At 32.1% G+C, this 72,089-nt stretch overlaps 2 protein-coding genes across 2 annotated transcripts; both read right to left on the bottom strand.

The window, feature by feature from the left end:
- Positions 1-21,895: 21,895 nt before the first annotated feature.
- LOC132732416 (tyrosine-protein kinase STK-like) lies at positions 21,896-62,043 on the bottom strand. Its single transcript, XM_060718835.1, has 16 exons — positions 61,686-62,043; positions 59,422-59,517; positions 58,703-58,767; positions 57,366-57,477; positions 55,984-56,098; positions 54,441-54,545; positions 54,110-54,201; positions 51,969-52,124; positions 51,495-51,641; positions 51,072-51,328; positions 50,294-50,450; positions 49,505-49,636; positions 48,582-48,791; positions 48,025-48,147; positions 47,626-47,712; positions 21,896-22,570 (listed from the first exon to the last, which is right to left on the bottom strand). The coding sequence occupies exons 1-16, from the start codon at positions 62,029-62,031 to the stop codon at positions 22,404-22,406; spliced, it is 2,367 nt and encodes a 788-aa protein (XP_060574818.1). The 5' UTR covers positions 62,032-62,043; the 3' UTR covers positions 21,896-22,403.
- LOC132732427 (uncharacterized) lies at positions 27,194-34,933 on the bottom strand. Its single transcript, XM_060718846.1, has 8 exons — positions 34,603-34,933; positions 34,080-34,442; positions 32,833-32,928; positions 32,100-32,164; positions 30,999-31,137; positions 29,853-29,964; positions 29,319-29,423; positions 27,194-29,069 (listed from the first exon to the last, which is right to left on the bottom strand). The coding sequence occupies exons 2-8, from the start codon at positions 34,423-34,425 to the stop codon at positions 28,970-28,972; spliced, it is 963 nt and encodes a 320-aa protein (XP_060574829.1). The 5' UTR covers positions 34,426-34,442; positions 34,603-34,933; the 3' UTR covers positions 27,194-28,969.
- Positions 62,044-72,089: the final 10,046 nt, after the last annotated feature.

Below are 72,089 nucleotides of genomic sequence, written 5' to 3'. Positions count from 1 at the left end.
TTGAAGTTATTGTTGATGGTTCTTGTTTTAAATGTGATTTGGCTAGACTACGTGATGTGCCCGCGGTTTTGTTGATACACTCGCGATTTATAAAAAAATCTGTATGTAAGTTATCCCTGTACCCCATTTAGTTGGTTATGTGTTGAGTTGAAGTTATTGTTGATGGTTGTTATAAAATGTGATTTGGCCAGACTACGTTATGCGCCCGCGGTTTTGTTGATATACTCGCGATTTATAAAAAATCTTTATGTAAGTTATCCCTGTACCCCCTGTAGTAAGTGATGTGTTGAGTTGAAGTTATTGTTGATGGTTCTTGTTATAAAATGTGATTTGGCCAGACTACGTGATGTGCCCGCGGTTTTGTTGATACACTCGCGATTTATAAAAAAATCTGTATGTAAGTTATCCCTGTACCCCATTTAGTTGGTTATGTGTTGAGTTGAAGTTATTGTTGATGGTTGTTATAAAATGTGATTTGGCCAGACTACGTTATGCGCCCGCGGTTTTGTTGATATACTCGCGATTTATAAAAAAAATCTTTATGTAAGTTATCCCTGCACCCCCTGTAGTTAGTTATGTGTTGAGTTGGTTATTGTTAGTGGTTGTTGTTATAAAATGTGATTTGGCCAGACTACGTGATACGCCCGCGGTTTTGTTGATATACTCGCGATTTATAAAAAAAAATCTTTTTGTACCCCCTGTAGTAAGTGATGTGTTGAGTTGAAGTTATTGTTGATGGTTGTTGTTATAAAATGTGATTATCGCCAGGCTACGTGATGCGCCCGCGGTTTTTTGATATACTCATACTCGAATATTGTATTTGATATGTATTTGTATCTTCTTCACCAATAAAATAATCATATGTTTTTTTATTTTGTTGTATGCTTCTTATCACCTTAAGATCTCTTGCTTCATGTTTATCCTACTCTTTTTATGCTATGACTTGTGTATTAAGAAATTGTGTACTATGATTATGTTTGATATGTTTAATTATGTAAATAATAAATTAGATTTTGAAATGCCTGTATTTGTTTGCTCTAATACCTATATTTTTGTTTTACAGATCTACTTGCCAGGTTCTTTATATGTTTTTTTTTGTCCCTATTCTAATGTTTTGTGTTTTTTGTGTTTTTGGAAACCCCTGGAAAGAAAATGTTGGTGTTCTAGTTCTACACTGTGGCGGAGACAGACGTGAGGATGTGGAAAGCTGCATGTGTATCATTGGTTGGAAACTGGCATGATGGAGCAATTAGGTATTTTACAATATTATACTTTAACCGTTTATTTGTGCCTGCATAGTATCATCCATTTAAGAGATAAAAAATTTCAGCTAGTTCAACAAACAGTTGATAGGAATTGTCTATTGGAGATAGTCTTTTAGCTAGCTAGACTGGAAGGTAAGTGGTTCTACTAGGCATGAACTTGCCCTACCCTGAAACTCAATTGACGGCCTTTATCTGCCATATAATAAAGCATGGGCCTTCATATAATATAAAACCAATGAAACATTGATAATTACCTGCTTACTTGAAAAGTAATTTGTAAAGACATGATAAATAATTTATTAATATTATAAGATTAGAATTTTATTTTGTAAACCCTGGTGATTTTTCAGACCATGGATGAGTGATGAAGCGGAAGTGGATAAGGCTATCAGTTCTTCGAGAGTCCCAGTGCCTATATACTCGCAAGAAGGATATGGTATGGAATAGCTTAGTACATCTATGTGCTGGCAGATTTGTACAACAATAAGTTGTTCCAGTGTGAAGAAAGATGCGTGTCATAAGGTAAACCTTGTTCTTTGATGCTATATTAAATCATAATAAAGATAATGAATCATAATAAAATCAAAATACAAGTTTGGTTGAAATCCTGTGCAATTTGAGCCAAATGAATATAGAGGTGAGTATCCTGTCGGACATTTTGAAGACTAAGGTTCCATTCCCTGTCTATGTTTACTTACAAAATACAATTTTGTTATATTACTTATGAATAAAGTATACATTTGATAGGCATGGTCAGTTGTAGTTGTCTAACAGGCTAACTTTTGCTAGGTTTGTATGTCTGTAGCTTTTTGTGTTGCCTTCACAGAGTAGTGGTGACATATAGGGATCACTTCTCCGTGGTCTGTCCGTGCAAACCACATGGGTGACTAGGAAAACAATAGGTATTGGTACATTTTCTTTTATTCTTTTTATTCTGTTTTACTTGTGTGTCTTCTTTTAAGCCTTGTGTGACTAAAATGGATAAAAAGATCAAAGGAAAGTCACATAAGTACTTCCGTCTGTCTGTCCGGACTACTTAAAAAAAGTGGTGCAATTTCATCTAAACTTTACAAGAAAGATCAGTTACAAGTCTAGTTGTACATCTCGTCAACATTTTTGGGTTCAATCATATTTGTCAGAGAAATGGCCCTTCAATGATTTTAATTTTTAGCTCGATTATACGAAGTATACACAAAATGTTGGCAAGGTATTTTCCATTTTCAGAAAATGGGGTTAATATAAAAAGATTTCTGGAAAAATCTGTATAGTACGCCGCCGACCTCTATATAACTTTCACATGGAATTTAATATTTTTTCAGAAAATGGATTGTTGTGTAACAGAGGTGAAGTGTTTGTTGATCGAGACTATCAATTCTTCGAGAGTCCCAGTGCCTATATACTCACGAGAAGGATATGGTATGGAATAGCTTGGTACATTTCCGTGCTGGTAGATTTGTACATTTGGAAGTTGTTTCAGTGTGGAGAGAGATGGACACGGTCAGTATGCAATTTGATAGGAATGATCTATTTTACCTAGTCTATAACTAGATAGACTAGAATATCTGTGGTTCTACCCTTTTACCTGCCCTTGTCTGTCCATTGTGGGGCATATTTTTCTGCCAATAAAGGTGGAGAGTCGTCAAATGACTTAAGAAACAACAAAACAAATATGATTTGTTAAGTTAAAAAGGCTTTGTTCAACATATGGTATATGTTGAGAAATGAGATTGGAATGTTGTTTTGTTAACACCAGTTAACTTTCAGTTAATCTTAAGACCAAGGAGGCAAATTTGCAAGAATGGCATGAAACATGGTGATGATGGATGGATGTGTGGATGGTCAAAGCCACTCAGTGACAGAGTATTGGAGTACTTGACGTGCATTGTGAAAGTTGATCGAGACTATCAATTCTTCGAGAGTCCCAGTGCTTATATACTCGCAAGAAGGATATGGTATGGAATAGCTTGGTACACCTCTTTGCTGGTAGATTTGTACATTTGGAAGTTGTTTCAGTGTGGAGAGAGATGGACACGGTGCATTGTACGGTAAACCTTGCTCTTTGATTTCATTGGTAAATCTGTATAAATATAATGAATTTATGATAATAATTCAGAAATTAGTATGCCCTTGTCTGTCCATTTTAGGGCATATTTTCTCTGCCAATAAAGGTGGAGAGTCGCCATATGACTTGAGAACCAACAAAACAAATATAGCTTGGTACATCTCTGTGCTGGTAGATTTGTACATTTGGAAGTTATTTCAGTGTGGAGAGAGATTGACACAGTCAGTATGCAATTTGATAGGAATGATCTACTTTAGCTAGTAGACTAGAATATCTGTGGTTCTACCTTTTTACCTTTTTACCTGCCCTTGTCTGCCCGTTTTGAGGCATATTTTTCTGCCAATAAAGGTGGAGGGTCGTCAAATGACTTAAGAACCAATAAACCAAATGTGATTTGTTTAGTTAAAAAGACTTTATTCAACATATGGTATATGTTGAGAAATCTGATTGGAATGTTGTTTTGTTAACACCAGTGAACTTTCAGTTAATCTTAAGACCAAGGAGGCAAATTTGCAAGAATGGCATGAAACATGGTGATGATGGATGGATGTGTGGATGGTCAAAACCACTCAGAGACAGAGTATTGGAGTACTTGACATGCATTGTGAAAGTTGATCGAGACTATCAATTCTTCGAGAGTCCCAGTGCCTAAATACTCGCAAGAAGGATATGGTATGGAATAGCTTGGTACAACTCTTTGCTGGTAGATTTGTACATTTGGAAGTTGTTTCAGTGTGGAGAGAGATGGACACGGTGTATTGTATGGTAAACCTTGCTCTTTGATTTCATTGGTAAATCCCTATAAATATAATGAATTTATGATAATAATTCAGAAATTAGTATGCCCTTGTCTGTCCATTTTGGGGCATATTTTCTCTGCCAATAAGGGTGGAGAGTCGCCATATGACTTGAGAACCAACAAAGCAAATGTTGCTTGGTAGATCATTTGTACATCAGTGTCGAGAGAGATGGACACAGTCAGTATGTAATTTGATAGGAATGATCTATTTTACCTAGTCTATAACTAGATAGACTAGAATATCTGTGGTTCTACCCTTTTACCTGCCCTTGTCTGTCCATCGTGGGGCATATTGTTCTGCCAATAAAGGTGGAGAGACGTCAAATGACTTAAGAAACAACAAAACAAATATGATTTGTAAAGTTTAAAAGGCTTTGTTCAACATTTGGTATATGTTGAGAAATAAGATTGGAATGTTGTTTTGTTAACACCAGTGAACTTTCAGTTAATCTTAAGACAAAGGAGGCAAATTTGCAAGAATGGCATGAAACATGGTGATGATTGATTGACGTGTGGATGGTCAAAGCCACTCAGTGACAGAGTATTGGAGTACTTGACGTGCATTGTGAAAGTTGATCGAGACTATCAGTTCTTCGAGAGTCCCAGTGCTTATATACTCGCAAGAAGGATATGGTATGGAATAGCTTGGTACACCTCTTTGCTGGTAGATTTGTACATTTGGAAGTTGTTTCAGTGTGGATAGAGATGGACACGGTGCATTGTGCGGTAAATCTGCTCTTTGATTTCATTGGTCAATCTGTATAAATATAATGAATTTATGATAATAATTCAGAAATTAGTATGCCCTTGTCTGTCCATTTTGGGGCATATTTTCTTTGCCAATAAAGGTGGAGAGTCGCCATATGACTTGAGAACCAACAAAACAAATATAGCTTGGTACATCTCTGTGCTGGTAGATTTGTACATTTGGAAGTTATTTCAGTGTGGAGAGAGATTGACACAGTCAGTATGCAATTTGATAGGAATGATCTACTTTAGCTAGTAGACTAGAATATCTGTGGTTCTACCCTTTTACCTTTTTACCTGCCCTTGTCTGTCCGTTTTGAGGCATATTTTTCTGCCAATAAAGGTGGAGAGTCGTCAAATGACTTAAGAACCAATAAACCAAATGTGATTTGTTTAGTTAAAAAGACTTTGTTCAACATATGGTATATGTTGAGAAATGAGATTGGAATGTTGTTTTGTTAACACCAGTGAACTTTCAGTTAATCTTAAGACCAAGGAGGCAAATTTGCAAGAATGGCATGAAACATGGTGATGATGGATGGATGTGTGGATGGTCAAAGCCACTCAGTGACAGAGTATTGGAGTACTTGACATGCATTGTGAAAGTTGATCGAGACTATCAATTCTTCGAGAGTCCCAGTGCCTAAATACTCGCAAGAAGGATATGGTATGGAATAGCTTGGTACACCTCTTTGCTGGTAGATTTGTACATTTGGAAGTTGTTTCAGTGTGGAGAGAGATGGACACGGTGTATTGTACGGTAAACCTTGCTCTTTGATTTCATTGGTAAATCCCTATAAATATAATGAATTTATGATAATAATTCAGAAATTAGTATGCCCTTGTCTGTCCATTTTGGGGCATATTTTCTCTGCCAATAAAGGTGGAGAGTCGCCATATGACTTGAGAACCAACAAAGCAAATGTAGCTTGGTAGATCATTTGTACATCAGTGTGGAGAGAGATGGACACAGTCAGTATGCAATTTGATAGGAATGATCTATTTTAGCTAGTCTATTACTAGATAGACTAGAATATCTGTGGTTCTACCCTTTTACCTGCCCTTGTCTGTCCATTTTGGGGCATATTTTTCTGCCAATAAAGGTGGAGAGTCGTCAAATGACTTAAGAACCAACAAAGCAAATGTGATTTGTTTAGTTAAAAAGACTTTGTTCAACATATGGTATATGTTGAGAAATGAGATTGGAATGTTGTTTTGTTAACCCCAGGTAAATCTCTCTATATAAATATAATGAATTTATGATAATAAATCAGAAATAATGACCTTGTCTGACAATCGGCTCTCGACTTTCACTTTTTCATTCTGGACTGTTTTTTCACACATATTCATCAATATACAACACAAACATATCCCCTGGACAGCCCTGACAATCAGCCTGACTTCCACTTTTTCATTCTGGACTGTTTATTCACTCATATTCATCAAAACACAACACAAACATATCCCCTGGACAGCCCTGACAATCAGCCTGACTTCCACTTTTTCATTCTGGACTGTTTATTCACACATATTCATCAATATACAACACAAACGTATCCCCTGGACAGCCCTGACAATCAGCCTGACTTCCACTTTTTCATTCTGGACTGTTTTTTCACTCATATTCATCAAAACACAACACAAACATATCCCCTGGACAGCCCTGACAATCAGCCTGACTTCCACTTTTTCATTCTGGACTGTTTATTCACTCATATTCATCAAAACACAACACAAACATATCCCCTGGACAGCCCTGACAATCAGCCTGACTTCCACTTTTTCATTCTGGACTGTTTATTCACTCATATTCATCAAAACACAACACAAACATATCCCCTGGACAGCCCTGACAATCAGCTTGACTTCCACTTTTTCATTCTGGACTTTTTTTTCACTCATATTCATCAAAACACAACAAAAACGTATCCCCTGGACAGCCCTGACAATCAGCCTGACTTACACTTTTTCATTCTGGACTGTATATTCACTCACATTCATTAATATACAACACAAACATATTCCCTGGACAGCCCTGTCAATCATCCTGACTTCCACTTCTTCATTCTGGACTGTTTATTCACTCTCATTCATTAATATACAACACAAACTTATCTCCTGGACAGCCCTGACAATCAGCCTGACTTCCACTTTTTCATTCTGGACTGTTTACTCACTCACATTCATTAATATACAACACAAACATATCCCCTGGACAGCCTTGACAATCAGCCTGACATTCACTTTTTCATTCTGGACTGTTTATTCACTCTCATTCATTAATATACAACATAAACTTATCTCCTGGACAGCCCTGACAATCAGCCTGACTTCCACTTTTTCATTCTGGACTGTATATTCACTCACATTCATTAATATACAACACAAACATATCCCCTGGACAGCCCTGACAAATCATCTTGACTTCCACTTTTTCATTCTGGACTGTTTTTTTTTCACTCATATTCATCAAAACACAACACAAACGTATCCCCTGGACAGCCCTGACAATCAGCCTGACTTACACTTTTTCATTCTGGACTGTTTGTTCACTCACATTCATTAATATACAACACAAACATATCCTCTTGACAGCCCTGACAATCAGCCTGACTTCCACTTTTTCATTCTGGACTGTTTGTTTTCACTCACATTCATTAATATACAACACAAAAATATCTCCTGGACAGCCCTGACAATCAGCCTGACTTCCACTTTTTCATTCTGGACTGTTTATTCACTCATATTCATCAAAACACAACACAAACTTATCTCCTGGACAGCCCTGACAATCAGCCTGACTTCCACTTTTTATTCTGGACTGTTTATTCACTCTCATTCATTAATATACAACACAAACATATCTCCTGGACAGCCCTGACAATCAGCCTGACCTCCACTTTTTCATTCTGGACTGTTTATTCACTCTCATTCATTAATACGCAACACAAACATATCCCCTGGACAGCCCTGACAATCAGCCTGACTTTCACTTTTTCATTCTGGACTGTTTTTTCACTCACATTCGTTAATATACAACACAAACATATCCCCTGGACAGCCTGACAATCAGCCTGACATTCACTTTTTCATTCTGGACTGTTTATTCACTCTCATTTATTAATATACAACATAAACTTATCTCCTGGACAGCCCTGAAATCAGCCTGACTTCCACTTTTTCATTCTGGACTGTATATTCACACACATTCATTAATATACAACACAAACATATCCCCTGGACAGCCCTGACAATCAAGCTTGACTTCCACTTTTTCATTCTGGACTGTTTTTTTTTCCCACTCATATTCATCAAAACACAACACAAACGTATCCCCTGGACAGCCCTGACAATCAGCCTGACTTCCACTTTTTCATTCTGGACTGTTTATTCACTCTGCATTCATTTACTGATACTTGAGTGGGTCGAATCCAACTTTTAAAATCTTATCAGAAGTTTCTCGGAACGTTGTCTAAATACACAAACGTGGTAACTCATTTCCATAGATAATTTATGATCCAGACACGAGTTGCTGATCAACTCATCCGGCGCACCAGTTCTGGAGCCTTTGGTCCGAGCTTTGTTAATAGACATATGGAATGTGTGTGATAATATACAAGTCCACACGTGATAATAACAAGCTGGTCTTCATGAATGTTCAGGGCATGAAAGATTTGGGAAGTGAGGAGGGGGAGCTGCTTTATGTCACTGCAGGTCTTATTCGATTAATGTAATATTATAACAGTTGTATATTAATCATGGCCATGAAAATGAGTAGTGACAAATAAAACAAGCGATCTGAGCAGTCCAGAAATTAGAAAAGTGATATGTATCATGCCCCTGGACAGCCGCTGACATCATCCTTTGATCTTGGCTCACGTTTTTCATTCTGGGAGCTGGCCAGGACTGTTTTTTCACGAATTACATGTCAGTGATGTATATTAAGACGGAAATGTTGCAGTGATAATATAAAAACAGCCAGTCCAAGCAGAAACATATCAACTGAAACAGTGAAAGTCGCGCTGTATTGTCGAGAGCGGAGCTGTCCCCCTGAACCACAAGGTCAGGGGCTTAGATAACTTGTTTTTGTCTTAGCGTAACTTTTTATAAATGAATGAAGAGTGACAATGAGAGAAGTCAGTCTTACAGGTAATCACGAAGATAAGCAGGACGATTTCATGTATTAGATATAGGCAACATCAATAACGAATATGAGTCAGTCGCGTGGACAGCCCTTTTGACATATTCCCAGAAGGAGATATGTTCTCTGAACTTTCGTGTTGCTCATAATTACATGAATGTAGTTTATATGTGAAAAAACAGTCCATGAATATTGAAAAAGTGGTAAGTCATGGTCTGGTTTGTTCAGGGCTGTCTCCTCGCCAGCTGAAAACAGAAATACACAAACACGAAATCAAAGTTGGAAAGTCACCGGTCGATTGTCAGTGGACGAGGCCGCTCGAGCACAGATGCATCTATTGTTACTTCATCTAGTATGGACTTATTTTACATTAGGAGTGGCTAAGGGATGACATGATTATACAGTCATATCACAGTCACGAGGATTTATTGTATCAGCCCTCTGGAGGGACACATCAAAGGCCCATCAATATCAGATCCAACCTAGGGATTTGCATGTTGCAAGACACTACTAGTCATGACAAACCTCTACATCTAAATCTTAATGGGTCAAAGTGTTCCTGAATTATTGATCTGAACACCTTTATGATGATATTTACCTTGACTGGAACTTAATCAATGATAAATCTACTAGTCATTACCAACCTGACCACCTCATTTGATGACCATAAGCCATGGCTTTCCCTAGTTGACCAATCAACTTCTTTAACTACTTGGCATGATTAACTTTAAAGGCCCAATCTTTGACCAAAACTTTCTCCGGTTATTGGTCAGACATGGATATTGGATATTGAAGCTCTGATTATTGAATGGTGGGGGATGTGTAGCAAAACCAAAACGCACGACTATATAAACTATAGACTGTACAGTGACAGACTTACCATTCTTCAGAGCTTCAATCAAAGGTTAATAATTTGAAAAACTAGCTAAACACCATTTTCCGGTACTTTCTGTACATAGCTCTCGGGAATTCACCTAAATGTTGTGTAATAATGTGACAATCTGTATGTTTTAGGCCTTTTTGGGATTAAAGTGAAATAAAACAATTATTTCATTGTTAGAAAATAATTAGAATATCATTGTATTAATAATTCCATGAAATAAAATGAGATTTTCTGCTTAAACTTAATGAAATAATATATCTCAAACGGTGAGTTTATAGCTAAACAAAATCACTGTTTGGAGTTTGGATGTGATAATATCACAAGGTCATAGCCCGAGTGATATAATGAGCACATCTAAATGACAAACAATTATTTTATCAAGCTATAAAATCACTGATTTGGATATCTTATTTCAATTCTAACACAACATCAACAAATAAATGAGCCGCGTCACGACAAAACCAACATAATGGGTTTGCGACCAGCATGGATCCAGACCAGCCTGCGCATCCGCGCAGTCTGATCAGGATCCATGCTGTTCGCTATCAGTTTCTCTACTTGTTATAGGGTTTGTAAGCGAACAGTATGGATCCTGATCAGACTGCGCGGATGCGCAGGCTGGTCTGGATCCATGCTGGTCGCAAACCCACTATGTTGGTTTTGTCATGACGCAGCTCAAATGTGTAAAATATGCGATAGATAGTAACCACCTGAAACTGTTAAATAATGATAAAAAATAGATATATCACATAATAATGGTGTTTATTATATACTGATAAATGAAATATGAAATAAAATTTGTATTTTCATTTTCCGTATTTTTCACTGTAAAAGATATATTTTTCTCTGCATTTAAACATATTTTTACTTGTGTCTTGCCGGATTACTTTCTTCTAAATTCAGCCAATGAACAAAATTTAAGAAGTAATCTTTCAAATTTTAATATAAAAAATGTATATAATAAACAGAAAATTCAAGTCTTTTTCTATAATACAGGATTTATTTTCATCTTGTGGTAGGAAAATTATCATATTTCACTCGTGGCGGTAGCCACTCATGAAATATTTGTTTTCATACCACTCAATGAAAATAAATTGTGTATTTATAAAAAAAAATTGAATATCCTCTATATACTTCATAAGGTGTATATACCTCATTAGGTGTAATCCCCCAGAGCTAAATCTGTAACTACCGGAAAATAGTATGTGTCAAAAAGGTCAATCGCTACACTTCTCCCAATGCTGCCTAGTTGTAAAACAGCACACTTCCAGATTCATATTGTTTTAAATGAAAACAATTATATGTTCCATCAATAAGTTAAATATTAAGATTTGAAGTTCAGAAAACTACAAAAATTTACTATTAAGCCATAAGTAAGAGTTATATTTATTTCCTTTTATGTATTAAAATATTTGTTACATTGCGTAATATTATTCCTTTAATAAGTGGTTAGAATTAATATAACAATATTTTTAAATTTTGTAATAAGCTAATTTTGAATTGAATCAAAGAAGTATGCATGTCTGTTTTTTTTTTTACTTTTCCTAAATTTTGATTGATTTTTGAAGGAAGTAAAATATCTGGATGTGTGCAGTTTTAACTTCTAGCATGTCCCAAGCCATGGTAAAAGCAGAGGGGGAGAAATGAATCTTGTATTTGTATTATCAATGTTATTTTAAATATCACTAAACATTTTTACATTTTTGATTGCATTGTTCACCATTTTCTTGATGTCTGAAGTGATAGAGAATAATTAATAGGTTGGTGCCTTGGATCTGGCGAGGCGGAGGAATTTATTGGGTGAGCCTTTGGTCAGATAGTTCTCCATCCATAGGACCAATCATTCTATTTATCCTGTTATCGATCTTTTCTGTTATCGACTAGTTCTTATCATTCTGATATATTTTACAAGCAAAAATGACAAACCAGTCTTTCTTAGCGATTTAAGTCATTTTTACTTATTTAACATCATGCGTTCTTTTTCAAGACGTCATCATATGACGTGACAGTATAGTTTCGTAAATTTTTCGAATTTATTACATTTTAACACAATGTATGCAGTCATTTACTTGCTTCTCCTATAGAGGCAAAATTTACGTACATGACAGAATTTATTCCTGTTGATAATTCAATTTAGTGTTATTGTTTTATTCATCAGAATATCTCATGCCTTAGATTGGTAAAATAAGAACCATAAGGAATAGAAAATTGACAATATTTTACAAAATCTTTTAGAAATGTGTAATCAGATGATAAAGAAACATTTTAAGTGTGTGTGTTTTTTGTTGTTGTTTTTTCTTATGTACTAAATAGTTGAAATGATTCTGAAAAATCCTTTAATAAGTTTTAAAAAAGAATTTTCAGGATAAAATTATGAATTTTGGCCAGTTTTTTTTCTTTTTTTTTTTCATTTAGAATAGACCTATATTTGGCTATTTGAAAACTATATATAGATGCAAAAAAGTAGGAAGAATGTTAATCTTTTAATAACAAGCCATGGTTAGTAAGTTTTATGCTCTTGTAGTTTAATTGTCAAAATGCCTCTTTATTGTATCACATACATAAGAGGAGTTCTGAGTTCAAATCTCAGCAAGAGTTCTTATTTGCTGATTCATGGTTTGTAAAATTAAAATAGGGCTATGAATTTTTATGTCTATATTAAAGTTATTGTTTTTATAAGTCATTGTTTTTATTTGACATTTATTAAAATCAAGGTTTTTTAAACCTGATTAGAACTCTGACAGTATGATTTTTAAAAAAAAACTAGCTTTATCATTTTAAAATTGTGCAAGTAAATTTTTTGCTGTATATCAAATCCTAATTTTCTTTTGTTCCTCTGAGACCAAATAATATACAGTTGTTGATTCAGATGGTGTTCAATAGTGCCTTAGCATTACCGGCACCCAGAATGCCTTTTTCATACAGCATGTTAATTTCCTGGTCAAGATATTGGACAGTGGACTTCATTGGCTTATCTCCTTTTCCAAGCCTTTTAGGAGATTTTTGTTTGGCATGTACGAGGGATGTCCGGAAAGTTCATACACATCTTCATTTTTTATTGTAAAACAATACATACGCTGTACAAATTTTGTCAGCATAAATATACATACCTAGCGAACACATTTATCAAAAATTACTGAACTGTGACTTACGTTTGTATTTTAAAAGTATTTACATACAACATAGATACATAATTATGGAGCCGTTTGACACATTTGCTACAGTGTTACTGGAAGTTCATAAGTGGCAGATTGAGTTTCATGTGTCTGTATGATTTCAGGGCATTGATCAACATCCTCATTCATTTCAGTAAACAGCATTTCAATATCAAAACTCTAGGTTCTTCATAAAATCAACATCGGACACCACCAGAAACAGCCGTTATAAATGTGATTCCTCCCTCACTTAAATCATTCCAAAGGATGTCAACTCTAACCCAAACTTAAATCTTCACACCATTTTATTGGTCAAACAGTATTTGACATTTTTTCAGGCAACAATGTTTGTAAAACTTCATATACACAAAACGCTTGTTAACCATATAAAGACATATTAAGTCAAGTAAATAGGTTGAAGAACAGGTTTTAATATAAAGCAAACGCTTTCAGTTTGATGGTAAATTAAATATTTCTTTTTTTGTAAATAAACATTTATTATTATCGTTGCTCGCAAATAAAAAACTGTATAAAGTGGGGCTAGTTAGAAGGTAGTCGGGCAAACAGGTGCCCCTTCTGATCAAGTGCCATATGAATCGGGACAAATACACAGCATTTGTTATCGGGACGCGAAAATTTGATACAAGTGACAGGATAAATCATACATTGTAGTTAGTACCAGCTTCAAATCACTGGACCCTCACCACTGTTTGTTGGCATACCGCTAAGAAATGTAGAACATTTCACGTAAGCCATCATTTACAAATAATATAAAAAAAATTCATAGCAAAGTCGGCCGGCTTAGCTCATTAAGGAGAACATTATTTTAGTAGCCCTTGAAAGTTGACTAATAAGAAACTGGGGCAAATACAAAAATGAAGTATTCTGATTGGCTTAGAAACAATGCACAACATTCTTTTTTCAAATGTGTAAAAAAATAAAAATTCTATTTTGTTTTGTTTTCAAAACATTGAACATTTCTGTACTTCTGCATTCTGAGTTGAGCATAGATTTTGTTTGCTAATATGATGATACTGTTGTTGTAAAGAGGTGATTGCCTTTTACAAGAGGTTGAGATTGGTAATCCCTGTCATTATTATAACATTAATTACATATATCAGAAGATTAAGTTTTAAAATGTAATAGAACATGTGGTTATTAACTGCCTGTTATTAAAATTTGATTATTACTTTTGTGATCATTAATTTGGGTTATAAAAGACATTTTAGTATTGATGGCTTATATAAATAGCCAATTAATTATCTTTGTCCTGTTATCTGATCCAGTAATGAAATAACTTTATTAATGTAATTATTTTGGTGATAGATTTTCATACAAGATTTTTTACAACAATGATGTCTGCCTAACAAGATGATGACATTTGTGGTAGAATAATTGAGCCGCGTCACGACAAAACCAACATAGTGGGTTTGCGACCAGCATGGGTCCAGACCAGCTTGCGCATGCCGCGCAGTCTGATCAGGTATCCATGCTGTTTCACTATCAGTTTCTCCACTTGTAATAGAGTTGTAAGGCGAACGGGCAATGGATCCTGATCAGACTGTAGCGGAAACCCATTAGTGGTTTTGTCCGTGACGCGGCTCATATATTGAAATAAAAGACTTCTCCTCTTTGTCATACTTTGATATGACTTTACGCTTCAGAATGGTTTTTATAGTTATTTTAAAGATATTTTAACATAGAGGAGTACAGGACTGTGTCACAGACTTAAAAATGCACTTGACCTTCAACACTAGCATGTTAGCTTCAAATCTATATCAGAACAATTTGGAGTCTTTTCAAGTTAGGAAGTTGTCAGGAAGGTTGGTGGTTCTACTTGCGTACCCTCAAATTAATGAAATAATATGCCTAAAAGTATGTTCTTCCCACCAGTAAAGCTAGAAAGTATAAGCTTTATAGCCACATGCATGAATACAAATTATGGCAATATAGTGTACACAAGACATGTATATTCTGGTAGATCTAGGACCGATGCCATAAAAGATTAACCTTCTAACTATCAATGACTAATATAGACCCAAAAAGTCTGAATTGGCTTCATGTGATAATTCAAATATAGAATCTAAATATTCTGTTTGATTAGTCTGGTGAAAAACTTTTTTCAACCCGTGTAGAGGCAGGCCAATCTGCGCAGCAATATAATTTTTTGTGCAGTTTGACCAGGTTTGAACATTGCTACTGGTTAACAAACTATATTAATGATGTGTAGAGCACAGGTTTGACCTTTCTAAGGTCAAGTCAAGTTACACTTAAGTCATTTTGTATCAATATCAAGATTTTGTGTGCTGAACCAATAGAAAAGAAATTTATTATGAGACGCCGCGTGCACGCGTCGTCTAGTAGATATGTCATTCGTTCAGTCAGCAATTGGGAAAAATTTTAGTCTTGTTTATAATCTGAACTACGGCCATATTATCGCAATTGAATCTGATTGTTTTGTTAACTTAATCCGAGCCCCAAATATATAACGCGACACAAAATGAGGAATAACTCTAACGCTGTTATATCGGATATAATTCCGCGTTTGTGCCATAGCTGGGGCCATTTGCATGGCACGCACTGTCAGAGTATAAATTACCTCCCGCACTGTTCAGAGCTTGACATTAGTTACCCAGAATCTGTCATGAAAAACAGATATTTCGTTAAAATTATTTAGAAAATACAACCACATCTTAAACTAAAAGCGAATAGCCTTCTTAAATCTTATACGATGACATATTTTTGTAAGACCGCAAATTTCGAATTTATTAAACGGCGGATAAATGACCTAAAATAGATTTCATGCACTTTATCTGGATGATAAAGAAGATATATAGATGTGTAAATGATGAATTGCGTTTGTCCCATTTCTCTACAGACATGATTTTCTCTTCACATTCTCTTTGAACAGTCTCAATTTGACCATTGGCATTTATTTTGAAAAATACTTCCACTGCAGAACTTGTGATACCGGTAACTCTACGGTGCCTTTTAACAACAAAGAGAGATTGACATACTCGTCCTTGCAAATTTGTTGCTTACGTGAAGACGGTTACATAGGCAGCTAAATCGTCACTTGCCAGGCGAACAAATAAGATAAATTTGCGGAGCGCAGTGAATTTTGGAGTGTTTGATTCGATTCCGGATTTCGAGAAGATTTAATTTTGAACCTAAGTTGCCACACCTCGATTCATACTCGTATTTCTATTTAAAAAACATTTTATTTCTCTTTATCAGGCGTGAATAATTTTTTTTCAAAATCCATTTTAAAATGGGCCTACCAGCATTAATCCCTTGCAAAGGAATCAGCTGGTCCATTGAACCCTGGGTCCTTGCTCAAGCCACGTGCTTCACGTGTTCCGTTTCTGCCGCCACATTTCGCCCCCCACTGCATTTCTTTTGCGCCCCTATTTGTAACGTGGTTCTATCATTTGGGGTAGGGCCGCTTCCTGATTCACTGATTAAATAAGATACTTTTACCCACAAGAGAAAATAAATCCTGTATTTATTTTACTAAAAAAATTGATTTTTTGTTTATTACTAGGTATATAATTTTCTCAAACCCACGGATTTATATTTATTTACAATATAAATCTGGTCCTCAAACATTTTCTTTTTTTTTTGGACATTAAACAGTTTAAGACTTTCACCTTTTTAAAATTTTTTTGTTTTTTTGTTATTTGGTTGAATTTAGAAGAAATTTGTCCGGCAAGACGGGAAATATGTTTCATTGCAGTGAAAAGATTTTTTAACAGTGAAATTACGGAAAATTAGAAAATCAATATTTCTCAATATTTCATTTATAAGTACATGTATATAACAAATGCATGTATTGAATAGATAGAGGATATTCAAGTTTTATCTTTATTTTCATCTAGTGGTATAAAAATAAATATTTCATGAGTGGCGGTAGCCATCTGAATATACATAAATCCTGTATTTACAGAAAAACATGAATTTTCTGTTTGTAATATACATTTTTCTCTTGTTTGACATGACAGTTAAATTGGGCAGAATTTTAGAAAAGTAGTCCGGCAAGATACCAGTGAAAATACGGAAAATATCTTTTCACTGGAGTGAAATTGCATTTTTACAGTAAAAATACGGAAAACAAAAACACTCATTTCATTTCATCAATATTTCATTTATAAGTATATTATAAATATAGTTGCACAAACAGAGTTCGTGATTTTTAAACAAGTGAAACACAAACACAAATAATATAGAAATGGCTTCTTCTCAGCGAATAAAAAACATTAATTGTTGTTCCATTATAGAGATAACTAGTCTGAACATCATTTATAACTAGTATTTAAAAATTTGGGAAAAAAGGTTTAAAAATTCACAATTAATAGCAGAAAAAATTTTTATTTAAAAAAAACCTGAAAAATTTTCCCTTTCATGGGGGGGGTATATTTAAATTTTGCCCTTTAATTTAAATGGAAGGAAAAATCAAAACCTTAAGAAAAACCATATATTTTCTCGGATATCAAATCACAAAATTTTCCAATTTTTCAATTGCTTTTCCCTAAATTTTTAAAGTGGTAACAACGGGACGAAATATTAATATCACTTTTGCCAGTTTTTTTTAAGGCCACCCAAAGCTAACTAATAAAATACTAAAATGGTCAAAACCGTGTGAAACCCGTTTTTACTTTGAATGGGTTTTGTTCAAAACCGGGCTGTAAAAAAACCGGGCAGGGGAATTTGATTTTTTTTTTTTTTAAAACAAAAAATATGCTCCAGTGCATCGTGCTATATGCACCATGAATGTCATGCAACAAAATAGCATCGTTTGCTTGGATTGAACTTTTCTCTCCCGAGCAATGGAGCCAACTTTACATGTCTGAGATGTCTTTCCATTATACCTCAACTTTGTCTTAGAATGACAAAAAAGAAATTGCTTTACTGTAATCAAGCTGTCTATGAAGTGGTGGTAAAGCTAGTCTTACTGCTACTGGGGCATACACACGATATTGACTTTTGAGAATGTTTTCACCTTGTGCCTTTCACCAATTGTGCCTTTGTAAGTGTCGTAGAATACATAAATTGGCACAATCTTATTTTTCTCGGCCCTTTCCCAATCTCACATGCAGTGGTCTACCCTTGCTGGACGTAGCGTTACCGGTGCGCGGAGCTTAGCCCTTTCCGTCATACATAGGATTATTACAAGTATTAGTATTTCCAAAAATGCTTGACATCGCCGTTCAGCCATGAATTTAGAAATAATATTTGTCAAATACCATTATTGTGTGTGGTCAACACATAAAGCCAACAAAAATACTTGATTTACTTAACCAATCCGTTCTGTATTCTGAGCGGCCAGAATGTAGGAGATATTGCCCATAAGAAAAATATCACAATAACTAAACGCGAAGTACAATTAGCTACTTAATCAGTGTATCAATCGGCAAAAATAATAAGCTTCTTGCGTAATTTACAACAGTTACTTGCTACACATTAAAAATGATGTCTTGAAAACATTCTAAAAATGGAATATATGTTCTATACTCCGTCGACAGCTTTGCGATTTTTTTTCTGAAATGAACTATAACTGACCTGCTATATTATAGGGTATGATGTAATAAAAAGACACTCATAGTATTAAAGCATTTATTAAGATTTTTTAGTGCCCGTTTTGGAAAGAAAACAAAATTTTCTCTTATTTAGACTACAGTCTCTTATCAGAAATGACATGAATGAAAATATAATGCAATTTGCTGTGTTTATCCTGCAAGAGACTAAAGACTGGTTCTGAGTTCGTACATTTATAATTGTATTTTTCAGTTGAACTAAGTAAGGCGAGTCCATTTAAGCATCCCTCATTGAAGTTTTTGGACGTCCATTTTGTTATCATGTGATATTGAATTATTCGCTTTGATTGGCTAAAAGGCAGGCGGTGTCCAGGTAGCACTGTTCAAATCTTGTTTATTGTATATACCGCCGTCCAGGAACGGCGATAATGAATAATCGCCGAAGTTTAACAATTGAAATTGTTTCATCAACTAAACTGAATTTCCTACAGATTTTATTTAGGATTGCTTATTGTGAATTTAAAGTTGTTAGTATATCTTGAAGATAACGGTTTCTTCGATTTTCTCAAAGGATGTGTGGAATGCATTCACGAAGGCGCGAGTACTGCGTGGCTTCACAACTTATCGTGGACACAATGAAGTGACATATTCAACAGAAAAGACTGAAGTTTTTCCTGACAATGATCTGAGATATGTCTCAATAAATTACTTTCTTTTTAAGTGTAAAAATCAGAAACCGAAGAATTTAAGTGATATGTTATATTTTAATGTCTTTGCTTTAAAAACATATCCACTTTTCAGTCTTAAGTATATATACACACAAATAAAATATTATTTAGACGTCGGTTGGGTGACACAACCACAAGTATGAAAATTGGTAACAGACGAGAAAAAGATGCTGGTAAAATAGTTTTACATGTGAATGCACAGATGACGTTATACAAACTAAAACAATTGCTTCCATTATTTGTCACCGAGATTTAAATGACATTTTTAGATAAAATAATTAATGCGCTGCATGTTCTGCATTTTATTTGGAACTATCCATTTCCATTTCTAGGTTAATGGATTCCGATTTCTAAACAGCTAACAGCTTTAATTACGCTGTGGCCGTAAAGGGTTATATGATTTAGCATACAAGTGCTGCATCATTTTGTCACAACTTGAACATATTGTTTATTTTTATTTTTTTTGTTTGATGACATATGGAAGTTTGAAATTTAAAACATATTTAAAGGGAAAACCTTAAGATTCAATTGAATCTCAGGTGATTGGATGAAAAGTTATTTTGTATAAGTATTAATCTATTTTAGAAACTAATAGTAAATTGTTTGCTGAATAAATGAAGTACGTGTACTTTGTAAGTCTACGTGTAGACAACGCGCCATTTGGTGTTCTTCACTAGAGACATGACGATAAGACGACAGTGCGACAAGGCGCCGTTTGGCGCGTTTCTCTAGCGAAAAAACGAAAAGGCGAAACATATCGTTTTTGTCGCTATCGAAAAGCAATGCGCAAATTTCCCAAATCAGCCCCCCATAATGAAAAGTCCGTTGGGATTTTTCGCATTGCTTGAAATAATAAATGATACTTTACATCTATCGATACGCGAAAAAGTGGACGTTTTAAATTAATTACAAACAAAAGTACACGTTAATTAAAACTCAAATTGGGCCCTTTTAAAAATTTTTAAAGTTTTTGGGCATATTTTTTTCGTATTAAAAAAGGGGGGGGGGGTGTATATTAATTTTTTCCTAAAGTAACTTTTATTGTTACGTTATGGGATTTTTTTTTATTAAAACACTTCAAAGAGCAATTAAAAAGGTCGTGTTTATTTCATTTTCTTAAAATAAAACATTTTTTTTTTTAAAATTTGTAAAATTTTTATGTTCCCATAATAATCCCCCTAAAATTTTGTTTCAGTTATTTTATTAAAATTGTTTTGGGTTTAAACTTTTTGAAAAATGTTATAAATTTTGTGTTTTTTGGAAATTTAATCTTTTTTTTTTTTTTAATTTCTTTATAATTTTTGTGAGATAGACTTAAAATTTCATTTTTTCTTTTTGGGAAAAAATTTTGTGTTTTTGGAACTTTTAAAATTTTATCTGATAAAAAAATAAAATGATTGGATTAATATATAAAATTTTTTATTTTATATGTGTTATGTATGGATGAATTTTAATTAAAATTTTTAATTATTAAATTTATTTTATTTAACAAAGTAAAGCTTCTTTTTTTTTAACAAAATGGGCATTTAAATAAAGGAAAAACTTTAAATTTTTAATTAAATAATTTTTTCCCCTTTTTTATTTTAATTACAAAAACATTGCGGGGCTTTTCACAAAAGGATATAGATTTGGTTGTCATGCCTCGTGATACAACTACCTTTAATCGCCATTTATTTGTTTGTTTTCACTTTTTGAGCTATCACTAAATCATACTAATATTCAGAATTGCCGTTTCCGTAACCGTCACAATATAATTTCTTCGATGGAGAAATTAAACTTGCAAAATTGGCAAATTGCTTTATCATCAAAGTAAATAACCAAGCAAATATCTTGTCAGTGAATAAATGCAATAAAGTTTCAGGGATTTTATGTAATATATAAGTACTTATAAAGTACCGAAATTAGATACTAAGTATAATGAAATAAAATTTGTAATGAAGAGAATGCGTCAAATTTTGAAAATAAATTCTTTACTTGAACAATATCGTTACTTGTTTCCCCTATTTTTTCACAGTACGACTAAGATTAAGTGACAGTACATAGACAATACTTTTAAAGGGCTATCACCGTGTCGTTAAGAATTTATATAAATGTGTTTTTAAAAGCACATATCATCAGTACAAACGTCCTCTTGAAAAGATGTACAACAATGATAGTCTTCCTGAAATTCCTCAACATCTTCATCACTTATACTATCACACGTATCCTCTTTGAACGCATTCGGTACAAAGTCGTAGACATATGAAAACCAAACTTGTGATATATATTATGTAGTCAATACAAAAAATGGTAAAACAATGTTCACGGCGATATTTTCTATCGACAAAAGTTTTATCTTATAATACTAAACACTTGAATTATAATAAATGTATGTAAGTTTATAATCTTGGAATATTGTCGGATATAATAAAAGTTACCTGGATTTTATATCAGTGTTTGTTTTTCCTGCCACCTTGTCAGAATACGTGCCTATATCATTTGTAATAAACATATGACATACAACTAGCAAAATGAAATATCTTCTCTTTTATTTTTCATAGAATAACACAAAACAAGCTTAGTTATATGCATAAACATATGTGATCACATCAGTCCAGAAATATGCATGCAACCTCATTTAAAAGCTTTGTAAAAGTTGTACATCAAAGAAAACATTTCATCTATAGTTATTTTATGACTTTTGTTGAAAAAGAATAACCACAATTGACTTCTGTCTAAACTATTCTATTTCCACTAAACAACAAGCAGCAACAGCAACAGCAACCACAACAACAAGAACAACAACAATTATTTTTCTTGGTTTAACAGAAAGTAACATTTCTCACAATTTATTTCAGAAATAGTTTTATGTTTGAAGCTTTATTCCTCGTTAAGTTTTCGCAAATTACCTTGCTAAGCTATTGTCAATAACGTTTTATTAAACTGTATTAACTAGAATAAGATATATTAAATACTTCCAGGTATTTCTTGAGTTTAAGCAGATTTTACATTATAAATACGACATCTGCGAGCAATTAAAGCATTCAATTTGTTATTTATGTGTATATGTCTTGGGGCTGGAGTTCAATTGCAATTGCCACATTTCATAACTACAATTTTGTTACTTCAGAGTATGCGTTTTCACAGACTTCCACATAATTAGCAGGAAACATCCCACGTGCTCCATTTGCTGTTGTCCCTATCCACCAACCATCATCTATTGGTTCTATATTTGTTATGATATCGCCAGGATCAAAAGATATTTCGTCATCGTCTCCTGTATATATTTCAATTCTTGATATGAAATACTCAATATAGATTTTACACGAACACAAAGTTTTAAAATATTTTACATTATCAAATTTAAATACAAAGTTGGTTTAATTGTTAACTGCATATTGTATTTCTCTTTTACTATAAATTGCTATTAACTTTAAACTGTGTTACTTTTATAATACTTAACATCAATCTAGTTTTTGTCCTGACTTAAATATATGACCAATTTCTAACCAGTAACCTAGCAACGTTCAGAGTTGTGGATAAAAATATTCGATAAACAAAACATCTCTTCATAAAATTGTCAAATGTCTTTCAGAAAAGATTAGTCAAAAAATTAGTATAACAAACTCGTTGAAATTCATACCTGCTGTGTAATCGTACAAGGCAGTAACATCAAATCCTGGAGTTATATCAACACTTTTATTGCTTGTACTTTGAACCTCATGTACATCTGAAGTAAAATGAACAACGTGAGAGATTCACTTGCAAATTTTAAGAGGAAGGAAAAATGTAGAAATTATACATTTATATCATAAACAAATAGTTATCAAAACTCAAGAAGAACAAACTGTTTTTGGAGCCTTAGATATGATAAGAAAAGTATGAAGTGGAAATAATGTGGATCGAATTATTTTTACTCTTTCGTATCAATAGATTTCTTATGCCAGAGCACACTTCTCTTTAGTAAGCTACATTATCTTATATTGATTTTGTTTGCATCCTCGCAAAATACTTTTCACAAAAAAATCTTTGAGTAAGGAAAGCAAGCTTTCTATTGCGGACAAGTCGATTAGCTTTCCAGGACCGGTTCGGTGGATCAGCCGCAATGATATGACTTCAATTATGTGTTAAAATTCCCCCAAAAAACGAAAAAAAAAAACCCAACAAAACATAGAAAACACTTATATATACCCAAAAAAAAACAAACCTCGAAAATGTGTGACAATTAAACACAATATTCAAAAAGAAATTAGGCAATCGCTTTATATTATTTTCGAAGCGTATTGTAACATCTTACCTGTCTTTTTAACGAGTTTTACACTATCATGAATGTGTTCCTCTGAATCTGCCGATTTTTCCGTCAACTCCTCTTGATCTTTCTTTATTGTTCCACTCATATACATGTACTTCAACCCGACGTCTAGATTAAATATGTGTGCCAAACCAAATGATTAGAATAGACTGGCATAGATAGTGTTCTGTTAATTTAGATTTTTAGATTTAACGTTTTATAAAAACGTTAAGAGCAGAAGTGACAGAAAATATCATTTCATTTGCAATGACAATATTTATAGATGAAAGCCAGAAATATAACCAAAAAACTGAGTTTCTTTCGCTATAGATTACATTTTCCAAGAGCAATGTTTTATCAAGGATATACTCAAATATTGCAACCAAATGAGACAAAGAGAAAACAATTGCAAAACATCACTTAACAGCAAATGCGTGTACGAGGTAAAATAGGAAGGAAAGACAACATTTTACATTTAATATTCAACTCATTTATAAATGCGGTTTAAAACCTTAAATTCACATATTGAAATACTACATTGTTAAATTGGAAAAAAACTAACAAAAGCGTTACCTTTTAGAAGAGACTCAGATTCAACAGCGTCTTTAAAGTCATACAGAAGGTCTCCAAGAAATTCAAATGTAAGTCTACGTTCTGGAATCTGATGCCAACATTGAAGTATAGTGTTATACAATTCGACAGGGCATTGCATTGATCTTCTTTTTGGTATTGGCAGTCTAAGTCCATTGGATAAACTACGTTCAACCTGTTCCTTTTCAAAACCTGCAGGATTGTTACAAATGACGTTGATTTTATGATTTTATGTAACTACTATTATATTGTGACATTACTTAATTAAACAAAGCTATGTTTTGTTTTGAGGGAAATCTACTATGGAATAAAAATAGATTTGGAAAACAGGCAAGCTGAATAGTTTTTTCTTTACATTACGCAATTTTAAAAATATGAGTTGTCCCTGTAGTAATTGCATTCATGATTTCGACATCCCTCTTGTGCATTTATGAGTTTTCAGATATACACTCATTAGTTTATTGGCCAGTATATATGCATTTATAAAAATTAAGCAAGGGAAGTGGTGCTCTTTTGAATATATTATGTACAAAGTGTAAATATAAAGATACATTTTTGTACTTTTATTTTCCTTATAGAATGTAATTTTTAGGTTTTTCATTAATGTTTTCGTACTAAATTAATAATCTGAAATATAAAGTATTCAATTTCAACATAAATATTTGGGGTCATTTTTGAAAGTCATTGTCTTTGACCGATCGAGTCATGCACACGTTGATATGCAATTGCCAAGTACAGATTTTTGCTTTACTGTGAAATTGGAAAATTCCAGCATTGTGCGTTTTGTCTGACTGTTCTTTTGACTTTGTATTTATTAAAAGCTCTGACATTACCTGAATACGGAATTTCCCCAAAAGTGATCATTTCATACATCAAAACACCAAAAGACCATACGTCGGATTTTGTACTTAACGCAGTTTCGTTTGCTGTAACTTCTGGTGCCGTCCATTGCCATTCCATTTCATCTGAAAAATATATATTTAAACTGAAATATAGAAAATCAGCTTTATCACAAGTCACGCTTATCACAAAGCTAAAAATAACTTCAAGATAAACACCATTTACTTTTAATAAAAGCCCTGCTAAATGAATAAAATAAATCATAATTATTTTGCAATATTTTGCCACCTTGAAAAATTATAACAGTTAACTGCATAAAAAATTATAAATGATATAAGTTATTATGATTGTCTCTCTATTTACGTCAAATTAAAACTCAAATTTTGGAACTAGAAAATTAGTGATGTGATAATTATGTAGCCTTACCGAAACGCTTCTAACAGATGCAGTTGTACAAATCAAATAATTATTGTTGCCATTCAAGGATGTTTCCTTCAGTTTTCATCATGTATAGACAGAAAAACTACTGTTTCATTTCATTTCATAGGATTAATTAAATATTCAAGCTAAGCATTATCTTGGAATATCAAATTGTAACATTTCTATTGAAAAAATAAGAGGTCAAATTACAAACTTTTGATACTGGAAAAATTCATTATAGTTTAATGAGTAAACTTGGGCGTGAGAAATTAAACAAATTATGTAATATGTCTCATAATGCGTTTTGCAAAGCTCCAATGACAGTATTTAATAAACATCCCTCATAAATATTACGTCAGCCATGTGAATTTAAATTCCTACCTTGTCCATGTGTGTCGTTTTCACTGGTTTTCATAAGTTTTATCAGTTCTGGGTGCAATATCTTTAGTTTATCATGTTCACAAATTAAAACGTTTTCTGCTTTCAAATTGCCATGGACAATGCCTTTTTCTTCTAGAAATGCCATGCCATAAGCAATCTATTAAATATGTGAAAAGAACATTCCATGAACAGTTTATTTAAAAGATAATCAGTACGACTTGAATCATTTTAATGGCATAAAAGCTTTTTTCATTAGTGACATTTTAAAGAATAGTTAAAAGATTTGATATGAATAACATAAGTCATCGGGAAGTACTCTTACTTCATTCGAATGTTTGTTTGGTTAATTAAGTAACGTGTATAAACATGAAAATTGTGAAAGCAACAAAATTATAAATACTTCGAAGGGTTGTTTTTTGCCTCTGATCTAGAAATCTTATATGCTTTACCTCTGAAGACATACTGGTCATTTTTTTTAGAGATAAGGTTTTTCCAGCAATTTTTCTCAGGTTACTCTGTAGTGTGTCTTTGACGTTTTCCCCGAGTACAATCATAAATGGTTTCGGTTCAAGAACGACAGCTATCATTTTAACGAAGTGTTCACATTGTCGAAACTTAAACAGTAAGTTGGCTCCTTCTAAAAAAGGACCCAGTTCACTTTTGCATTTTGTCACGATGGTAACATCGAATGCATTGAACAATTTGCCTGTAATGAGGTAAAATAGAAATAATTAGAACGAATTAAAAAAAAGGCAATATAAATCTGCAGCTGTATATATTATATTCTTATTTATTTTTGCAAATATCTTGAAATCAGTCTCTTAAAATATATCTTTACTTCACATTGCACTAAACACAGAAAAAATAATTATACCTCTGACAAGCTCTCCAAAGTTGCCGACAGGAAATGAATTTACAAGTTCAATTGCATTTCTATCAATTTCTATTCTTCCTTGGATAAACAACAGGATTTTGCTTTGGAATTGTATACATTAGTTTGCACAGCAAACCATCAGCAAATTCTGTCACAAAATAAAGATCAGTAAGTACTTCAGTACAAAAAGTCTTAAAATGGCAACACGTGTTAGATTACTAAAATACGTCATATAGTAACATTGAAAGATATGTTTTATCGCGTTTTCTTCTTTTGCCATATAGTAACCGTATTTATTACAAACCATCTGTACATACAAATTGTCGCTTACATGCATCCATATGCATCAAATTTGGAAAACATGTTTATACCATGTATATCAACTTTGTTTAATTATGTTAAAAATTAGAATTGCATACATTATTTAAAAGCAAACCTACTAATATCAACACATAAATACCAATTTTATGTCGAAACATCTTACGTTTATAGTGTTCCACATGCGAAAAGATGTCGCTGAATTTTTGTTTAGGGCTGATGAACAGTCGATCATTTTGAGACTTGATACGATAGTGTTTAACAACTCCTTGATTTGAACAAATACTTGGTACCCTCATTGTTAGGACAAAAATCCGTCCCCCTTAAAATTAACAGAAACGGAGTGTTAAGTCATTTGGATATATAACATATGAGCAGTATCAATGCAAACAAACTGTTTTGTTTCACGTTTTTTATATTGACACGTTCTATGATGTCCTGTCTTGTTAATTGTCGTCAGCGGTATTTCCTTTCCATCCCCTGGAATGTCCCTTCCCTCCTTTCCATTCTCTTGTGCCCTCTCCCGTTTATTTTTCGGAAACTACTGACTATAGTGTCGCCGGGGTTGTCTGAGGCTGCTTTCTGTGAACAAATCCTTGAAGTCTTTATTTCTCATTTTTTGCAGTTCTTTTTCGCTTCCTTTTTTTACGCAAAAGGTTATAAATATATTGTTTTCGAAATTTACTATCTCGGTTTGACAAATGATTTTGGTATCCTCATCAAACTTACACGGACGTAATTCTCTTATTATTCTCATCAGGCACGTATTTGTCAGCTTTGTTTAGTGAGGGTTAGGTCTGAAAAAATATGGTGATCGAGGGGATGGGGGGGGGGGGGGCTATGATATATTGAAAATAAGAATCCCTAAAGAAAGCCCAACACGGCAAAATTGAAAAGTTGCAGGCTTGGTTTGATTGAACCTATTCATGGACGGTACTGTAAAATGCAATCTACTGCCCACACCCCCTAGCACCGGCTTTTGCAGAATTAAACATTTACATGAACTGGTACATTTTTGAATATTGAACATCCGCAGATGTGTTCATATGGCGGTTATTATGGAACCTTCAATGTGACACGTATGTGCCATTCCATGAAAAGCGGCATATGGTCCCCAAGTAAAAAAATGCGTGTGCCCTAGACGAGAAAAAAATGGGCGGAACTAAATAAAATAGAATTTTGAAAGGGGATCAGAAGTTATGAAGCCTGCATTTCACAGATACGACGTCAGAAGAAATATCTAAAAAGCAGGCCACATATCCTCAGGGTGATTCAATAGTATTTCAAGTTAGGAATACTGGAACCACCCAAACAAGAAAATAACCGAATAGAAAGAACTTAATTACCACACGCACAACAATATTGTCGTGCTGAACGATCTTTAAGGATCGGAAATATAACATCTCTGACTGAATGTACCGGGCGACTTTTTACAGCCTCCACACCACATTCACTTATGCATTGCATCGCGACATCATTTGTGTGGACTGAGGTATCGTTATAATTATGTCAAATCCCACAACGGAAAAGACATGAGCGGAAAATAATTATTTTTAATGTCTTTATAGTGGCCGCCCTATTCTTCCTAAACCATGTAACTTTGAACTTTTCCATTCGCTCACTGTTGTGTGAACTTGACTCACTTCGGCTGCAATCATTCTTTGGACCCTTATTTAATTTGGCAGACCCGAGGTATAAATCCATATGAAATTGTCTGTCAAGGATTAAAAAGCTATTGCTATTACCGATATGTACCCAGCCCTTTCACTTTGCCAAAACACTTGGGTATATTATATAGGTTATTTCTGAATGTGAGTAGACAATAACAGCATAAAATAATAATCCTGCAAGTAGCAAACCTGAATCTGGTTCAAAACATTTAACAATTTGAATGAAGGAAAAAAAAGTGATTTACTCTCATATTTTAGCACCATAAACCTGTAATGACGAAAAATTTAAAGTTACGCACTGTCAGATGGACGTATAAGGAATGTTCCCACACGAGTGTCCGGATTGCTCATCAATTCCTGAGATGCGTGTGAGCTAATATCATACCACCAGCTGAAATATTGCAAAGCTTCAATAAGTTAAAGTGTGTGATATATAAATTATAATATTTCTACTGATCAATGGGCTAAATCAGACAAAATAAATAAGATTTTGATTTTGAAAATATTAAACGGGTGCAGACAATTGAATATCAAGATAAAACTACAATGTAAATTTCAGCAATATGTTTGAACTTAAGACCTTGTTTTAAATAGTTACGGGTGCAGACAATTGAATATAAAAATAAAAAGATTCTCATACTCCTGTGATATTAGTTTTAGGCTGGCATGACAGATATATGCAATTGGAACGAAGCCTTTCTCTCCCGTAGACAAATGTTCAGCATAACACCAATCAGAGTTATCACTGAAATGAAATAATACAGAAGAGTAGGTTTCATTAAAATACAATGTCTCTACGAAAATGCAGATACAAGTGACACATCTGAAAAATTAGATTATTCCGTTGAAATCAAAATTGGGGATATCAAATTTATTGAAGTGTTCCAAATCGTTAAGAAATTAATTGCCAAGGAATCAAGAGTAATTATGAAGTTTCGTAACACAGCTTAAACCCATAAATAAATGAGGATATTTGTTTGTTTGTGTGTAAGATGAAATTTTATTTCATCGAGTTGGCTTTAAAAACAGTATTCTCACGAGTGGCATAGCCACATAGTGAAAGTATCAAATATAATTTTCACAGATAACTTAGTATTCCACTAAAAAGCATAAAATAAGATTTGGCTAGTATTCACTTGTCAGATAAACTCATATTATAACATTTGTCTTTTACCTTGTGATATCGTCACGGATTTTAAGTTTGTCTAGCTTTTTGAAGCTTATCTCATCGTCAGAAAACTTTTGAAAATCATATATTGCTGCTACTATCTTCGCTCCAGAAACGGCTGAAGTAAACATTCGTGTCATATAAACTACTTTTATTTTCGACAAATAGACATATAAGTAAACGCGACACACAAATTATTAACAGTTTTCAATATAGAAATATTTTTATTATGTACAAATTTCAAGTAATTACTTATAAACAAGGCGGGGGTTTTCAAGAGGGGACATAGTTGATTTCTATTTGGTTGTCATGCCCCCTGTTAGAAATACCTTTAATTGCCATTAATTTGTTTGTTTGCACTTTTTGAGCTAACACAAGATCAAATAAATGTTCGTAATTGGTGTCTCCGTAACCATATCAACAACATATCTTCCTCGATGAAGATGTTAAAATAACTTGCAAAATTTTCAAAACTGTGCTCCTTAAAAATAAACAACAATGAATCTGGCTTTTGAACTTATCGATTTATGGTATAATTGAGATTTGTTCCGTTTTTATTGGTTTTCATATTTTTTGCAACAATATCAGCACTGAGTAGTGAAAAATAACCAGCAAGTTGTATTTCATTTTCTACAAAAACAAAACCGTGAATGAAAAAGTTTTAACAGCGCTACTATTTCCTAGAAAAAATGCAAATAAAGTAGTGCACTTTCGAAAACCTTTAAGTTTTCGAACTTTATAGAGTGGTAAAAGATTGGTTATAATTGTTATGTACACAGAAATAACTTAATAAATTTAATAAGTTTTCAGCAATTTACACCATTTAAAGTTTCTTTGAAAGCAAGACAGCAATTATTTTCTAAGTGAACCAATGCAGTAATCCAATAAAGTTTCAGGGATTTTATGTAATATATAAGTACTTATAAATTACTGAAATGATCGAGACAGTATGAAATTTGTAATGAAGATATCGAAAATTTTGAAAATAAATTCTTGGCTGGAACGACATCGTTACTTGTTTCCCCTAATTTTTGTAAGGCTAAGTTTAAGCGTAAGTACATATTCAAGGCTTTTTAATAACTTAATCTTAATACATTAAATATCACTGTGTTGTCTCAAAATTTATATATTTATGTTTTTAAAAGCACATACCATCGGTACAGACGTCCTCTTGAAAAGATGTGTAACAATCATAGTCTTCTTGAACGTCCTCAACATCTTCATCACTTATACTATCGCACGACTCCTCTTTGAACGCATTCGGTACAAAATCGTAGACAGGTTCCCCAACCTATGAAAACCAATTTTGGTATAAATGTAGTAAATTCGTATTTAAAACATGGTTCACGGTGTTTTCTTCTATCGACAGAAGATTTTATGCTCCCAGAAGGATGAGCCTATAGTCGCCGCTTTGTCCGTCCGTCCGTTATTCTTGTCCGGGACATAACTTTGAAACAGCAAAGGTATCAACATGAAACTTTGTAGGAAGATAAATCTTATTGAGTAGAAGTGCAGTGCAAAAGAACCATAATTATGTCTTGCCTTTCCTTGGAGTTATTGCTCTTTTTCATTTTACACTTTGAGCTTTGTCCGGGACATATCTCTATTATAATAACTGTTAAAGATATCAACATGAAACTTTGTAGGTAGATAGATCTCATTTGGTAAATGTGCAGTGCAAAAGAACCATAACTCTGTCTTGCCTTATCTTGGAGTTATTGTACTTTGTTCATCTTTACACTTGGAACTTTGTGCGGGACATAACTCTGAAACCATAATAGGTTTCAACATGAAACTTTGTATATGTACGTAGATTGATCTCATTAAATAGAAGTGAAGTGCAAAAAGCCTTAACTCTGTCTTGCTAAATTTTGTAGTTATTGCCTTTTGCTCATTTTAACACTTAAACTTTTGTCTGTCACTACAAAAGGTATACTTTCCTGTGTCCAAAACCTGTTCGGGGAGCATCATTCGGTTCAACCGGTTCTTGTTTTTTTATCATGCAAGTTAAGTTTAATATTAAACACTTGAATTATAAATGTATGTAAGTTTGAAATCTTGGATAAATTGTCGAATATTATAATATGTTTAATGAATTATTATCAGTTTCTGTTTTTGGCTGCAGCTTTGTCAGAATACACGCGTTACAAACTGAGTAAACAGATGACATACAACTAGTGTATTTTGTCAAAAGTTGAATTATGGAAAAATACACATGAACTAAAACGATAAGTTAAATGTTATAGAAAATACCTCTCTTTTGGCAGTTTTCTTTTTGATGATCTGTTTCATGCGTTTGAAAAAGGCCCGGATCTTTCCTGTCAAAGAGGATTAAAAGTATCATCAAATTTTGCTCCACAAAATTTATCATCATCACTTTGACTACTGATAGCTTAAAAAATGATATAGGGGCGGGGATAAAAGAAACAGGCAAGACAGGTTATAATATAATGATTTAAAAAAGAAGAAGATAATAAGAATTAGTTGTCAAACAATATTTGCACTAAATACACGATATCTGGACATTACTTTACCTAATTTTTACTATTTGAAATATTACAAACAGTATACAATGTAACTGTAAACAGTATAGTATGTACGAATAAACGGCAGCAGAAAATACAATTTAACACTTACAGGGCATATTACGAAAATCAATAAAGTGAAACAACATCTCGTTTAAACAAGGATTCCTTACTGATATGACAATAAACATTACGAAGGGAGATTAAAGTTCAAGGAACGAGGCCTTAAAAATCTAAATGCAACGACATTCTGACAGATATCACACGGATAGGAGCAGAGCTTACGTTAAATTATAAGTTCATAAATTTGCAGGATGAAGGGAATGTACAAAAATTAGAAAGGCGTGAAGGAGCAAAATTTGAAGGGGTGGAAAGGTTAGCGACAATTTGTAAAACGACATAATAAATCCTTTTAAGTAAGTGTGTTTCATTTGAAGTCATTTTGTTTCATATTTACTTACCCTCCCTTTCAACATATTCTTCACTCCCGATGTCATAATTCACCATTTCTTCATTATCTGAACTATTATCTTCTCCTTCTTTCTTAACAAGACGATCTAGATCCATAAAAACACAATGAATAAGCAAGCAACTCCATTAAAGAATACTAAAAGGCAATACATCGTGTTTAGGATACATTCTTATTATATATTTCATGATCATGATTATCAGCGTTCGAAATTGTATGCTCATAATACAATATATAAAGTTTGTACTAGTTTGGCATTGTGTCAATTTAATTATGTCATTTGCAAATACGAACTTATGTTTAACTGATATATCAAAATTTTATGGTCTGCATTCATTAGTTTCATATTGCAGTTGTGAAGCAATGAACGACGTATTTCATACAAAATCAAATCTGTGTTGTTTCAAACTAAGTATTTTATTATTTTATCTTGGAAAAGTGCTGCCTTCTTCAAAACAATGTCTCGAAAGCTATTAATAGCGCGTCAGTGACGTTCGTTTCTGAAAATAAAAGATCGGGAAACGAATCGTTCGCTATTCTAATTGATATTATGTATAGAGAGCGGGCAGGTAAATATGTACTGCACATATTTTTCCACATTTAATGTAATCATTAAAATATATGCATGCATTTTTATTGAATATTTGACTTAAACTTATGGAAAATAAATTTCTTATTACCTCCCTTTATTTACATGAGATGTTTAATTCGGTAATATCTTTATAATCAATGCTTTTTGGAACTTAGAATATTGATAAATCTTAATTTGAGCATCATATTTATGATATAAAACCATAAAAAAGTGTGTAACAGGATCTTTAATTATACAAAATCATAATACTTGTCAAACAAAAAATTAAAGAAGACCTACAGCAGGGATCATCCTTCTTATATGATGCTCATCTTTGCGTAAAATATTTTTCTATGAAATTTTACCGAATATGTCTTATTTGAATATAAGAATGAATAAATTATGTATTGGAAGCAATGTTCCATACAATAAGTCAAATAAAGTTGGTCTTTTTAAAAAAAAAGCTACACAGTTTTTTAATGGCACACTCTATTGTTATTGTGACCACCTGTAGTGAGTAAAATTTTAAACATAACTTATCTACTTAGTGTGAAGTCAAAGCCTGTTAATTTTATATTTACAAAGAAACTGTGTAGCAATTATCAATATTTTCTTATGACAAATTTGAGCACAGGTTATCTTTAAAGCAATATCCTGATCTAAATCACCTTCTAACGGCGTTCCTAGTATCTCCTCTTGATCTTTTAAATATTTCCCTCTTGAATCAGGCTTTATATTTATTTTTGTTTGAAAAACCGTATCATCTTGTTTGAACTCTGATGTTTTGTCTTTCTGATCAATGCTTTTTACTTCAGTAATAATGACTTCCCCATCACTTTCTTCAGAAACCTGATACATTAAGTCATCAGCAAAAATAATGTTCTCCTCCATGAATACATCACTTGCTTTATTTAACATATTAAGCCACTTAAGTTTTCCTCCGATATCTAGAAACCAGAATTTATTTACTCTCTTCAGTCTCAATTTTACATTTTTACTTATGTCTGTCTCCATTCTGTGCGCGATTACTTCTGAAAACATGTAAATGTTGAAAATATAAATTAAAGTTTATAAGGGTTGATCAACACTTATAGTTGTAAGTACTTTTTATATTTTGCAGGTAATCAATTGATTCATTATAAACTTCGGAACTTGTTAGTACTAAAATATTGTAATAAAAATAAGACTCACTTTAAATTGAAAATGGGACCTTATACTCGTACTCCTTTAATGTTCTTTGCAAATATGTAATTATGTGTTTCTACTTAATAAACAAAGCAAAGTATGTCAACGGTATAAAAGTAAACTTTAAAATGTTCAACAATCAATTCACTTCCGTGTTCTAGTTTTCGCAAATAAGAAAAACATGTATTTAAAGCGCGAATGAGCATATTCTGTTGAGACAAGAAAATCATTGTGAATTGTTTGATAATTTACAGTTTGTGTTTTTCTTCATCAAAACAAATAAGAAATATGAAGCTAATAACTAAACGCAAGGCAAGAAACTAAAACCCTGAAATATGCTTGTCAAATGCGAGTTAAAGTGAGATTTTCAATCATTTAATAACTAAATGTCATCTAACTTACATACCACGACACGGTAAATCAGTCAAGTATAAATTATGTTTGAATATTATACAAAATTAAACCTACCTACCTTTATTTGCTCATTCGTTGGGGTAACACGATTTATCACTAAACGCAAACAAACATCACATGTGCAGATTGATACTATTTCTTGGCTTTAAGTAATAATTTCTTGTTTTAAACGTTTAGATAAAATAATTCTACCCTAACAACTCAGAACAGTTAATTAAAAGAAATAAACTTAGCTTCCAAAATTTAACTAATTCGTTTTATAAGCTTCCACTAACTAACTTCAGGTTAAGTAATTACATTTTGATAACTACAGCCTTCGGCGCGCTAGGACCAGTTATGTGTCAATGTACCATACTATCTAAATAAACTTTAAACTTTCAACTCTAAATGTCATCATTTTTTTAATCCTTTCATTCACAACTATGAATCTTTATATTACTAGTTACTTTAGATAACACATTTAAAGTTAAGATAAACTGCCTGCTTAAAACCATGGTTTTAACCATTCAAATACACATGCTTGAGTTCAAGTGCCATATAAAGATAAAAAAAACGGAGTACATCCAACAAATGATATAACAATGAATAAACAGTGTATTTTCAACTTCGATTTCAAACTTGTTATTTGACAGAATATGTTATCTTTTAACTATATAAAGAATTTGAATATAGAATTAGTGATGCACGAAAATACCATAGAACGTACTTCAATATGCATACACCTATGTTCTCACAACAGCTCCGCATCACGAAGCCTATCAAATTTTATAGTTTTGAAAAAATATGTGCATGTATGACAATTCAAACATAAATGGCTTAAACAATCATGGATAATCCAAGTTGTATTTGTTAAAGTATTATTGAATTCAATTCATTTCAATTCAATATTTTATTTGGCATTAAACTACATATAGCATATAGCCATTATTACATAATAAAGGTAAAGTGTAAGACATTTTACAATAATTCAAAACTGACTAATATAACGTAAAAGTTACGGTTGAATAAATGTTGTAAAATGTAAAAGTAATTTTTATATTTTTTATTTATTATTTATTTATTAATGCAAAATCAAAGGAACAAAAATGGAATCCTCGACATTTATCAAATGGAAAAATGAGCATAAACAATTTGACATTATTATATGTAGATCTATCTTGATATTTTACAAAATGTTCCTACCTATTAAAAAGTATCAAGGTATTCTTTTTTTGAACTATATCTTTTTTTAAATTATAACAAAACCTCCAGTATATTTTATCTCTTCTAAAATTTCCATAAAAAGACATCAAACATACAATAAAAACAAATAAAAATCATGTGAGGGTAATGAAAAGTTGACTGGTCTTCAATGGGCACATTTTTTAAGTACCGGTATTTCAAATATCGAAAAAACAATAGAAATGTATCATTTCGATATTCTGAAAATATTACTTGAGAAAGACATGTTTATAAAGTTATAAATGATTTTGTATGACCAATAATATTGTTCTAGAACACTTTATTATCTACGATATAAATATAATATTATGAAAAAACGGATCATGTACCTCACACTTGCCAACGACATACATACATAAATTGTTCGTGGTTTGATGTTATTTTGATACTAAATACTATCAAAATAAATATTAATTGTTTAAATGTCTTCAAAAGACAAATTTACTGTGCATTATTCTACAACAATGCACTCAAAATTGATATCTATTTCCTAAACATTAATTTTATTCTAAGGAAACAAAATGAAAATCTTTATTTACATCGCAATTGAAACGTACGCGTGTTACTTCTGTTGTTGTGTCTGTAACCATTTTGTTTTGAACCCAGGCAAAAAGAAAATTCGTCCTCAGTCGATATACTTTACAAATTTTATATATGTATTTAATGTATCATGGTGATTAGAATGTCAAAAAGCTTTAGATATGTCCAAAGAATTATAAAGCGGAAAATGAAAGGAATTAATCTATTCTTTTGAGTTACTCAAGGCTTTAAATAGCGTATGTAATGCACTATAGGAAAAGGCCATATTATCTGTTAATTGCAGATAAAAGAGAAATACCAGCGGTACAAAAATCTTTTAATATACATTATTTATTTAACAAAAAAAAAATACAAGGTCAGCCCTCAATCAAAAAATGTGAAGCACAACATAAATGCAGTGTGTGCATGTTTGTGGTATTCTATTCTTTCTATTGGATCTTTTTCTAGTTTTCTAGTAGTGGTGCCAAAATTTCAATTCGAATACTGTATAATCACCCTAAAGATATGTTTCCTGCTTTTTGAAGTTTTGTCTGTGATATGAAGGCTTTATAACCTCTCATCCCCCTCCCTGTCAAAATTCCATTTTATTAAGTTCCGTTGGGACCATACGTCGCTTTTCATGAAATTACTTAAATGCTTTATGGTAACTGCCTTATACATTGTTTCTTTTAATTCAAATATTTCACCATTTTAATGTTTAAATTTTGAATTTTGCTTATTTATAAACCGGCGCTAGGGAGCATAGACGATATCTTGCAAGTACCACTAGCGTCCTTGGTCAGATTCAGTTAAACCGAGCCTGCAAATTTTCAAATTTGCCGTTTGGGCGTTTTAAAGGATTCCGTTTTTCTTATTTTATGATTTTGAAGCGTTGCATAATACATTATACGCTATAACAACGCTTTTAAGATTAAAATCAGTACCTTCTTTGAATCATCCGATTCATCTTTCAGCTCTTCTGTTCCATTTTTAATGTCCCACTCATGTACATGTTTTTAAGCTGTAATCTGATGAAATTAATATAAATGTAGATTCATATGTAAATGATTGAAATATGACAGAGGAAGAATGTTATTCAACCGTTATTAAGGACAAAGTTTAATACTTAAAGGAAGTCTTCTTTTAGATCTATCTGGATATTTTACAAAATGTTCCTACCTATTAAAAAGTATCAAATTATTCTTCATTTGAACTTTATCTTTTTTTTAATTATACCAATATCTCCAGTATATTTTATTTTATCATTTCGATATTCTGAAAATATTACTTGAGAAAGACATGTTTATAAAGTTATAAATGATTTTGTATGACCAATAATATTGTTCTAGAACACTTTATTATCTACGACATAAATATAATACTATGTAATAACGGATCATGTACCTCACACTTGCCAACAATATACATACATAAATCGTTCGTGGTTTGATGTTATTTTGATACTAAATACTATCAAAATAAATATTAATTGTTTAAATGTCTTCAAAAGACAAATTTACTGTGCATTATTCTACAACAATGCACTCAAAATTGATATACATTTCCTAAACATTAATTTTATTCTAAGGAAACCAAATCTTTATTTACATCACAATTGAAACGTACGCGTGTTACTTCTGTTGTTGTGTCTTTAACCATTATTTTTGAACCCAGGCAAAAAGAAAATTCGTCCTCAGTCGATATACATTACAAATTTTTATATATGTATTTAATGTATCATAGTGATTAGAATGTCCAAAAGCTTCAGATATGTCCAAAGAATTATAAAGCGGAAAATGGAATGAATTAATCTATTCTTTTGAGTAACACAAGGCTTTAAATAGCGTATATAATGAAATTTAGGAAAATGCCACCTTATCTGTTTATTGCAGGTAACAGAGAAATACCAGCGGTATAAAAAATTTAATATACATTTTATATTCAACAAAATAAATGCAGATTGTGCATGTTTGTGGTATTTTATTCTTTCTATTGGATCTTTTTCTAGTTGGGTGGTGCCAATATTCTAATTCGAATACTGTATAATCACCCTAAGGATATGTTTCCTGCTTTTTAAAGTTTTGTCGGTGATATGAAGGCTTTATAACCTCTCATCCCCCTCCCTGTCAAAATTCCAGTTTATTTAGTTTCGCCCATTTTTTCTCTTCTTTACATGCATTCTTATATTTGGGGACCATACGTCACTTTTCATGCAATGACTTAAATGCTTTATGGTAACTGCCGTATACATTGTTTCTTTTAATTCAAATATTTCACCATTTTAATGTTTAAATTTTGAATTTTGCTTATTGATAAACAGGCGCTAGGGAGCATAGACGATATCTTGCAAGTACCACTAGCGTCCTTGATCAGATTCAGTTAAACCGAGCCTGCAACATTTTCAAATTTGCCGTTTTGGGCGTTTTAAAGGATTCCGTTTTTCTTATTTTATATGATTTTGAAGCTTGACATATTACATTATACGCTATAACAACGCTTTTTAGATTAAAATCAGTACCTTCTTTGAATCATCCGATTCATCCTTCAGCTCTTCTGTTCCATTTTTAATGTTCCACTCATGTACATGTTTTTTAAGCTGCAATCTGATGAAATTAATATAAATGTAGATTCATATGTAAATGATTGAAATATGACAGAGGAAGAATGTTATTCAACCGTTATTAAGGACAAAGTTTAATACTTAAAGAGATGTCTTGATTAGATCACGGACTTTAATAAAAAGCTTCAGAACTATGTTGTTAATGGACCTTTAAACAAATAAGTAGGGAAGATACGCACAAGATGGAAAGTTCATCATCTGCAGTGACCTTGTCTTTGCATATATTGACCTAAATCTCATGTGGCACACTCGGTATCATGAATGATCGTGACCGTTTGCGCTAAAGATGATGACTTAATGGTCCCTTTACATATTTTCAATTTGACATTTTCCTCTGCATTTTATGCGCGTCACTCAACCTCACAATGATGATCATTTGTACCAATATATATGCATCCTGTAATACATGTAAACAGTTTTCTTCAGGCAAGCGTTTTTCAAAGAGAATTAAGTGTGACCTTGACCTCTGACTTAGAGATCGGGTTTATGTCCAGAGCACTACTCTCATGACGGTGAGCAATTCTATAAAGTAAAATTAGAATTCCTTCTTGCATGTAGGAGATATGCTCCAGGCGATATCAGGATATTAAATCATCCCTAGTGACATGACCTTGCAAATATTTATCTAAATTACATGTGTCACACCTGTAGTCATGATAGTAACCATTTCTGTTACAATTCATCAAGAAATGACGACAAAATGGCCCCTATACACATCTTCATATTTTTATCTTTATTTTGACCTGTATGTATGACCTCTACCTTTATTTTGCGCGAAACACTCAGCTTCACAATTGTTAACATATGTACCATGTTATATTTAAAGCCCTTATGATTGTGGAAGTTTTTCTCCGGACAAGCGTTTATCAATTAGCTCTAAGTGTGACCATTTACCTTAAGACCAGGATCATACATTGAGCTATACGTCTCATGGTGGGGAAATTTCTTTCAAGTGTTATAAACATTCTTCCATGCATGTGGGAGAATGCTCTAGACACACTCAGGATTAGTACTCTTGACCTTTCATATAGTGACCAAAATTATATGTGCCACAGTCGCAGTCATGCCTATGACCAATTGTGTTACAATCCATCACGAAATAATACGTCCTGTTTTTTCAAAAGTGCTAATAAAAAGGACAAGCCTTTATGTGGATACCAATTACTAATAAATAATTTTTAAAAGATGAATTAGGTTTGAAAAATTTCATCATCCAAATGTGTTTTGTGATGTAAAAATTAAAAAAGAATTACATATATATCTTTTACTATAAGTACTTATCAGAATGCAGTTGTGTGGCATAATTAAAACACCAACAGGCAATGAATTTTTCAAACACATTCCCATTACATAATTAGTAATCAAAAAGTTTTGGAAGGAGTTCCAGAAAACATTATTTTCTTTGTAGAGCAAATTTTAACATGTACAGGAATAAACATAAAGAAAGTGTTGTTTTTTCCTTTAGATTAAAAAAAATACAGTTAATTTTGTAAAAGATGTTTTGTGGAAAAGATTCCAATAAATGAATAAATACACAATTTTTGCAATATGCTAAGAAAAATGAGAGATATTAAATGTCTTTTGTTTAAATACCATGTATACAATGCAACATATAATCAATCACCGCAGGAAAAAACACAGCATTTTAAAGCTCAAATGACGTCAATGTATGAAAAATGTTCTTGTCAAACGTAATGCATAAAACATGATGAATATAGATCATAATTGAAAATCTTTTCATCTGTCTACATGAAAGACTGAGACTCCAATGGGGCAGCGGTAACGAACATTCCAAATAGGAAAAAAAATACATGTAGTAAGAAAGAAAATTAAAGAAATGAAACTCTTCTCAAGGTACATCCGCTTAATGAATTATTTCCACTGAAAAAGCCCTTAAATCTTGACTCCCGTAACTTTCTCCATAACTTATCAGTTAATAATCGTCTCTATCATTGGACGTTGTTTTAAGTTTTAAATATTATATATAGCTGAAAGGTAGCTTACGACATCATTCGCTGGTATAGGTTCATATTTTCTGGGAGTGAGAAGGTGAAAAAGTGAAAGGGCACAAGAGAGAGAGAAATGCACGTTTATATATATATTTTTTGTTTGTTTGTTTGTTGTTTTTTTTTTTTGGGGGGGGGGGGTTCTGATTTCTATTACAAAAAAAATGAAAATGCGATAAAACAGTTATAGTTTATGAAACTTGTTCGTTACGGAGGTTTAACACTGGCTGGTGCGACATCTCGGGATGTTTCTTTAAAAAAATTGTTTCGACCTAACGGCCTCGATACTTTTTAGCAAAACACCCCTTGATGTCGCCCAAGCCAGTGTTATATCCTTGTAACTAACTCGTTTCATATATTATAACTATTACATATCTTAAGCTATATTGTAACCTCTTCTCATAACGATATATTTATTTATATATATATATATTCCGAAATCTGATGCCAACATTGAAGTATTGTGTTATATAATTTGACAGAACACTGCATTACGTTTTTTGGTATTGGTAGTCTAAGTCCGTTAGATAAACCGTGTACAGCGTTTTCCTTTTCAAAACATGTAATAGTGCCACAAATAACGTTTTTCAATGTTATTAGTAGTATTTTTTGATTCGCTTTTACTAAGATAAACAGTGCTATGTAATCCTCTACTTTAAACGGTACGCAATCTTTGAACTTACTTTCCCCACTTGTAAATGTTAACAGTTGCTGTTAACTTTGGTATCTGCATCCCTCTTTTGCATGTTTAAGTGTTTAGATACAAACTCATTATATCATAGTAATACCTTAATGAATTTAACAATTAGCCTATAAATTGTATGCATATAAAAAATGAATAATATTGCTTTTCGAAAATCACTTGATCAAAGCAGTACACACTTCATATATCATTAATTCAACTGTACATAAAGCGTATAAAGTTCTCATTAAATATTTTCATAAAGTTAATATGTTATGTTAGATTCTCTAACAAGCAGGTTTTTACCGTTTAGGAATCGGTACGTTCATGTGTATGTGTCATGCACTCTTTGAGAAAGATATTAAACCTAATTCTTTCATACAGTAAGTTAGGAATTATTTCTTGTAATAAGGTATTCAAAAATCCTTTAAACTACCTACAGCAGATATATAGCTTTATACACTTTAAATATTTTATGTCCAAACTGAAAGTCACTGCCGAAATTTATGCAAAAATATATTTACTTCAATTCAAGTAATGTCATTCGAGCCGTTACCATGAACAGACTTTCAACCTAACCTCTTAACTGTAATCAAACTCTTTCTTACAGACCCAGAATTGAATAAATTGAATTGTGACTCGTTACTAAAAATGTCGTTATTTAAACGAACGTGAAAATGATTAAAAACCCACAGAAGACTTTGTTGACGAAACCGTCTGTTTAAAATGACACCATAATGGTATACGACATTATATGTCTCTCTCCGAAAAACGCTTTTTACAGTGTAACGACTTACAGACACGCCACGATTACCGATCACTTTACGAGTAGTTCATTCTGCCACACTTGTACATCCAAAGTGTCCGGTCATTTACTTTAATATTCATGAATGTATTTTAAAATAATTTTGTATAACTATATATAAATGTTTGACAAAGGCTGATATTTCGCGCGCTAAATCTAGGCCTGTAGCCCAGAAGTCATTGTCGCATTTAACTTGAAAGGACATTTTCATGAAAACGTATCGTTAATGTCTTATAACAATCCTATCAGTCAATGAAAGACTTTAAAATAACGTGTGATAAATGTGTTGCATTTTCAGACAATGTGTCGTTTGCAAGAGTAAGGTCTTCACTTCAAAAGACAAGGACCAAATTGTAAATCAAAATACGTGATTAAAAGACTTTGCACGAGCTCATGTCAGTTTGACAGTTAGAAATAAAAGTGACGGTTTTAAATGGATTTGGATGTCAAAAAAGTACATTGAAACGTGTATCTGGTATTATCATTGAAATTAATTAACGGATGCTTCTTCTGCATACTAAAACATTAAATAATGTGTTTGTAAATCATTGTTTATTCTTGTAACCTTTTTCTTTTGTTGACAGTCAAAGATCATATTGCTTTTCAGTTTTAAGTATATATACATACAAATAAAATGTTATTTAGACGTCGGTTGGGTTACACAACCACAAGTATCAAAATTGGTACCAGACGAGAAAAAGATGCTTATTTTTTGTTTGTTTTGATGACATATGGAAGTTTGAAATTGAAAACATAATTAAAGGGAAAGCCTTAAGATTCTATTGGATTTCGGGTGATTGGATGAAAAGTTATTGTGTATAAGTATTAAACTATTTTAGAAACTAATAGTACATTGTTTTCTGAATAAATGAAGTACGTGTACTTTGTAAGTCTACGTGCAGACAACGCGCCATTTGGTGTTCTTCACTAGAGACAGGACGATAAGACAACAGTGCGCCAAGGCGCCATTTGGCGCGTTTCTCTAGCGACAAGACGAAATGGCGATAACAATATCAGTTGTATTGTCGCTATCGACAACGCAATGCGCAAAGTGTACCAAATCAGCCACCATAATAGTAAGTCCGTTGATGTTTCGCATTGCTTGAAATAATAAATACATTACATCTATCGATACGACGAAAAAGGTGGACGTTTTAAATAATTACAAACATAATGTACACGTTAATTGAACTCGAAATATGGCCATTTCCGAAACATTTTCTAAGATCTCAGACATATTTATTTCAGTAGTAGCAAAGGTGATAGGGGATGTATATACCTAATGCTTTCCTAAAGTAACTATTTATTGTTACTGTTACTGGGGATTTTATTTTATGTAAAAGCACTTGCTAAGTATTTGCTTTATAAAGAGATACGCATGATTATTTTCATTTTCTGTATATAACATCCCATTCTTTTTCTTTTCTTCAAATATCTGTACTCAAAGGTGATGTGTGGGCCATAATAATGCCCTACTTATATTTGCTATCATAGCAGTGTATCATTTATATCAACTTGCTGGGTTAATGAATCGTTGTAAAAATGATTATGAACATTATGTGATTTTTTAGTGATATCAATACTTTTGTTTTTCTTAAATTACTTTATAATTAGTTCTTGTAAGATAGACTTGAAAAATATTCATTCTCTTGATAACAATAATAGTTGTTTGAACAAATTTTGTGATAATAATGGAACGTGTTTAATTTACCATTATCAAAAAACTGAAAATGATATGGATTAATATATATTTTTTTTTTATTTTATATGTTGTTATGTATGGATGAGATTTTAATAGAAAATTTAATTATTCAATTATATAATTTCACAAAGTAAAAGCTGTTTGTGTTCTAAATTACAAGAGACTGTAAACGTAACATAGTGGAAGGGAGGCAACTCTGCAAGGATTTCAATATAACTTACAGAGTTACCTCTCTTTTTCTTCCACATTGATATACATATTACAACTAAAAAAAGAAACTATTGTTATCTTAGCGACTGACTTTCAAGCAGTACTGGCGAAAAATATTTGTCTTATACCTTGTGATATCATCACGGACTTAAAGTTTGTTTAGCCATTTGAAGCTTATCTCATCGTCAGAAAACTTTTGAAAATCAAATATTACTGTTGATATCTTCGCTCCAGAAACGGCTGAAGTGAACATTCATGTCATATAAAATATTCTTATTTTCGACAAACAGACATGCAAGTTAACACGACACACAAATTATTAACAGTGTTCAATATGGAAATAATTTTACAATGTACAAGTTTCATGTAATTACTAATAAACAAGGCGGGGTTTTCACGAGAGGATATAGATGATTTCTATTTGGTTGTCATGCCTCGTGTTACTAATACCTTAAATTGCCATTTATTTGTTTGTTTGCACTTTTTGAGCTATCACAAGATCATACTAACGTTCAGAATTTCCGTCTTCGTAACCGTCACAATATATATTTTCTTCGATGAAGAAATTAAACTTGCAATATTGCCAAATAGTGCTCTATCTTCAAAGTAAATAACCAAGCAAATATCTTGTCAGTGAATTAATGCAATAATGCAATAAAGTTTCAGGGATTTTATGTAATATATAAGTACTTATAAAGTACTGAAATTAGATATTAAGTATGATATTTGTAATGAAGAGAATGCGTCAAATTTTGAAAATAAATTATTGGCTGGAACGATATCGTTACTTGTTACAGTACGGCTGAGATTTAACGACAGTACATATTCAAATACATTTAATATCACTGTTTCGTCTAAGAATTTATATAATTTTTTTAAGAACGCATACCATCAGTACACACGTCCTCTTGAAAAGACGTACAACAATCATAGTCTTCTTGAACGTCCTCAACATCTTCATCACTTATACTATCACACGACTCCTCTTTGAAAGCATTCGGTACAAAAGCGTAGATATGAAAACCAAACCATGTAGTAAGTAGATATTTTCTATCGACAGAAGCTTTATCTTAATGCAAGTTTCCATATACAAATTCAGTTTAATTTTAAACACTTGAATTATAATAAATGTATGTAAGTTTATAATCTTTGAATATTGTCGGATATAATAAAAGTTACCTGGATTTTATATCACTGTGTGTTTTCCCTGCCGCTTTGTCAGAATACGTGCGTATATCATTTGGAACAAGCAGATGACATACAACTAGCAAAATTAAATATCTACTCTTTTATTGTTCATAGAATAACACAAAACAAGCTTAGTTAAATGCATAAACATATGTTATCACATCAGTTATCACATATGTGATCACATCAGTCCAAAAATATGCATGCAACCTCATTTAAAAGCTTTTTAAAAGCTGTACATCAAAGAAAACATTTCATCTATTGTTATTTTATGATTTTTGTCCACAATTGACTTCTGTCTAAACTATTCTATTTCCACTCAACAACAAGCAGCAGCAGCAGCAGCAGCAGCAGCAGCAACAGCAACCACAACAACAACAACAACAATTATTTTTCTTGGCTTACACAAAAAGTAACATTTCTTACAATTTGTTTCAGAAATAGTTTTATGTTTGAAGCTTTATGCCTCGTTAAGTTTTCGCAAATTCCCTTGCTAAGCTATTGTGAATAACGTTTGAACTATATTAATAGGATAAATTAAATACTTTTAGATACTTCTTGAGTTTAAACAGATTTTACATTATACATACGACATCTGCCAGCAATTAAAGCATTCTATTTGATATTTATGTGTATATATGTCTTGGGGCTGAAGTTCAATTGCAATGGCATTTGGGATTTTGCCACATTTCAAAACTACAATTTTGTTACTTCAGAGTATGCGTTTTCACAGACTTCCACATAATTAGCAGGAAACATCCCACGTGCTCCATTTGCTGTTGTCCCTACCCACCAACTACCATCTATTGGTTCTATATTTGTAATAATATCGCCCGGTTCAAAAGATATTTCCTCATCGTCTCCTGTATATATTTAATACAAAACAAGCTTAGTTATATGCATAAACATATGTATATATTTTCAATATGGATTTTACACAAAATAGTTTAACAAATATACTGCATTATTAAAGTTTAAATACCAGGTTTAATTGTTAACTGCATATTCTATTTCTCTTTTACTATAAATTGCTATTAACTTTTAACTTAGTCACTTTTTCAATACTTAACATCAATCTAGTTTTTGTCCTGACTTAAATATATAGAGGATATTCAAGTTCTTTCTATAAATACATGATTTATTTTCATCGAGTGGTATGAAAATAAATATTTCATGAGTGGCGGTAGCCACGAGTGAAATATGGTAATTTTCATGCCACAAGATGAAAATAAATCATGTATTTATAGAAAATACTTGAATTTTCTGTTTATTATATACATTTTTCTCTTTTCTGACATTAAAATTTAAAAGACTTTCCCTTAAATTTTGTGTACTGGCAGAATTTAAAAGAAAGTAGTCCGGCAAAGACACCAGTGAAAATACGGAAAATATGTTTCACTGCAGTGAAAAATAAATTTTTACAGTGAAAATACGAAAATGAAAATACGCATTTTATTTCATCAATATTTCTCAATATTTCATTTATAAGTATATAATAAATGATCTATATCTTATCGGTTATCAAGCAACGCTCAGAGTTGTGGATGAAAAATATGCGATAAACAAAACATCTCTATCGAGGTATTCTTTCATAAAATTGTCAAATCTTTTTCAGAAAAGATTAGTCAAAAATGAATATAACAAACTCGTTGAAATTCATACCTGCTGTGTAATCGTACAAGGCAGTTACATTAAATCCTGGTGTTATATCAACACTTTTATTGCTTGTACTTTGATCCTCATGTACATCTGAAGTAAGAAATGAACAACATGAGAGATTTACGTACGCATTTCAAGGGGAAGGAATATGTACAAATCACTTACTGTTTAAGTTACAACACAGTTTGATCAAAATATACCGCTGCTTTTATTGGTGTTCCTGAGCAATAATTTTTAACTATAAGGTGTTAACATTTTAGTTATTTAACACACATGTCAGATGCCATCTCGTCATTGTCTTCTTTACACCATAACAAACATTATGTATACAGCACAAACAAGCCTCGATTATGTGTGACAATCGCTTTATATTATTTTCGAAGTATATTGTTAACATCTTACCGGCCTTTTTAACGCTTTTTACATTAACATGAAAATGTTCCTCCGAATCTTCTGATATTTCCGTCAACTCCTCTTGTTTATTCTCTAATGTCCCACTCATGTACATATACTTCGAACCGTCATCTGATACAGTGTAAATAGATTAATAGAATGATTACAATAGACTGACATAGAAAGTGTTCAATTCATTAAGATCTTTAGCCTTAACATTTTATAAAAATGTTTAAAGCAATAGTGCCAGAAAAGATCCTTTCCTTTGCAATAAAAAGATTTGAAAGCCAGAAATATAACCAAGAAACTGAGTTTTCTTTCGCTATAGATAAAGTCTTTCAAGAGCAATGGTTTATTAAGAATATATTCAAATATTTCAAACAAATGAGAGAAAGAGAACACAATTGTAAAACACCACTTAAAAGCAAATGCGTGTACATGGTAAAGTAGGAAGAAAAAACAACAACATTTTACATTTGTCCAATATTCAAATCAGTAATTTATGCGGTATATAACAGAAGTTGACATAAAACATTGTTTAATCGGACAAAGTAGAAACGCGTTACCTTTTAGATGAGACTCAGATTCAATAGCGGTTTGAAAGTCATACAGAAAGTCCCCCAGAAATTCAAATGTTAGTCGGCAATCCCGATTTTTATGCCAACATTGAAGTATTGTGTTATACAATTCGACAGGACATTGCATTGTACTGCTCTTTGGTATTGGTAGTCTAAGTCCTTTAGATAAACTACGTTCAACATGTTCCTTGTCAAAACCTGCGGAAGTGTTAAAAATGTAGTTATGTTATGTTTCTACTATGATATTGTGACATTACTTAATTAAACAGAGCAAGGTTTTTAAAGAAATATCTATGATGGACTAAAAATAAATATGGAAAACTAAGGTGAATGTTTATCATTACATTGCGCAATCTTTAAATTGGATGGCCCACTAGTAATTGCATTCATTTGAAGGGCTTACTTTGGTGTCCACATCCATCTTGTGGATTTATGAGTTTTCAGATATACACTCATTAGAGAACTGGTAATTATTAATGCTTTTATCAAAATTATTTAAGGGAAGTATCGGTCTTTTGACTATATAATGAATGTGTACAGATACATTTTTGTACTTTTGTTTTTTCTTATAGAATGTGATTGTTAGGCTTTCCATCAGGGTTTTTGTGACTAGATTTTAATGATCTTAAATTAATTTTAATAAGTATTCAACTAAGCCTAAATGTTTGGGGTCATTATTTATATATATATCGAGTCACGCACACGTTGATATGCAATTGCTAAACACATACCTTCAAAACTGCTAAAATAATAAACCTGAACTGTCTCTCAGGGTTTTTGTATGTAACAAACCATAAATCATTGCAACAGTACAGATTTTTGCGTCACTGCGAAATTGGAAAATACCAGCAGTGTGCTTTTTTGTCTGATAGTTCTTCTGATTATGTATTTAGTAAAAGTTCTTAAGTTACCTGAATACGGAATTTCCCCAAAAGTGATCATTTCATACATCAAAACTCCAAACGACCATACGTCGGATTTTGTACTTAACGCATTTTCGTCTGCTGTAACTTCAGGTGCCGTCCATTGCCATTCAATCTCATCTGAAAAAAATTAATTAAAAATTGAAATATGGACACAGCTATATCAAAAGTCAAAAATCACAAAGCTGAAAATAACTCAAAAGATAAACACCATTTTAATTTTTATTATAAAAGCCTTTTTAAATTAATAAAATGTGTTATATTTTACTATATCATGCCACCACTTTCAATTCAAACTTGAAAATTATTGCACTTGACTGCATCATCAATGATAAATGATATGTTATTATGATAGTCTCTCTTGTCTATGTCCAATGAACACTTAAATTTTGGAAATTGAACATTAGTTATATATCAATGAGATGTGATAATTATATAGTGTCACCGAAATGCTTCCAACAATGTTAGAAATCAAATTTTAATTTTTGCCATTCAAGAAAGTTGGCCACTGTCTTCATATAAACATTGTTTTCTTAGGACTTATTCAATTATTCAACATAAGCAAGCTGCATTATCTTAAAATATCATAATTAAATCATTTTTATTGAAAAGGGGGTCTGCATTTACAAGATTTTTTATACTGAAAAAAATCATTATTTTTTTAATGAGTACATGTAGATGTGAGAAATTAAACAAATTATGTAATGCGTCTTACAATGCGTTATGCAAAGCTCCCTCATAAATATTACGTCATCCACGTGACTTTAAAATTCCTACCTTGTCTATGTTTTTCGTTTTCACTGCTTTTCATAAGTATTATCAGATTTGGGTGCAATATCTTTAGTTTATCATGCTCACAAATTAAAACGTTTTCTGCTTTCAAATTGCCGTGGACAATGCCTTTTTCTTCCAGAAATGCCATGCCATAAGCAATCTATTTAATATGTGAACAAAAAATTTGTTTATTCAAAATATAATCAGTACTCATACGACTTGAATTATTTTAACGGCATAAACCTTTTTATCATTAGAAACATTTCAATGAAAAGTCAAAAGATCTGATGATAAAAAAACAAAAACAAAAAAACGTGGAGAGTGGAAATTACAGACTTGGTTGTGCCTTGTTCATGAGCGATTATTGTAATTTGTTTCGATCACTTCGCCTTAACCAGTATTCATGTATCAACACCAAAACGCTTAACCAAAAAGCGCTATAAAATAACAAAAGTCATGGGAAGTTCTCGTTTATGTCTTAATCGTTTGAATGCTTTTGGTTAAAATAAAAGTTTAATCAGGTTATTGTAACGTGAATAAACATGATAATTGTGACAAGCAACAAATTTTTTAAATGCTTTGACGGGTTGTTATTTTGCCTTTGATCTAGAAATGTTATATGCATAGAATTTCAGACTATTTAAATTATAACTATTTTGAATGAAGTGTGAAACAAATTGAAAATCACTTTAAATATCGTACGGCCATTATGGATTTAGCTTTAGTTTTGTAATCTTTCGTTACATTACATTATTTTTTCCCCTTTCAAATATATGAATACCTCTGAAGCCATCCTGGTCAATTTCATAAGAGATAATTCTTTTCCAGTAATTTTTCTGAGGTTACTTTGTAGCGTGTCTTTAATCGTTTCCCCGAGTACAATCATGAATGGTTCAGGTTCAAGAACGACAGCTATCAATCTAACAAAGTGTTCACATTTTCGAAACTTAAACAGTAACTTGGCTCTGCCTAAAAATGGACCCAGTTCACTTTTGCATTTTGTCACGATGGTAACATCTAATGTATTGAACAATTTTCCTGTAATGAGGTAAAATAGAAATAATTAGAACGAATTAAAATAGGCAATATAAATCTGCGGCTGTATATATTTTATTCTTATTTATTTTTGCAAATATCTTGAAATCAGTCTCTTAAAATATATCTTTTCTTCACATTGCACTAAACACAGAAAAGAAAATTATACCTATGACAAGCTCTCCAAAGTTGCCGACAGGAAATGTATTTACAAGTTCAATCGCATTTCTATCAATTTCTACTCTCCTTGGATAAACAATAGGATTTTGCTTTGGAATTGAATACGTTAGTTTGCACGGCAAACCATCAGCAAAGTCTGTTACAAAACAAAGATCAGTACTTCAGAACAAAAAGTCTTAAAATGGCAACACATGTTTTCAGATTACTAAAATACGCCATACAGTAACATTGAAAGATCTTTTTTGTCGCGTTTTCTTCTTTTGCCATATAGTAACCGTATTTACAAACAATCAGTACATACAAATTGTCGCTTACATGCATCCATATGCATTAAATTAGGCAAACATGTTTATAACATGTAAATCAACTTTGTTTAACTATATTATAAATTAGAATTGCATACATTATTTAAAAGCAAAACTACATATATCAAAACTACCAATTTTAAGTCGAAACATCTTACGTTTATAGTGTTCCACAAGCGAAAAGATGTCGCTGAATTTTCGTTTAGGGCTGATGAACAGTCGATCATTTTGTGACAGGATACGATATTGTCCAACAACTCTTTGATTTGAACAAATTCTTGGTACCCGCATTGTTAAGACAAAAGTCCGTCCTCCTTAAAATTAACGGAAACGGCGTGTTAAGTCATTTGGATACATAACATATGAGCAGTATCAATGAACTGTTTTTTACACGTTTTTTATATTGACCCTTTCTGTGATGTCCTGTCTTGTTAATTGTCGTCAGCGGTATTTCCTTTCCACCCTATGGAATGTCCCTTCCCCCCATTCCCTTCCCTTATGCCCTTACCCGTTTTTGGCTCGGAAACTACTAAGAATATGCTATAGTGTGGCCGGGATTGTCTGAGGCTGCATTCTGTAAACACTTCCTTGTTGACTTATGTTCTCATTCTTTTGCAGTTTTTTTTTTCGCTTTTTTTTACGCGAAGAGTTTAAAATATATTGTTTTCCAAATTTATTATCTCGGATTGACAAATGATCTTGGTATCCTCATCAAACTTACACGGACGTATTTTTTCTTATTATTCTCAGCAGGCAAGTATTTGTCAGCTTCGTTTAGTGAGGGTAAGGTCTGAAAAATATGGTGATCGAAGAGGGGACTATGAAATAGTGAAGATAAAAATCCCTAAAGAAAGCCCAACACTTTATTTTATTAAAATGTTGCAAGGTTGGTTTGATTGAGTCTGTTCATGGACGGTGCAATCTACCGCCCAGGCCCCTAGCACCGGCTTATGCAGAATTCAACATTTAACATGAACTGATACAATTTTGAATATTGAACATCCGCAAATGTTTTTATATGGCGGTTATTATGGAACCTTTAATGTGACACGAATGTGCCATTCCATGAAAATCGGCATATGGTTCCCAAGTAAACAAATGCATGTGACCTAAACGAGAAAACAATGGGCGGAACTAAAAAAATGGAATTTTGAAAGGGAATCAGAAGTTATGAAGCCTGCATATCATAGATTAGACGTCAAAAGACAAATTTAAAAAGCAGACCACATATCCTAAGGGTGATTCAACAGTTTTCAAGTGAGGAATACTGGAACCACCCAACAAGAAAGATGCCGAATAGAATGAACTAAATTACCACACGCACAACAATAATATCGTGCTGAACGATCTTTAAGGATCGGAAATATAACATCTCTGATTGAATGTACTGGGTGACTTTTTACAGCCTCAACACCAAATTCACTTATACATTGCATCGCGACATCATTTGTGTGGACTGATGTATCGTTATAATTATGTCAAATCCCACAACGGAAAAGACAGGTGGCCGAAAATAACCACTACTTTGAACTTCTTAAACCCTTAGGATATGTTGCCTGCTTTTTAACTTGTCTTTTGACGTCTTTTATGTGATACGCAGGCTTCATAACCTCTGATCCCCATTCAATATTCCATTTTATTTAGTTCCGCCCAATGTTTTCTCGTTTAGGGCACACGCTTTTTATTACTTGGGGACCATGTGCCGCTTTTCATGGATTGGCACATAATAACCGCCATATGAACACATCTGCGGAAGTTTCTAAATTCAAAATTTTGCCATTTCATGTTTAAATGTTGAATTCTGCTTAAGCCGGTGATAGGGGGCGTGGACGGTAGTTTGCAATTGACAGTACCGTCCATGAACAGGCTCAATCAAACCGAGCCTGCAACATTTTCAATTTTGACGTGTTGGGCTTTCTTTAGGGATTCTTATTTACTCTATTTTTTCCATTCGCTCACTGGTGTGTAAACTTGACTTACCACTTCGCATGCAATCACCCTCTGGACCCTTATTTAACTTGGCAGACCCGATGTACTTAAAATATAAATCCATATGAAATTGTCAAGGATTTAAAACCTATTACTATTACCGATATGTACCCAGCCCTATCTCTTCGCCAACACACTTGGGTTTATAGGTAATTTCTGAATGTGAGTAGACAATAACAGAATAAAATAATAATCCTGCAAGTAGCAAACCTGAGTCAGGTTCAAAGCATTTAACAATTTGAATGAAGTGTTTAACTCTCATATTTGAGCACCATAAACCTGTAATGTCGAAACATTTAAAGTTATGTACTTCCAGATGGACGTATAAGGAATGTTCCCACAGGAGTGTCCGGATTGTTCATCAACACCATCGATGCATGTGAGCTAATATCATACCACCAGCTGAAATATTGCCAAGCTTCAATTAGTTAAAATGTGTGATATATAAATTATAATATTTATAATGATCAATGGGCTAAATCAGACAAAATAAATAGATTTTGATTTTGAAAATATTAAACGGGTGCAGACAATTGAATATAAAGATAAAATTCAGCAATATGTTTGAACTTAAGACCTTTTGTTTTAAATAGTTAACGGGTGCAGACAATTGAATATAAAAATAAAAAAGATTCTCATACTCTTGTGATATCAGTTTTTGGCTGGCATGTGAGATATAGGCAATTGGAACGAATCCTTTCTCTCCAGTAGATAAATGTTCAGCATAACACCAATCAGAGTTATCACTGAAATGAAATAATACTTAAGAGTAGATTTCATTAAAATGCAATGTCTCTACGAAAATGGCATAGAAATGACACACTGAAAAATTTTATTATTCCGATGAAATCATAATTGGGGATATTAAATTAATTGAAGTGTTCCAAATCGTTAATATATTAATGGCGAAGGAATCAAGAGTAATTATGAAGTTTCGTAACACAGCTGAAAACCCCAAATAAATAGAGGATATTTGTTTGTTTGTGTGTAAGATGAAATTTTATTTCATCGAGTGGGCTTTAAAAAGAGTATTCTCACGAGTGGCGTAAATACTGTTTTTAAAGTTCACGAGATGAATTAAAATTACATCTGACACAACAAACAAACAAATTTTCTTTTTATTGTATGCTTAAAAACAAGTTAAAACGAAATTTCCTTGATATTAACTTTATATTAAAATCTGTTTTCCCCACTGTTAGCCTTTATTATGTACATGTATTAGTCGAATTTCTCATAAAATACAAGAAGTCTTGGGCTGAAAAATAAGTTTGACAATCAACGTTAAACTGCAATGATATTATTCATATTATCAAAAAATATGAATGACGGCTTGTTTTAACAATTCAAGTAGGAGAAAAAGTCCAACCATCCATCCATATTTCTGTTATTTACTGCGAATTTATATAAGACCTGGCTGTGTTAAATGTAAGCATTGGCCATTTTTAAAAGTTCTGTATTTCACGAGAGGAAAATAATTGTGTTTGATTCAGAGGGATATCATTTGGATTTGTTAGTCATGCACCCTTTTAAAAGAAAGAAAACTTATTTAAGGATTGTAAGAGACAATAAATAAGTGTTGACAGATGTGTAAACATTCAAAAAGTGGCTAGGAAATTGAAATTTTGGAATTGTTGAAAGGCTGCCTTACGAAAGCTGGGTTTTTTTACTTATTCTTCGGGATGATGGCTGTAATTGATTTTCAAGTTTTCATAAAGCATAAGGCAGTATTGTCGTAGGATACTTAAATTTGCCCATATGTCATCAAGAGCAGTTTTGCATGTAGAAGGAATGTATTTTTCAGACTGTAAAAATGAAACAAAAAATTAAGAGACGAAATTTGCTGATCGGTAATTTGGATGAATAGATAATAGTTTTCTTCTTTAACTACTTTTGACATTTAAGTTATTCATCAGTTTCAGCTTTGCTTTTATCTAAACAGCCTGACATTGTCAGAATTGTCAGCAAAAATAAAATTGTGGTACCACACGGGGAAAATCTTAAGAAAGTTGTTTCGTCATTGAAAATTGTGAAATTATATTTTGATAATTATCACTGTGAAATTATCAAATATAATTTTCACGGATAAATCAGTAATCCGCTGAAAAGCATAAAATAAGAATTGGCTAATTTTAGTATTTACTTATCAATATCAGATAAACTCATATTATAACATTTGTCTTTTACCTTGTGAAGATATCGTCACGGATTTTAAGTTTGTCTAGCTTTTTGAAGCTTATCTCATCGTCAGAAAACTTTTGAAAATCATATATTGCTGTTACTATCTTCGCTCCAGAAACGGCTGAAGTAAAAATTCGTGTCATATAAAATACTTTTTTTATTTTACTTTTAGACAAATTTAGACAAACAGTTTTCAATATGGAAATAATTTTATAATGTATAAGTTTTAAGTAATTATTTGTAAACAAAGCCTATTAAGGGATTTTCACGAGTGGGCATAGATTATTTCTATTTGGTTGTCATGCCTCCCGTTACAGATACATTTAATTGCCGTTAATTTGTTTGTTTGCACTTTTTGAGCTTTCACAAGATCAAACCAATGTTCGTAATTGGTGTCTCCGTAACCATATCAACTACATATCTTCCTCGATGAAGATGTTAAAATAACTTGCAAAATTTTCAAATTGTGCTTCCCAAAAATAAACAACAATGAATCTGGCTTTTGAACTTATTGATTTATGGCATAATTGACATTTGTGCCGTTTTTTTTATTGGTTTTCATAATTTTTGCAACAATATCAGCCATTATGAAAAAAGATTCATATCTCCATACGGTCTTCTATCAACATACCAAGTATCATTAACTTAGCTTTGTCATTTTTTCAGAAATGACAGAATCCAGATTTTTTGACAGGATCTAGACAAAATTCCAATGGTTTATGTGCTAACATACGCCCTTCGTTTAAAAGAAGGAAAACATTAATTTGTTGGTTCAAGGCCATGCACCTGAAATGACGGACGGAAGCACTGGGTAGTGAAAAAAAAACACCAGCAAGTTGTATTTCATTTTCAGCAAAAAACAACACCATGAATGAAAAAGTGTAACAGTTTTGACAGCGCTACTATTTCCTTGAAAAATGCAAATAAAGTAGTGCACTTTCGAAAACCTTTAAGTTTTCAAACTTTATTGAGTGGAAAAAAATTAGTTATAAATGTTATGTACACGAGAATAACTTAATAAATTAATAAGTTATCAGCAATTTACACCATTACCAGTTTCTTAGAAAGAGCAAAAAAAACAACAATTATCTTCTCAGTGAATCAATGCAATAATACAATAAAGTTTCAGGGATTTATGTAATATATAAGTACTTATAAAGTACTGAAATGATCGAGACAGTATGAAATTTGTAATGAAGAGATTGCAAATTTTGAAAATAAATTCTTAGCTGGAACGATATCGTTACTTGTTTCCCCTATTTTTTAATAGTTAGGCTAAGTTTAAGCGAAAGTACATATTCAAAGCTTTTAAAGAGCTAAATCTAAATACATTTAATATCACTGGGTCGTCTTAGAATTTATATAATTGTGTTTTTAAAAGCACATACCATCAGTACACACGTCCTCTTGAAAAGGTGTGTAACAATCTTTATCACTTATACTAGCACTCGACTCCTCTTTAAACGCATTCGGTACAAACTCGTAGACAGGCTCCCCAACCTATGAAAACCAAACTTGGTATAAATGTTGTAAATTCGTATTTGTTCACGGTGTTTTCTTCTATGGACAGAAGATTTAATGCTCCCCGAAGAATGAGCCTATAGTCGCAGCTTTATTCTTATCCGGGACATAACTTTGAAACAACAACAGGTATCAACATGACACTCTGTAGGCAGATATATCTTATTGTGTTAAAGTGCAGTGCAAAAGAACCATAACTCTGTCTTGCCTTATCTTGGAGTTATTGTCCTTTGTTCATTTTACACTTTGAACTTTGTGCGGGACATTACTCTATAACTGTCAGAGATATCAACATGGAACTGTGTAGATAGATAGATCTCATTGGGTAAAAGTGCAGTGCAAATGAACCATAACTCTGTCTGGCCTTATCTTGTAGTTATTGTCCTTTGTTTATTTTTACACTTTGAACTTTGTACGGGATATAACTCTAATACTACTAGAGATATCAACATGAAGCTTTGTAGGTAGATAGATCTCAACAAGTAGAAGTGCAGTGCAATAGAACCACAACTTTGTCTTGTCTAATGTTGGAGTTATTGCACTTTGTCAGAGATATCAACATGAAAATTTGTAGGAAGATAGATCTCATTAAGTAAAAGTGCAGTGCAAAAGATTCATAAATTTGTCTTGACTAAGTTTGGAGTAAATGCCCTTTGTTCATATTTACACTTTGAACTTTGTGCGGGGCATAACTCTGAAACCATAATAGGTATCAACATGAATTTTTGTACATGTACGTAGATTGATCTCATTAAATAGAAGTGAAGTGCAAAAACCTTAAATCTGCCTTGCTTAATTTTGGAGTTATTGCCCTTTGTTCATTTTTACACTTTGACCTTTGTCTGTTACATAACTCTGACACTACAAAAGCTATACTTTCCTATGTCCAAAACTTGTTCGGGGAGCATCACCCGGTTCAACTGTTTCTTGTTTTTTTAATCATGCATGTTTAGTTTAATATTAAACACTTGAATTATTAATGTATGTAAGTTTGAAATCTTGGATAAATTGTCGAATATTAAAATATGTTTAATATGTTTAATGAATTTATATCAGTATCTATTTTTGCCTGCCGCTTTTGTCAGGATACACGCGTTTTAAACTGAGTAAACAGATGACATACAACTAGTGTATTTTGTCAAAAATTGAATTATAGAAAAATACACATGAACTAAAACGATATGTTAAATGTTATAGAAAATACCTCTCTTTTGGCAGTTTTCTTTTTGATGATCTGTTTCATGCGTTTGAAAAAGCCCCGGATCTTTCCTGTCAAAGAAGATTAAAAGTATCATCAAATTTTTCTCTACAAAAATTATCATCATCACTTTGATTACTGATAGCTTAAAAATGATATAGGTGGGGGGATAAATGAAACAGGCAAGACATGTTATTAAATATAATGTTTAAAAAAGACGAAGACAATAAGAATTAGTTGTCAAACAATATTTGCACTAAATACACGATATCTGGACATAACTTTACCTGACTTTTTATTATTTGAAATATTACAAACTGTATAACTGTAAACAGTATAGTATGTACGAATAAACGGCATCAGAAAATAAAATTTAACACTTACATGACATATTACAAAAATCAATAAAGTGAAACAACTGTACATCTAGTTTAAACAAGGATTTCTTACTGATATTACAATTAACATTTCGAAGGGAGAGCGAGGCCTTAAAAATCTAAATGCAACGACATTCTGACAGATATCACACGGATAGGAGCAGATCTTACGTTAAATTATAAATTCAGAAATTTGCCGGGTGGAAGGGAATGTACAAAAATTAGGAAGGCGTGAAGGAGCAAAAATTGAAGGGGTGGAAAGGTTAGCGACAATTTGAAAAACGACATTATAAATCCTTTTAAGTAAGTGTGTTTCATTTGAAGTAATTTTGTTTCATATTAACTTACCTTCCCTTTCAACATATTCTTCACTCCCAAAGTCATAATTCACCATTTCTTCATTACCTGAACTATTATCTTCTCCTTCTTTCGTAACAAGGCGATCTAAATTCATAAAAAAACACAATGGATAAGCAAGCAACTCCATCAAACAATACTAAAAGGCACAGACATCATGTTTAGGATACAGTCTAATTATATATAAATACCATGATCATGATTATCAGCGTTTGAAATTGTTTGCTCTTAATATAACATAGTTTTAAATTGTAATTATATTAGTTGCAAATACAGACTAATGCTTTATTTGAATACCATATTTTTCATGGTCAAATTGTAGGTTTAAAGCAAGGAACGGCGTATTTCATACCGAAGATAAGAAAGTTATAACAACGTCATGACTTCTTGGTATGTTTTCTTTTTCTTAAAGCGGCCTGTAGCTTTTATGTTTTGTTACAAATCAAATCTGTGTTGTTTCAAGCTAAGTATTTCATTATTTTTTCTTTGAAAAATGCTCAAATCACTATTAAGCCTTCCTCAAGAGCTATTGATAGCGCGTCAGTGACGATCGTTTCTAAAAATAGAAGATCGGGAAACGAATCGTTCGCTTAACTTATTAATATACAGAGAGCGGACAGGTAGAATAACATAGGGGTTTTCTTATTGTTAATGAATTTATCGTCAGCAAATTTCATTTTCCACCTGAATTCTGTGGATTTGACATTATATGAAACGATTAATCTAAAAATGATATACATGAATTTAAACTTTAGAAAAACTGTATGTCGCTTTAAATACTTCAAAGTCGTAAACAATATTGACTATCAAGAACTAAATATTTTGATACTGAACGATTAAAAAGATCATCTTTTAGTTATATCATTAGCAAATTCATTTATGATAAAATATTTTTGGTTACCATCATGCACATGTAATTTATGTAAGATCTTCTAAATTGGTTAAATAAGAAATAATAGAACAATTAAAATTAGCCTTTTGATGCCAATGACTACAGTTTCCACAAACCCTATCCACACATATTGGTGCAAAAACGTTAATTTAATGATATTAAAGGGAAATAAAAATTTTGCATTTCAGTAAAACTCAAAGTAAGGAACACATTGCCACTCTTTGTCATTTCAATAAATTAAAAAAAGAGACTAAGCTAAAAGTGATCAGCTAGTTTCACTCCAAAATTATGCTAATGAGTTATGTTTGTATTCTGTACAAAACGTTTTTTTTTTTAAAATAAGACCCATCCATAGTTTCACCTTACATACAGTATTCGGGTTAAGACCCTTTATTTTTTATATTTCGGTCATGAAATTATGTTTTCACTCACCCAAGAATTATTTAAACATGATAACAAAGCGTGAAATTACTTGTCATGATCCTCATGTTAATTAAGGAGTAAAAGTAAATATTGTAACAATTTTGTTATCTTTAGTCTTGATTTGTGATTTTAAAGGAAGTGAATTGACTTTATATAAGTTAAGAATATAGATTTATGGTTGTTATTCAAAGGTACTTTCAGTCTTTAACATATAGTGTTGTTATATTGTTAAATTGATGTTTTAAGTGTTGAAAATTAAGTACCGCTCAAGCCGGTGCTAGAGGGCGTGAGGGATATTGCACTTATTCATTATCCCTCATGTACAATTAAACCGAGTCTGCAATATTCTCATATAATTTGGTTGTGATTAATGCTTCCGATGGATCACTTTATTTCCAGATTTTATATAGGATTTTGTTTTGAAAATTAATTGGTTGCATTCTTTTTTAATTGTATTGTAACCCTGATTGTATGAAATTATTTTACTATTACTGATTAAGTGAAATTTTATAAATGTATAATTATGCTTTTAAAACAATTTTCAAACATCGAACAATATGTAAAATATGAACTGCAAATATTTGTCCACATTTAATGTAATCATTTAAATATATGCATGCATTTCTGATTGAATTATTTGACTTAAACTTATGGAAAATAAATTTCTAATTACCTTTCTTTATTTACATGAGATGTTAAATTCGGTAATTTCTTTATAATCAATGCTTTTCGGAACTTACAATATTGATAAATCTTAATTTGGGCATCATATTTGTCCACCTGTAGTGTGTAAAATTTTAAACATAACTTATCTACTTAGTGTGAAGTCAAAGCATGTTAATTTTATATTTACAAAGAAACTGTGTAGCAATTATCAATATTTTCTTATGACGAATTTGAGCACAGGTTATCTTTAAAGCAATATCCTGATCAAAATCACCTTCTAACGGCGTGTGTAGTATCTCCTCGAGATCTTTTAAATTTTCCCCTCTTGTATCAGGCTTTATATCTATTTTTGTTTGAAAAACTGTATCATCTTGTTTGAACTCTGATGTTTTGTCTTTCTGATCAATGCATTTTACTTCAGTAATAATGACTTCCCCCTCACTTTCTTCAGAAACCTGATACATTAAGTCATCAGCAAAAATAATGTTCTCCTCCATGAGTACATCACTTGCTTTATTTAACATATTGAGCAACTTAAGTTTTCCTCCGATATCTAGAAACCAGAATTTATTTACTTTCTTCAGTCTCCATTTTACATTTTGACTTATGTCTGTCTCCATTCTATGATCGATTACTTCTGAAAAATGTAAATGTTGAAAATATAAATTATAGTTTATAAGGGTTGATCAACACTTATAATTGTAAGTACTTTTAAATGTTGCAGGTAATCAATTGATTTGTTTTAATAAATCGGTATTTCACATCATTCTAAACTTCGGAACTTGTTAATACTAAAATATTTTGAATAAAAATAAGACTTACTTTAAATTGAAAATGGGACCTTACACTCGTACTCCTTTAATATTCTTTGCAAATATGTAAATATGTGTTTCTGCCTATAGACATTTGATACACTGTAAATTTTACAGTTATCGATAAGAAACCAAGGCAAGTATGTTAACGCTATAAAAGTTAACTTTAAAATGATCAACACTCAATTCACTTCCGTGTTCTAGTTTTCCCAAATAAGATATACATGTATTTAATGCGCAAATTGGCATATTCTTTTTGAAATGAAAATCATTGTGAATTCAAAGATAACAAAAAGGTTTCTTAAGCATGCAGGTATTATGAAAAGAAAAGAGAATGAAAATAACTGACTGCTGAATATAATATTGTTCTTTGTATTATTGTCCCTGTAATCTCTAATTGTGATATCACGAACCTTCAAAATATAACTGTGACCTTGACCTTTGAAGAAGGGACGTGGTTCCTGGACGCGACTAAATGTTGTTATGAGATAGACATTTGTGCCAAATAATTTCAAATTCCCTCAATGCATGACAAAGTTACAGTCTGGACATGATTGTTGTGTAAGTTGGGACATACGGACAGACGGACATGAGCTTTAGCCACGACATATTGTTTTGATGTGGTAGACATTTGTGCCAAGTTATTTTAAAATCCTTCCATGCATGAGAAAGTTACAGCCCGGACATGAATGTGTATCTTCAAAGTCTTCTCGAGAGACTGAGTACCTTCAAACTATAAGTCTGACCTTGACCATGAAGGTAGGGACATGGGTCTTTGTCGCGACAAGTCGTCTTGATGTTGTAGAGATGCCTAGTTATTTTGAAATCCCTCGATGCATAACAAAGTTACAGCCCGGACACGAATGTGTGTACCTATAAACTCTAATTGTGATAAAGTGAACTTCAAAATGGCAGTGTGATCTTGACCGTTGAGGTAGGGACGTGATTATTGGTCGCCACACATTGTCTTGATGTTGTTGTCATTTATGCCAAGTTATTTTAAAATCCTTCCTTGCATGACAAAGTTACAACCCGGACACGATTGAGTGTACCTATTAATTCTAATTATTGTGATAATGTGAAAAATATTAGTGTGACCTTGACGTTTGAGGTAGGGACGTATTCTTGAACGCGACATATCGTCTTGATGTGATAGACATTTATGCCTAGTTTTTTGAAAAATCATTCGATGCATGACAAAGTTACAGTGCGGACACGAATATATTGCGATAATGTGAAACATCAAAATGATAGTATGACCTTGACCTTTGAGGTAGGGACGTGGTTGTCTTGATCAAGTAGACATTTGTGCCAAGTAATTTCAAAATCCCTCAATGTATGACAAAGTTGCAGTCCGGACACGAACAAAGTGGGACAGACGGACGGATAGACAGACTGACAGACAGACAGACAGAGCGATTATATTCAGATTATTTTTTATTTGTCATTCTTTATTTATCTTTTTTAATTAAAAAATATCTTATCTAAAATGTTAAAATGTATACAGGTGACGATGACGAATTATTATTCAAATTTTTAAATAATAACAAAATCTTCATTATATTTTTATCTCTTCTAAAATTTCCATATAAAGACATCAAATATACAATCAAAACAAATAAAAATCATTTGAGGGTAATGCAAAAGTTGACTGGTCTACAATGGGCACATTTTCTAAGTTTTTCAATCAATTTCGATATTCTTAATATATTACTTGAGAAAGAAATGTACATAAAATTATAAGTGATTTTGTATGAACATTTATAACTTGACCAATTATATTGTTCTAGAACACTTTATTATCTACGATATAAATATAATACTGTAATAACGGATCATGTACCTCACACTTGCCATCAATATACATACATAAATCGTTCGTGGTTTGATGTTATTTTTGATACTTAATACTGTCAACATATTAATTGTTTTACATGTCTCCCATTAGAGACCAATTCACTTTAATCCTTATATTATTATAATGTAAATCCTGCCATTTCTTTATTACTAGTATTTAATGAGTTGTTGTTGGATATAATAATGATATAACTAAAATATTAAAATTTCATTCCATTCTTTACTTTTTTTGACAAAAATAAATATTTTTACCTTTGCTCCATTTATGGTATATTTTTCTAGCCTACATAGCTTAAGGTAGACACCGTAATTTTTACTTGTAAAGCATTTTCAGAAACTTTTGATCAAACTAAAAACACTTGTTTTAGATCATATTAAAAGCTCGAAAAGGAAATTTATTGTATATATCTGACATATGCGGGCGAAGAATCTTCAAAATAAAGCACGAGTATATGTCTTGGTTCTTGAGTTTAAGCGTTTTCACAAACATTCACATATTTAACCGGAAACTTATTTAGTTCCGCCCATTTTTTCTCGTTAAGGGCACACGCATTTTTTTTACATATGCCGCTTTTCATGGAATGACACTAACGTGTCATTATGTGGCCTGCTTTTTAAATTTGTCTTTTGACGTCATATCTGTGATATTCAGGCTTCATAACCTCAGATCTCCTTTCGAAATTCAATTTTGTTTAGTTCCTCCTATTGTTTTCTCGTTTAGGGCAAACGCATTTTTTACTAGGGAAACATACACCGTTTTTCATGAAATATGGCACTAACGTGTCACATTAAAGGTTCCATGATAACCGCCATATGAACACACCTGCGAATGTTTTAAAATTCTAAATTATACCAGTTCATGTTAAATGTTGAATTCTGTAAGCCCGTCCTAGGGGGCGTGGACGGTAGTTTACACTTTACCGTACCGTCCGTGAACAAGCTCAATCGAACAGAGCCTGCAACATTTTCAATTTTGCCGTGTTGGGCTTTCTTTAGGGATTCTTATTTCCCTCTATTTTATCGCCACATCAGCGTTGTTTGTGCCGTGTGTAGGCTGTAAAAAGTCGCACCGTACATCAATCAGGGATGATATGTTTCCGAACCTTAAAGATCGTTCAGTACGACATTATTGTTGTTCTTGTGGTATTTTAGTTATTTCTATTCGGCATCTTTCTTGTTGGGTGGTTCCAGTATTCCTCACTTGAATAATGTTGAATCACCCTTAGGATATGTGGCCTGCTTTTTAAATTTGTTTTTTGACGTCATATCTGTTTGTAATAATTTCGCCCTGATCAAAAGATAATTCGTCATCATCACATGTATACATTTTAATATTTTAAATTAAATACTTTATAAATTAACATATGTATTAAAAGAAAAAATAGCACATATCATCGTACACTCTTCAACGAACTGAAAAACAAGAACAACAAAAAAGATGAGCGGAACAAAATTAATCTATTTATACGAAAGAGACCCATTAACCCATTGATATTTTAAGCTCTCCATTTTTAGCATGTAAGAATGGAAAAAGATATTATTTCTCTTGCTTTATAGTATAATAATGCATGGATTATAGTTCAATTGCTTTGTAATTAATCACTCGAGCTTATATACCTTCATAATTTTATTCCTACGCATTTAAACTCAAACCGTGCATAATTCTACAACAATGCACCCAAAATTGATATCTATTTCCCAAATATTAATTTGATTCTAAGGATTCCGAAACAAAATGAAAATCTTTATTTACATCGCAATTGAAACGCACGCGTGTTACTTCTGTTGGTGTGTCTTTAACCATTATTTTTGAACCCATGTAAAAAGAAAATTCGTCATCATTCTATATACATTACAAATTTTATATTATGTATTTTATGTACCATAGTGATTAGAATGTATAAAGCTTTAGATATGCCCAAAGAATTATAAAGTGGAAAATAAAATGAATTAATTCCCTCTTTTGTGTTACTCTAGGTTTTAAACCAGCGTACATTGCACTTTAGGAATTTGCCAACTTATCTGTCAATTGCAGATCACAGAGAAATACCAGCGGTACAAAAATCTTTGAATATACATTGTATGTGTAACAAAATAGATCACCCCATCAATCAAACATTGTGAAGCACAACTTTATTGTTGTGTGTGCATGTTTGTAGCATTTTATTCTTTCTATTGGATCTTTTCTAGTTGGGAGGTTCCAGTATTGCAATAAGAATACTGTAAAATTACCCCTCGGATATGTTTCCTGCCTTTTCGCGCTTTGTCTGATATGCAAGCCTTATAACCCCTGATCCCCTCCCTGTCAAAATTTCAGTTTATTTAGTTCAGACTATTGTTCTTCTCGTTTACATGCATTATATAATAATAAGCATTCTTGTTTTTTTTTGGATTTACGAACGTGTCACATTAAATGTTCCATGGTAACTGTCGTATAAAAACTTCTGTGGATGTTTCTAAATTCAAATATTTCACCATTTTGCTTAGACCGTTACTAGGAGGCATGGGCGATATTTTGTAATTACGACTACCGTCCTTGAACAGGCTCATTCAAACTAATCCTGCAACATTTTCAAGTTTGCCTTTTTTGGGCGTTTTAAGGGATTCCGTTTTCCTCTACTTTATATGATTTTGAAGCGTGGAATAAAACTTACCCGCCATTACAATACTTTTTACATTAATTCCAGCTCTTCTGTTCCATCTATTAATGCCCCACTCATGTACATGTTCTTTAAGCTGTCACCTGATAAAATTAATAGTAATGTAGATTCTTATCTAAATGATTGAAATATGACAGAAAAAGAATGTAAATATGAAAGAGAAAGAATGTAAATATGACAGAGAAAGAATGTTATTCAACCATTATTTAGGACAATGTTTCATGCTTAAAGAGTTATCTTCGGATTGCACGTAAGTATTCAATTATTGTCAAGTATGCTAGTTAGATAGTGATTCTAACAAAGCAGATATCTTAATTTTAATTAAGGGCTGACATTGTCACAAAATACGTCCGTCACGAAAGTTTAGAGATATGGACATTATGGATAAGAAATTTAAGCTGGCAAGCAAGTTTCTATTCTTGGCACTGTTATTAAACTAACCTTAAAACAAATAAGTAGGGAAAATATGCACAGGGCCCTATGAATATAGACACTGTATTAAGTACAGGAAATAAAAGAGGTTCTGAATTTTGCACCTGGCACTTAGAATTTCTATGATTATAAGGTAAGTTCACGAAGCTTAATGTCGCACGCCTGTAATCAGCTTTACAAGGCTTGCTTGTTCTAAATATCGCAATAAGAGGTTGCGCGTGATGCAATGCAAGTAAGCAATGGCTAACAAATCACATTTTAACTTACTAGAAGACAAGCGATGTTTTACGTACGCTGCAATGGAATGGTCAGCTGTGCACTACATACTTTTAGGAAAACCAAATAATTGCTACGTAGATGAATGTCTCTTTAGATCTGCGCAGTTGTTGAAATTAAAAGCCAAAATTTTCATTACGTCGTGCTAGTAGTACTCGTTTTATACTATGAAATGACAGGTACCCTTTAGTCAATGCAGGGCACCCTTGAGTCAATGCCGTATTGTGCCAGAAATCCGACTCCATGTTTCTTTTTAATTAATAGACAAAGCTGACACCCTCGTAATGGTTTATCCTAATGCCTTGGACATTATTAATTTTATCCCAATTAAACGATAGCTAAAACTAATAAAAAAGACCAACAATAAAAAAACTAAATTTTGAGCAAAAAAAGTACACATTGTACATATATTCCGCTACCAAATGTAACCAAACCAAAACAAAACAAAAAAACCCCGCACGATCGCTATACTATATAAAAGGCTGCTATTTAAGTTTTTGAAGCCGTACAGTACTACCTAAATCATCATTAAAGAAAAAATATAAAAGTTTTAAGTATATACATTTAAATTTCTCCAAAACAAACTTATTTCCTAGTTTGTATAACAAAACAAAACTGCGTTTTGTTCCATGTGAAACAGTTCCCCTATAATTTTCCTTTGCTATTTATAGATGAAACGCGTTTACATATGATTCTAGCCTGGCTCCACGATAACTACAGACATTTGCACTGACCATAATTTGTAAACGGAGATAACGAAAACAATGAAACTGCTTGTAATAGAAATGTTATTTCTGATAAAACTAAAGAAGGACCAAACACTCTTTCAATGGAGTTTCCATCAGGCGTGAAAAAAGTAGTTCTGCGGACACATTGCGATAATGGAATTGTAATTGAAATCTAACTCAATAAATGACAATCGTAGTATAAAGCATTTTTGTGTTTTGGTTGCTGTATTAGTTTTATTAAAAATTCACAATGTTCGATAGATCGATCGTTTGTTCGCGTGTTTGTTTCGTACTAAGATTTATTACCTCGTGCTTGGAAACGCATGGTGCATCATACTTATCATAGTAAAAAACAGAATTCAGAAAATGAGTCGCCGATGCACTATCAGTTCGCGCAAAAAGAATCAAGATTAGAGAAAGTCGCCAGACTTTCATTACATACTGAATGAATGTACACAGAAATACCAATAATTATATTTGTAAAAATAAATAAAAATGAGATATCCCTTTTTGAACACATTCAAGAATTGGTGAAAAAATCTAAATGCTAAGTTGTTTTACTCCGTCAAGCTTCGTCTGGATTTTTTTCTGTAATAATTGTATATACGAGGTGCAACTTATATGTTCTTGGACTGCGTTATTAACGTAAATTGTCATAAACGTTTTACCAAAAAATGAGCGTACGTTTAAATATAAGATATTTAGTTGTTTTGAGTAAATATGCTATGTTATATCACATAATTATTTTTCACGAGCGCGTATCACGCCTTGACATGTTGATGTTTTATCCCGTCGTTGTGTGATCATATACATGTATATTATATTAAAAAGGGAAAGGGTTTTTTTTGCATATTTTGACCCCTTTTTGGTCATTTTGCAGTATGCAATGTGTAAATTGCTTCCTTTGTTCACTTCACAATATTTTACTTTAAATTTAAATACATTTTTCAAATTGTTATGAACATGAAAATGGATCTAAAGGCATGCTGTTTTAACGATATAATAACATTATGTTTAATGATAATATTTAAAAGAAAGTGACATTACATTACATTGTAATAATTTCTTTCTCTAAATGTTATATAATATGGGGTCATTCAACACGTAGCTGGAATTTTACTTTTACTGATATAAGCCAATTTAGTCATAATTACTCAATTTTTATTCAGTTTCACCTGATTACCGTCCATTTCTCGTTTTTTCAGCAACTTAAGATGTCATATACTCAGTGACACTTGTAACCAAAACTGGATAAACGAGTTTAACAGCAATAATTATTATAAAACAAGACAAAAATACTTCGTTTTTTCCCCTTAATTTTATGTAAAGCAGGATGGGATTTCAACAACTTCAAGTGTCTTACATACTTACATCCACTAAACAGAACAATTGTCTCTTAATTATTACGAATATATACATGGATAAAGAGAAATACATATTGACACTGGATATAAAATAGAAATCAAAAGAATAAATGTGATTATTGCTTATTTACTTAAAGTAAGTGAGACCTGAAAGTGTTACTTCCCTGTTGCAAGGACAATATATCAAGTGTCGCTTGAATAGATGAAATTAGATTTGTCAACTAACAAATTTTCTTGAAGGTCTTTAAAATACAATTGAGAGAGTGTTTTGTCAGGGGTTGAAGGGAACAAGAACAAGTTTATCTTGTTACTTAAAAATGAGTTTAACTGAGGCATAACGTCATCATTGCACTGGAAAAAATATTACTTTAGTGCAGTAATTGCCATTGAATCGAGAACTATGCTTTAGATACTAAGTTAATAAACTATTGTATACAATATCTCTGATTTTTTATTATCATTTTTATTTCGAGAAAGATAAAAACAACGTTAAATGAAAATCAACAAGTTTCAGCATAAAAGCAGAATACAAAACCTTTATCTGATCAAATCGTCAATCGCATTTGTTCATTATTCGCTGTATAGCCAAATGTACGGCAGAACAGCAAAATATGTGTACTTCAAACATGAAATATGCTGAATTGGTATAAATACATGTCTGTGGGTGTAAAAGCGATTGAATAGGCAAAATAATGGGCCAAAAACGACCCAAGCGTTCTTGATCTTGATGCGTTGTATATTCACGGTGCGTAATCGTTTCGGGTTGATTTGGAATATTTCCCCGTTCCTGAACTGATTTTTTACTTCACATAAATTGGATTTTGAGCTTCACAAGGTAAGAACATATAAAAAATAAATATCAATGTTGGAAATTCAATGTCACAGCTCATGTACTGATTGAACATCTGTGTCTTTCAGACACATTTCTAGTTTTAATTTTCTGTTACGTTAAAAACTCAATCAACGTATTTGTTAGAAAATAATTTCTTAAACAAAGACATATGAATATGGCATGTAATTTTAAAAATCATATTGTAAACAGATGCAAAAAATCTGTAGATTTGGTTTCATAGATTCTGTTCAACCAAACGAAGTTACTACCAAATACCTTTTTATCTATTTCCTTATGTCTCTTTATGACCAATTTTGATATTTCAAAATATTGATAATGACTACACATACAGTCTCTATGTAATTAATAAACATGTTTTATAGATATGTATACACACGATATACTAGTATTAACAGTATGAATACATAGTGTCATTAAAATCCTGGTAGTTTTTTTTTTACTTGACCTGTTATAGAGAATGTGGCTTTCAATACGCAGTTTGTTTATTATGTTATTCAAATGAGACATATTCAATTAAAATTTGCATAATTTCTGCAATAAAATAATTTACTTTAAGATGAGCATTTTATATCTTTAAGGAGAAAGAATATTTATATTGACCTTAGGACGAAAATTCTGCAGTATCTTATCTGACGAGAACATTGTTTAACTATTGTATTACTGACGATGAAATTTTTGAAAATGTAAAGCTTAAAATACATGACTGTATACAAAATATGAAATGATAAAGAGAATTTGTCCTAAGAGAACGTGTCCTTTTACAAACCTGACCATTACAAATGCTTATAATGAAACCATTTAAGTACACATTACTAATCATTAATACTTAGAGTAAAATGTATGAAAATTATGTATCACTTACCTGTAGAACAAAGGTATAACAAAGACATATAAATATAAGCTATATATCCATTTACAAAATGCATGCAGATTAATAGAAAGAAGGCGATTTATTGTTTGAAGATTGAATAAGTATAGGTTGTGAAGATCATGGTTAAGGACCTCTTAGTAATTCAATAATAAACCTTCCAAGAATACTTATACATTTCCGCCGGTTTATCCATCCCAGAATATATACTTATTCAATCTTCAAACAATTAATCGCCTTCCTTCTAAAATGAATAAACAACATGCGTGACCTATTCAATTATTTATCTTTTAAATGTATTTTTATCTATTGATTAAAAAAAGTATTCATTACAAGTTACAACTCACAGTATGACATATAAATGTTATGGCTTCTAAAGAATATTATGTGTTTTGTAATGCGTTTGCTGTATGTGTGTGTTTGCGTTTGTTTACCCTCGCCACCGGAAGGAGACCATATGGGCGAGCAAGTTGCTGTAAGTGTATTAACATGAAACTCTTCATAAGTGGAAAATATTTCACTAAGAAAAAGTGCTGTACTTAAAATTGAATTCTATCTTTTTAATCTTTGGGCTTAAATTCATTTAATTCTTAATACTATGGTTTTGCTGTCACTTACTTTCCATACCCATATATCATTGAAACTTGTCACATCTGTAAAGCCTAGTGATAGAAAAAGTCTAAGAACCGTAACTCTACATAATTTAGTATTTGAATTATCTCCCTTTATGATATTTAAGATCCGGAGATGACTAAAATATTGAAAGAATTCGATTATCACTGTGTAATAAGCTGTATGGTTGTAAATATGTTAACATTTCCAAGATGG

Source organism: Ruditapes philippinarum, unplaced genomic scaffold (assembly GCF_026571515.1).
Source record: "Ruditapes philippinarum isolate M1 unplaced genomic scaffold, ASM2657151v2 ctg2361_1_1_1_1, whole genome shotgun sequence".
In the NCBI taxonomy this organism is placed as follows: domain Eukaryota; kingdom Metazoa; phylum Mollusca; class Bivalvia; order Venerida; family Veneridae; genus Ruditapes; species Ruditapes philippinarum.
This window is presented reverse-complemented; position numbering and strand designations above follow the sequence as displayed.

Bases quoted from the DNA above. Each gene is read 5' to 3' on its own strand.
- LOC132732427 (XM_060718846.1), bottom strand. From the start codon at position 34,425: ATGGAGACAGACATAAGTAAAAATGTAAAATTGAGACTGAAGAGAGTA. The intron at 29,965-30,998 runs GTATGTGCTTTT...TGTTTACTTCAG, and splicing joins AGAGGACGTCTGTACCGATG to CCGTTTCTGGAGCGAAGATA. The intron at 29,070-29,318 runs GTATGAGAATCT...GCAATATTTCAG, and splicing joins CTAAAACTAATATCACAGGA to CTGGTGGTATGATATTAGCT.
- LOC132732416 (XM_060718835.1), bottom strand. From the start codon at position 62,031: ATGGAGACAGACATAAGTCAAAATGTAAAATGGAGACTGAAGAAAGTA. The intron at 47,713-48,024 runs GTAAGATGTTAA...TTCTTACTTCAG, and splicing joins AAAAAGCGTTAAAAAGGCCG to ATGTACATGAGGATCAAAGT. The intron at 22,571-47,625 runs GTATGAATTTCA...AAATATATACAG, and splicing joins CTTGTACGATTACACAGCAG to GAGACGATGACGAAATATCT.